The 72,089-nt window shown below is 45.2% G+C and overlaps 1 protein-coding gene and 1 non-coding gene across 3 annotated transcripts; one reads left to right on the plus strand and one right to left on the minus strand.

Annotated features, from left to right (window-relative positions):
* The first annotated feature begins 1,996 nt into the window (after positions 1–1,996).
* Positions 1,997–46,196, plus strand: LRRC56 (leucine rich repeat containing 56). 2 transcript variants are annotated; one of them, XM_066582986.1, is made up of 14 exons: positions 1,997–2,044; positions 7,160–7,283; positions 20,553–20,703; positions 20,807–20,912; positions 24,374–24,434; positions 26,091–26,187; positions 29,441–29,638; positions 33,503–33,674; positions 36,234–36,428; positions 36,579–36,643; positions 38,383–38,513; positions 41,957–42,141; positions 42,860–43,205; positions 43,771–46,196. In XM_066582986.1, the coding sequence occupies exons 3-14, from the start codon at positions 20,560–20,562 to the stop codon at positions 43,943–43,945; spliced, it is 1,875 nt and encodes a 624-aa protein (XP_066439083.1). In that variant the 5' UTR covers positions 1,997–2,044; positions 7,160–7,283; positions 20,553–20,559; the 3' UTR covers positions 43,946–46,196. The 2 variants fall into 2 exon arrangements, with proteins under 2 accessions (XP_066439083.1, XP_066439084.1); XM_066582987.1 differs by having other exon boundaries at positions 20,807–20,894.
* On the minus strand, positions 34,154–34,235 carry TRNAS-UGA (transfer RNA serine (anticodon UGA)). The gene has a single exon. It is a non-coding gene; the product is annotated as a tRNA-Ser (tRNA).
* Positions 46,197–72,089: the final 25,893 nt, after the last annotated feature.

Below are 72,089 nucleotides of genomic sequence, written 5' to 3' on the forward strand. Positions count from 1 at the left end.
CATTGTTTTCAATGTGAAACCTCGCATTGCTATCGTGCCCAACTCGCACGCCATGTGATGTTTTTTACAGCCCCATTGGGCTATGCATTCTGATGGAACGCCCAAAGATATGACATGCCGTGTTTTTTCCCCGCACTGCGATGTGGGGAAAAAAACGCTTGTGTATATGACCCCATTCAATAGAATAGGGTTCATATTAGTGGCAGATTTGTGCGTCTCACAACGCACAAATCTTGCGCCAATTTCTCTGCTGTGTGAAAGTGGTCTACAATAGGAATCTAAAGGGAAAAAAAAAACTGTTTGGGTTTTTTTTTAAGTTGCACATTTTTTTTCAGGTGTCTTTTGGCTGATGTTGTCAGCATTCTTCATGTCCTATTGAAAAGCCTATGCGAAGTTGACAGAAAAAAATGCCAAACCTACTGCCTGGTACGATTGTGAAAAAAAATGCCACGGACCTAAAAAAAACGCCTCTTACATTGAAAAAAAAAAACACCAAAAAGGCATTGTTTGTGCTGCCATCATAATTCCCTATTGACCTACTATACAGCTATAGATTAACTGCAGTTATCGCGCACAAAAACCCTCCTAGCACAATATAGACAGGTAAGTTGTACTGTACATCTCCCCTCGCCCTTCCTGCGGGTCGTAACTTCATAATAGTCTGACATTTTTCTGTCATGGGTTTCTCCCATTCATTGCAGCTGCCATAAAGCACACACACCCCATACAGAGAATACAGGAAGAAAGTGTCGCCAATATGGTCGACCACAGCGACATTTTTAAAAATAAAAAATAGCTATAACGTTTAAAAAAAAAAACAAAAGCTGAAAAAATGCATTCTTCTGTATACTTGCACATCTAATTATTAACATTGAAATAAAATACAGCATCTTGTGTACAAGGGCCACAAAGAAAAAACATGGCCGGTTTCACATCTGCGTTGGAACCTCCGGTTGGCAGTTCCGTCAGAGATGTGGCACCAAATGCCAGAAGAAAAAGTGCTACATGCCATAAGGAAAAACATCCAGCAAAAACAGATCCTGTGGAAGTAAGTAACTTGTTGATGAAAGGGGTCAGAGGAGGATGTCAAGAATTGTTTTGACAAACAGGCGCTGAACAGTCAAGCAAATTGCAGCTGGCTATAATACTGGTGCTCTAAAGGCCCTTTCAGACAGGCATACATTTTGGCACATACGCAACCAATAAAAGACCCAACAGGACTGTCAGCTCTGACATGCTGCAAACCTGCTGGGGGGCTTCTACATTATAAGCCCACATGACCGGTTTACGGGCCTTCAGCGGTAATGTCCCTTGTCAGATGCCGTGGTGTTGGAGCACTGAGGCAGCAGTCCGACACCACGATGTGTCTATGACCTTGATATAGTTTTAGGCAAGGGGGGCCCAAAACTATATAAAACAAATAACTTGGAAACCCCCTTTAACTAGTTCCAGGGGCGTAACTATAGAGGATGCAGGGGATGCGGTTGCACCCGGGCCCAGGAGCCTTAGGGGGCCCATAAGGCCTCTCTTCTCCATATAGGGAGCCCAGTACTATGAATAAAGCATTATAGTTGGGGGCCCCGTTACAAGTTTTGCATCGGGGCCCGGAAGCTTCAAGTTACGCCTCTTATTAGTCCGACTTGACTTTTCAGTAGTCTGTGATCAGTCATGGTGCCATAGTGTCTGTAATCACACAGTTCTGGAAGATACTATAGCCAACAAATAAACTGATAAATATTTTTTTTAGGTTTTTTGATAAAGAACAAAGAAGGAAATAAAAGGAAATAACTCATTAACTTCTCACATGACTGATTACATCTCCTAAGTGTTTGCACTGCTTTGAGAGACACGGGGTTAATATTTTCTGCTTCCTTAGCCACAAAGCAACCTGGTCTCCAATTACCTAAGGGCATGAAGGTTTAGTTATGCTAATTCCGGCTTTTTATTTGCCGGTTGCTGTGAAACAGTAGCCCTTAGCAACATGGCCTGCTAATACAGCAAAGCCTTGGACGGGAAGGTGCCTGCATCGCCCTACATTACTGCGGTAAGCGGTATAGGGGGGGGACGCAGACTTGGGGGAACACACATGTCTTCCTGATGGCACAGTGCAGACTTGCATAGGACTGCTGATCCCGGGTGTCAGGATATTCAATGCAGCACAAAAGAGAAAACTCAGAAATTGGGCTCTGCTTCATTCATACGTCCCGAGTGATAGTCTTTACAGTCCTGGAATTCTGTGTGTCCAATTCCTAACTACATATATGAGCCCTCCCCTTGTATTATTATCATGTCCTCACCTTATGGTGTTTTTATTGCGCAGTTTTGTGGTAATGTGTGAATAAACCGTATACGGCATGCAAGTGGATTTAAACGTATATATGGCAGATTTATGAATGTTGTGACAAAACTGGTGCTTAAAATGAATCAAGTTTCCCCCAATTTTTTTTTTTTCGCACTTATGAAGCAGTGTGGCCGGCGCTGAGACTGGTGGCATTGTAAGGCTAGATTCATATGGGAAGTATTCATCAATGTCTTTATACTAATCCCAATTCACGGATGGAAGTAGAAGGCTGTAGATTTTCAGTGTTGTATAAATTTTCAGTTTTTGCCCCGGTCTGTTATCCAATGTTGGCACTGGGTTTAAGGCTGGGTTCACACGGGGCGGATTTGCCACAGAAATTCCGTGCAAAATTTCACCGCGGCAAATCCGCATGCGGCCGCTAATACCGGGATTAGCCAGCCATGTGGACGAGATTTCTCAGAAATCTCGTCCACATGGGTCAGCAAATCCACTGCGGCTAAGCCAGCAGAAGCCGCTGCCGCGCGGATTTGCCAGCCTCAGCATGTTTATTTTTTTTTTGCCGCTGCGACCGCGCTTTCCTCTACGGGAGCGGCGGCCGCAGCCTCAAAGCCGCCATGGGTTTTGCAGCGGCGGCTCTCCCGGCGGAAATCTGGCGGTTTTCCGCTGCGGCCAAACTGCGAGATTTCCGCCGAGAATCCGCCGTGTGAGAACCCAGCCTAAGGCCCCCTTCATACGGGCATATTCGTGTACGTATTTGTGTGTGCAGTACACAGAGAATAGAACCCCTTGATATCAATGGGTTCGTTCACATAAGCGTATTTTCCTATGGTCACACAACCCCCCTCCCCTCCACAGCGTGCCCTAATTCCTGTGTACTTGCGCACCAAGAGACCCCATAGAAGTCAATGGGGAGACATAAACACACAAGCAATACACTAGGAGATGCGTGAAATTCTGCATAATTGCGCTAGAAAAAGAACACATCTGGAACTCATTAAGACTAATTAGCCATTTCAATTGATGCATCTTTGTTTCCCGCGCGCAAATTAACTTGTCTTGCCGGCACAAAGAGTACAGTGCTATAAGCCGATGCGAGCATCATTCAGTCCGCAATCATTAAGTCCGCCAATACGCTGTGCTGAAGCGCACAGAAATGCATATATACTCGTGTGAAGCCGGCGTTAGTCTACTTCTTTTCTGTATTGTGGATTTTATGGCTCCTTCATTTACAGTTTTCAGCATTTTAGCGCTTATTCAAATACATTTGCGCAGCGTATTGTGCAAGCAATGTTTTAATGTCAGTGTGTTCACGTGAGCACGTTTTGTTAGCGCAAAAAATATGCAGCGTATTTTATTGTCTTACGTGTGTGTGTTGTACACGAACGGAGCACATACTAAACTAATTTAACTTAACTGCCTATTAAAATCAAAGGGAGCGTGCTTATTTTTTGTTTTGTTTTTCCACGCTCTAGTACTCATGACGTGCGCACAAACAATACACTAAAACACGCACAGGCGCGTGCAAAAACACAACGCCCATCCTGCAAATGTGTATGTAGATGTGCTTACGCCCGTGTGAAGCGGGCCTTAAAGTGCTTTCAAACAGGCATATTTGATCTGCATATTTGGTCTGTCTTTTGCGGACTGTAATACGGAGCTAACTATCTATGTATCTATTCACATGGCCCGATGTTTGAAAAACACAGCGTGACCTATTATTTTATTTTTTTTACGCTTTTTGTCTTTGTATTGCTCCTGCTTTTCTATTGGGCAAATGGCGATTCGGAATTTAATCTTGCGGCTTTGAAGTAAAGTCACACAGGTTTTAACAGGTGTGAAATTCAAGCCCCATTGCCCACCTGCAGACGGACAAGTCGGATCCCGCTGCGAGAATTCTCACAGTGGGATCCGACCCGCCCCCCTGCAGTGACCAGTGCGGCTCACCTGCTTCCGCGTCTGCTCTGCTCTGACGCGCTGGCGCATGTGCAGAGCGGAGCCAGCGCATTGGTAGTGACGTTTCTGTGCAGGCCTTTTGTCAGACCCGCACAGAAAAAGAACATGCCGCGATTTGTTTACCGCGCGTGTTTTCACGCGGACAAATTGCGGTTGTGTGCATAGGATTGCGTTTTGTAGTGCAATCCTATGCAGGCGGGCACGGGCGGAAATTCTGCGGCAAATCCTGCCGCGGAATTTCCACCTATGTGCAGGGGGCCATAGGGATAGCATTGTGATGCAGAAATGTCCATCCAGACTAATTCCGTCCCAGGTGGAAGGTCCCCTGAATACACTTCTGGCTTCAGTGCTGTGCTTTTTCCAAAAACACTGCATGGAACTACCCGGCGCGTTTCTTTTCATGCAGCGTTTTTGCTTTGATAACAATTGCAACTTTTTTTTCACATTTTTGTTAGAAGTGATTTTGTAGAACACAACATGATGGGAGCTCAAGGTAAAACTGCAGTGTGGCAGTAAATCCACAGAAGAGCCGCGGCATGTCTTAATACAGTTCAGTTGGGAACCTCTGACACGGGCAGAATTGGTCCATAGGACACAGTGGAATTTTGCCGTCCTATAGAAAATTCCACGCAAAAATCCCCACGCCTGATGTACGGATTTTGTTGTGGAATTGAAAATGGCTTACCGGTAATTCTACCTGCAGTTCCACATTTGGGCATGCGTATTTTGGTGCAGCTTTCAGTGACTGCAGATACCGCTGCATCCGTGTATAAGGATTTAGATAAGTTTTTAGAATTCCATTTTTTTGGCTTGTGTCACACGAACGTTTTTGCAAATGAAAAATTTTGAGGACACAATATGCAGAAAAAAAGAATCCACTTATTTCACTGGGTTCATTCAAAAGCGCATAGTTTGAGTGCGTAACTGCATCCCGCAAAAGGGAAAAAAAATGCAGCATGCTTTATTTTCCTGAAAACACATCTTGAACTCATTAGACTAATTGGCCATTTCAACGGCTGAGAGCAGCGGTGCGTGTCTGTTTTTGTGCATGCAATTGCGCATGACTTGTGTGCACAAAAAGTGTAAAACTCACAGAAGGCGGTCATTCTTACTGGTGTACTGTATAAACACCACATCCCTCAGCATTAGGGCTTATTCAGACGACCGTGTTTACGCAGGTATTTCCCCGTGATATAAAAAATAATGGTCCACAAAACGCGACCACGCGAAGCATTGGATTTTAATGGGTTCATTAGGACAACCGTGTTTTTTTTAAAATTTGTTTCTCTTTGCGCGTAAAATAATTGCAGCGGGAAAAATAGCACCTGTGCGACCGTTTTCGGTCACCGGTTTTATACGCCACATGCAAGGATAGGTCTTACCCCATCTTTTGACGTGATAGGCAGCAAGCTTCTATAGACTTCTATGGATGCCAAAGAAAAGAGACAGGAAAGGGAGTTGCCCTGCGTACAATGCTGCGAGAAGTAGACAGCTCGCCCTATTTAAGCACTTTTGGTCATTTCGAGGATTTCTGATTGGCTTCCGTCGCTTCTAAGTATTTTTTTTAACATCCATACAGCAGCTCCCAGTGTAAATGGCTTCAAATAAAGATTGGGACTCGATCCAACCAAAACTTCATTCATGTGATTATACGGCATGTAGGGACGTGTGAAGGAGGCCTAATGCAGACAACAGATTCCTGTAAGTAGGAGCATTGCACAAGGGCAAAATACTGATTACCAACCAATTGCACACCTACCATATATCAGGGGGGCAGCTGCTTAGTATTATACTTGCACACGGATAAGGCATACAAAGGGTGCCATCCATGATACACGTAGTGCACCATGCAGGCTTGCAGTCTATTAATGGGGGGTCCTAATGCAGATTTGGCATTGAGGTCCAGGATGCTTAAAGGGGTTGTCCCGCGGCAGCAAGTGGGTCTATACACTTCTGTATGGCCATATTAATGCACTTTGTAATGTACATTGTGCATTAATTATGAGCCATACAGAAGTTATAAAAAGTTTTATACTTACCTGCTCCGTTGCTAGCGTCCTCGTTCCCATGGAGCCGACTAATTTTCGCCCTCCGATGGCCAAATTAGCCGCGCTTGCGCAGTCCGGGTCTTCTGCAGTCTTCTATGGGGCCGCTCGTGTAGAATGCAGGCTCCGTGTAGCTCCGCCCCGTCACGTGCCGATTCCAGCCAATCAGGAGGCTGGAATCGGCAATGGACCGCACAGAAGCCCTGCGGTCCACGGAGACAGAGGATCCCGGCGGCCATCTTCAGCAGGTAAGTATGAAGACGCCGGACCGCCGGGATTCAGGTAAGCGCTGTGCGGGTTGTTTTTTTAACCCCTGCATCGGGGTTGTCTCGCGCCGAACGGGGGGGGTTAAAAAAAAAAAAAAACGTTTCGGCGCGGGACAACCCCTTTAAGAACTATCAAAGCAGCTTTTGCATCTGTTCGGAGGTTCCAGCGCAACTACTACACGAAATACCGGAAGAAATAGCAATGCTTTTTCTTCAAATAAAATGCGGGGCAGCTGGGCTAACAGAACGAGCCCCATTATAGTCAATGGAGTCTGTTCGGCGCTGTTCAAGAATTCCTCGAAGAGTGCAGAAAAACAGAACCCTGACGCAGATGTGAAAGCAGCCTTAGCCAATGTCAATCAGGGGTGCAGTTTCACTTTAAACTTCAATCCTTGAGGAGCAGAATAAATGAGGTTCATTCCTGTAATCCTCTTGTTACCAGCATTTGGGGACTAGGGGGCGGGGGGGGGGGGGGGGGCAACTTGAACTTTTTACTTTGTGGAAATTCCCCATAAAGCACTAGTAAGCCGAGCGCCTAATCATTCCTACTTTCACGCTTTGTCATTCACATTTGTATTTTGCCTTTCCTCCAGAATAAAACAGGGAACAGGACAGGAACAAGACATTACCATCTGAAAGCACATAAGAGAGATTTATTGTAACCACTGAGAGGAGGGAAATGTGAAAAACATCTGCTCTGATCAGGTTTTCTTGCTGGTAAGTAGAAGACATTTCCTGCTTATTGTAGAATTCTTTAACATCCCAGCAATATACTGTAGCCATATTGATGATTGAGTCCATTCAGATGCTTCTTCGTATTGGGCTTATGTTGTATATTATACATAGACAGGGACTTTTTTAGATGATTGTATTAACATACAGTGCTTAAATGGGTTTTCCCAGTAAAGACATTATCCATAGCATATGCCGTAGATATCTGATTGGTGTTCAACCTGTTACGTGCGTGCAGGACTTATCCCGCATGGCCTGCGCGGGCATCAGTATAATGTCTAAACTGGGCGGATATATACATGCAATGCACTAACATGGACAACCCAGTATATCAGTAACCAAATCAAAAGTGCGGTAAAGGAAAATATTGATGCGCAAAGAAGACTATGCATGACACAGAAGCCTCACATTACTACTTGTTTCTGCATGAGCTAGTCCAGCATTGTGTATTTGTGGTATCACGGTGATTGGCATGCTTGATGACGGTGATGTCGTGGCTGCAACCACCTAGCTCATATTCAGGCATGTCTACTAATGCTGGCTAGCACACTTTCTCTATTGAACTAGCTAGATATAGATGGGGCTCCGATTTATAATTCTCGACAACAACATGTAATACAATCTTCAGCACTGTGATTGCGCTAGGGTAGCTTGTGATCATTATACCGTGTGCCATTGAACTCAATGGATATCTACAGTATGCCAGCTATTCTTTGTAATGAAAAACTTCAGTAGCGAGGTCTCCATGTCCTTAAAGGGGTATCCCAGAGATTCAACATGAAAGTTACATGCTTCATAAGGCGATAACATGTCATTTTGTAATATAATATAACTTGTCTTACAAAGCTGCAGAGCTATTGCTTTTGTGAGCCATAATTAGGAGCGGGTCCAAAATACGGAAGTGTGAATAAGCCCTAAAGCAACACAGGGGGTATTGCTTTTGTAACGTTTAGATATGTTGCATTGATTTCTGTTTTTGCTTTAGGCCTAATGTCCACGGGCAAATTTGAATTGCAGATGATCCGCAGTTCAAGCTGCCCATAGGAAGACATGAGCGTCCGCAGCTGAATTAAAGCAATACAGATTTGTTTTGCGGACCTTTTGGTCCGGAAAACAAATTGCAGCATGCTCAATTTTGCTGCGGTTCCTACACGGACGGCTTCCATTGAAGTCCATGAAAGCTGTCCAATCTCCGGCATGTCTGCAATTCCACGGGAAAGCAGGAGAGTTGAAAAAATATATATCTACTGCACATGTGCGCCGGCCGGTGCTTCCGCACACATCTGCAATGAAGACCCGGACAGGTAAGCACTGTCCTCGGCCACGGGCAGGGTCAGATTTCACTACGGGCTCCCACCTGCAGTATCCGCCCCACCCGTGGACGTGAGGCCTTACTTTAGTACTTCTTTGAAGGCTCTATAGAACTGCCCTAGAGAGTTTGATATTTTAGACCCTTATGTGGTTAAGGACCTACAGAGACAGAGCTTGAAGACTTCTGTCACCAGGACTGCAGCAGTCTCTTCCTGCCCACAGCATGCGGAGTGACAGCATGATGGTGGCAGAGAGAAGCTGGCACAGCCCATCTCCATCACTCGGAGTTCAGCTCTGAGTCAAACTTTTATGGACCTGGTAACAGAATCACTTTAATGCTATAATGACTGTGTGTCAATAATCTAGTAGCTCTAAAGGTGTCCAAATGCCTTCAACAACTATCATATGACCAGTTGTTTCCACTAGCCCCCTCACACACCTGAAAATTTGGCCTGGCTGAACATTCATGTATTTAGGGTGGTAAGCTACATCTTTGGCTTACTTCTTGGTAACAAAAGGATTGGGCATTGAAATTCATTATTCCCCTAAAATTATCTGTCGGAGAAAAGTTGAGCCGTCCCCAGACACATTAGAGTGTTTTCTGGCTGATCACTTGGGGTCCAACTGCTAGGGCCCCCGCTAATCACTAGATTTTGTCCACGGTGCGTCTTAAAAATTTTGCTAGCAGCGGCTATGCAACACCGCTCTATTCATTTCAATGGGACCACCAAAGGTAGCAGGGCTCAAGTGCTCGGCAATCTTCGGCTGTCCCATTGAAGTCCTTAAACCAGAACTACAACCATTTGAAGAAGAACGAGCTCTGTTCATTCAAAACTATAATGTTGTTGTGGGGTTAAAGTTTTGTGCGAATAGTAAGGGAAAGGAGAAGGGCTCATTGCTAAGGCTTACGGGCACTGGCGTAACTATAGAGGATGCAGGGGATGCGGTAGCACCCAGGCTCAGGAGCCTTAGGGGGCCCATAAGGACTCTCTTCTCCATATAGGGAGCCTAGTACTATAATAGCAATAGTTGGGGGCCATGTTACAGGTTTTGCATGGGGGCCCAGGAGCTTCAAGTTATGCCTCTGCTCACAAGTGTGTTTGAAGTGCGGAAGATCCGCAAATCAAGCTGCCCATAGGGAAACATGGGTGTCCACAAATGGAAAAAAAAGCATGCGGATTTGATCTGCCGACTTTTGGTCTAGAAAACTAATCGCAGCATGCTCCATTTCAGTGCGGATCCCGCACGGACGGCTTCCATTGAAGTCAATGAAAGCCTTCCAATCCCCGTCCTGTCCACAATTCAATTGCGGACGGCCCGCGAATTCCGCGGCAAAGCAAGAGTTTTAAAAAAACTTCACTGTGCATGTGTGGCGGCGCACCAGCTCGCACTTCCGCACACATCCTCAGTGAAGAAAATGATGACCCGGACGAGTAAGCAGAAGACCCACACTGTCCTCGGCCATGGGCGGGCTCCGATTCTACTGCGGTCTCCCACATGCGCAATCTGTTCCGCCCGTGGACATGAGGCCTAAGTCTCTTGAGTATTAGAACTCCTCTCTCCTTACAGACTTACAAAGATTTGTCCCGGGTATCTTAATAAAGAATTCTTCTAACGGTGGCGGGTCCTCTTTGGATGAAGCCCCTTGTCAGTAAAGATGATGCATGGATATATATTAATGTTTAGTTGCTTTTATACATAAACTAAGTGTATTTATGGAATGTAAGGAAATTCCATTGGGATACGTTTTAATAATACGCGGGTATATAGTCATGAGCTATTATATGCAGTAGCTCAGAGCATGAGGTAATTGCTTAATTTTATATATGAACTCACAAATTGAAAGTAAATATATTAGTTAAATACTTTGGCACCACTTTCCTATTGCCAGTGTTGACTATAGATTGCAGACCTGCAACCCTGCCTTTTACTGCTACATCAATAAATGAGGTCATGGCTGACACATCCATTTAACTGTTTAAATGGACTGCAGAGAAAGGTGGAGGAACTGGCTTGGTGCGGACTGCATAATGGGAAGCACAAAACTACTTGCTCATTTATTAATGTAATTTATTGGTTTCTGCATAGTTGAGCACTTTAGTACATCATAATGCTGTACATTCTGAGGATGACTGGGTATGAAAAGGGCCAAATGCAAATGGCATAAGCCTTTGAGAGGCAGCAATGCTATCTCTTATATGACGTTTTCATTTCCAGTTTGTTCTGTACGCCATAGGCCTCAAAATATTGCATGAACAACCCAAAGCCTCCACAGCCATATTGTTCATTGACCAAAAACCCTCTGACCCCTCGAGGCATGAACTCCACAAGACCTCTGAAGTTGTCTTGTGTTATCTGACATCAAGACGTTGGTAGCAGATCCTTTGAGACCTATGCTGCTACTATGAAGGGATGTACTTTGTCCGTCCACATGATGTAAAAGAAAACCTGATTCATCAGATCAAACCACCTTCTTCTATTGCTTTGTGGTCTAGTTCTGATCCTCCATTGTAGGTGCTTTCGGTGGTGGACTGAGGACAGCATAAGCACTCAAATCTGTCTGTGGCTATACAACCTGATATGCGGCAAGCTGCGATTAATTGTTTTGTCGCCTTTCTATCCTAGCCAGTATTATATTTTTCAAATACTTGTACTAGACTAGCTCTTTTGTGTGACCTGATTTGGCAAAGTAGTCTTTGCTCCATACAAGAATAAATGAACCCATGAACCGGTCGCCCATTCTCCAGTTGTTCTTCCCTTAACCACTTTTCGTACAAACTACTACATACCAGAAACACCCCACAAGACATGCCGTTTTGGAGATGCTCTGACCCAGTTGTCTGTCTGTCACAATTTAGCCCTTGTCAAAGTCTCTCAGATACTTACGCTTGCCCATTTTTCCTGCTTCCAATGCATCAACTTTAAAAACTGTCTTTTCAGTTGTTGCCTAAAGGTGTATTTACATGAACAATTTTCCAACGTGAGTTCCATCAGATTGTGATATGGGTGGAACTCAGATGGGAAAATAACCCATAGATTTCAATGGGTTAATTAACGAGGTTTTTTTTTAAATCTAAAATTTGCTAATTTTTATCTAGAAATGTCCTGTATTTGGGAAATTCCGCTGCAAGGATAGCCCTTAATTCCTATCAGGGCCAAAAAAAAACGCATTGCACTCGCATCTAAGTGCGATTCAATTGTTTTTTTCTATTTTAACTAATAGAACTGTTAGCGCAAAGAGTGCTACATGTATATTCTTGTGTTACAAATCGGGGTTAAGTACGAGATGCTCAGAGAATCATAGGTCACGCAACATTTGTGTAAATCATGAATGATTCCTTTTATTTGTTAACAAGGTGAAGTATTTGTAGTCCTTTCAAATATATTGAAAACGACACTAGAGGACACCTGACTTATACATATGCATAACTTGTTACAATTCTCTGTTATTGGTTACTAATCCTTAGCGCATGCAGTGACATCTGTCTCTGGGCAAAACTAGTCATGCGCGATTGTTGGCAATGTATAAGCATTGCTAAGCATAGTTAATGCTTACATACTTAAATATATGTATAGAAGATCAAACGAGATGGTGTTTAAACACTATGGTTTCTCCAACAGAATCACTTGTGCTTTGAATTCCGCGCGGCATGTCAGTTTCAGCATGGCTTAGCTGCAACGGCTTCTCCGCAGTGTGTGGACGAGATTTTTGCAACTCTCGTCCACTTTGCTGCTTTATTCCAGTATAGAAATTGCAGGCGGAACTTCCATGCAGAAAATCTGCATGGAAATTCCGTGCGATGTGAACCTAGCCTTATGTTCTCTTCAGATCCTTTCTTTTTTGTTAAGCACTGTCTCCGTCCCATCTTTCTATCTCTTATGCAGCAAACGACATAGGAACGGATGCGTGACAGAAGCGGGATGGAACCATAGGGGTCAATATAGAAACAAAGAGAAAATCTCAGTGCTCAGGCGGTGTTACTGTTCAAGGAAAAATGATAAGGCACGTCACTTACTTCACGGGGGGTTCTCTGCTCAGGCACCCCCAATCCCAGTAGGCGTGTAAATAGTAGTAGGCAGCAGAAAAGTTTCCACAAGTTTAATTCAGTACAACGTGTTTCGGCCTTTACACAGGTAGGCTATAGGGGTCAATATGTGAGATGGAGATCTCTTGGTCTCTGTTTCACAGTTTGTTACTTTAAGTCTTCTCAACTGGATAGAAACGCGTACTCCTCAGTGCTTTTCTGTCCAGCTTATGAAGGTGAAAGGAACGGAAACTATATGAAGCTGAAACCTAAAATGGTTACCATCTTGCATACTGACCCCTATGGTTCTGTACTTCTGTCCTACTTTCTATCCCTATACTATTTCTGCATAGAAGACAGAAAGCTGGAATGGAGACAGCTTTGGATAGAAGAAGCACAGTGTGAAAGAAGCCTAAGGCTGGGTTCCCACTGGGCGCAATTGCCTCAGAATTTCCGTGTGGACTTTCCACGTGGAAATTCCACCTACAATTTTAATCCCGGGATTGACCAGCAAAGTGGATGAGATTTGAAAAAATCTTGTCCACAAACTGCAGACAAGCCATTGCGACCAAGCCACACTGAAACTGACATGCCGCACGGAAATCAAAGCTGCAGCATGTCAGTTTTAGCACAGTCTCTGCTGGGGCCATCTCTTCTCTCTATGGGGAGAGATGGCTGCAGCGGACTACAGGCAGGGAAGCCACTTCAAAAACCTTGTCGAGCGACGTGAGTTTTGAAGCTGCATTTCTGCTGCGGCAATCCTGCAGAATGACTGCAGCTGGACCGCCTGTAAATCCCACAAGATTTAAGTGGCAAACTAGCCTAACGGTATCTGCAGCATGTTAATTTATGCCGCAAATTTTGACACTGGATTTCGACCTTTGCAATGCAAAGGTTGAAAGCAGTTTAGGATCTGCACCGAAATTCTCACCATTAGGAGACCTACACACTGGCTCGCCAATGTGTGTTTTCATGCCAATTGAAGGCGTTTTTCTGGCACCTCCCATTACTTCTGTGTAATAGCAATCCTCCGGCGCAGCTTTCAACCGTGTTAGAGGATCGGCAAGTGTTTCCCATTGTTTTCAATGGAAAACCTTGCAATGTACTTGCATGCACATAGCACGCCATGCAATGTGTTTTACTGTCCATTGAAAACAATGGGCTATGGGTTCCGAGGAATGCGAAAAGATAGGACATGCCACATCGCTCATATGGGGTTCATATTCGGGACAAATCTCGTGCCAGTTTCTTGGTCATGTGAAGCTGTCCTTGGGTGTAGATTTGGCCACTGTGGATTAGCTGCATATTTGCTGCTGAAAGGCCAGTGTGAATACGTCCCATTTGAACATACCCTGAAATATTGTATGAACATAATCAATGCCATTCATTTCGCCTGTCACCGGTTTTAGAATTCTGGTTGTTTGAACAGTTATGATTGTTGAGTGAACAAACATCAAAAACTTCTTATAAACACACGCCCTGAAGGAGCAAATAACCAGCTAAAGGAAACCTGAAATGCTAACTGACTGATGGTACAGCTTGCATGGAGGTTATGAAGCACCTTCAGGGCCTGAACCGCCCTGCTGAGACATCTGCAAAACAAAACAAAAAAAACCTGCAAGCAAGTAACCGTGAACTAGCAAACTGTAAACTTCCAGATATGCAACCTTGCACACTGCGAAACAAAGCATGATGGGTGGGTGGGATGTTCCTCACGCTATTCCCAGGGTAAGACTGACACTGCCACCCCCCACCCAAACTAGAATGCAGTCAGAGAATAACCACTTTATATGTTCTAAATCCACTTTAATTAAGGCCAAAAGTTTTGGTCAATTTAATCCAGCCAGCATTATTCTCCCTGGCATTGAGGCCCAAAATAACAGGCCTAAATTTAGACACCCTGACAGCCAAGACTTCAGGTAATAGTTGAATCCACCTTAGACCATGCATGTCTTTCCAATAAACTTCCACTGTAGCAATTTCTAAATTAAGGCCCTTCTTGTACCCCAAAATCATAGGTGTAGCCAATAATCCAAGCTATTCATTTTATTTTATTTTATTTTATTTTTTAATTAATGTTTTAGGAGTGGAAAACTTTTAGAAAAATGTAACCTTTTTCTGTCTTTGAGAGGTGTGTGAATAAACTCTATTCATGACACGCATTCATTGAAATACATTTCCAATCATCCAAGTCTTTATGCAATGACTTGGCAGATACTGCTCATTTGTAACTGTAAAGCCCTTGAGGGTGGTTTCACATGTCATGTTGATACAGTTTTTGTTGTCTGCGTAGGAATCATAAAGTGAGGGAAATTATATAGGAAATTTTCTTTTTTTTTTTTTATACACTCCCAATTTGGGCTTCAAAAATTGCATAAAGATGGCACATGTGGAATCACCCTAAAGGTCTACTGTATGTTTTGAATACCAGTAATTTCATAAAAGGCCATCTGAATTATTATTAATTATTTTTTGTGTTCCCTATTCATGCAAAAGAGAAAGATGTGCTATCAGATGCCTATGGGCCTAAGCAGTGGTGGCGAACCTATGGATCACGTGCCAGAGGCGGCGCGCAGAGCCACCCATACTGGCACGTGCTGCCATCAGCCGCTTACCACTTTAGTGAATACCGGTAGAGGTTGCGCCTCCCCTGCCAGTATTCACTCAGCTGCGCTGCTCCCAATGCACACTGTAACGTCAGTGTGCAGCCGGGATCCTCCTCCCCCCTCCCCTGATGTCTCCTCTTAGGTTCCACGAGAGCAGGGGGGGAGGCGTTCGGCAGCACACTGACGTCACAGTGTGCACCGGAATCAGCGGTGAGCAGCAACACCGAGCTGAGGAGCAGAGCTTCCACGAGGAGGAGGGGGTAAGTATGTTGGTCTCGGGGTGGGATATGAGGGGGCTGCTATTACAGTGGGGCCTGCTGTGGGATGTCACTATTACACTGGGGGCTGCAGTGAGATGTCACCATTACTACTGGGGTAAGCTGTGGGGTGAGACTATTACTACTGGGGTACGCTGTGGGGAGTCACTATTACTACTGGGGCACGCTTTGGGGAGTCACTATTACTACTGGGGTACGCTGTGGGGAGTCACTATTACTACTGGGGCACGCTTTGGGGAGTCACTATTACTACTGGGGTACGCTTTGGGGAGTCACTATTACTACTGGGATACGCTGTGGGGTGTCACTATTACACTGGGACTGCTGTGGGGTGTCACTATTACACTGGGGCCGCTGTGGGGGGTGACTATTACTACTGGGGGCCGCTGTGGGTGGTCACTATTACTACTGGGGGCCACTGTGGGGGGAGGGGTCACTATTATAGCTGGGGGGTCACTATTACGGCTGGGGTAAGTTTACATGTAGCAAAAATGGACAGGGCTGTTTCAAAACAGACAGAGGTGCAGATTTTGACAGCTTTTTTGATGCAGAAATGCTGCAGAATTTTCCACATGAATTTCCACTGGGGACATTCTGCAGCATTTTCACATTCAAAAGCAGTCAAAATCCGCACCCGGTCTATTTTGAAGCAGCCCTGTCCTTTTAGAACGACGGGGGTAAAATCATACGTCGTAATAAGCCCCGCCCTGACGTGTTGGCACTTTGCGATAAATAAGTGGGTTTTGGGTTGCAGTTTGGGCACTCTGTCTCTGAAAGGTTCTACATCACTGGCCTATAGTATGCTGTAGGGCTTCTGCGTAGGTCCATTCACAAGAGGTTTTTTGCCTTCCTCTGGATCAACACTGTTGAATAATTGGTTAAGCTTGTTCAACGTGAGTTTTTCAACTGTACCATATTATCCATTTGATCTGCCATCAGCAACATCTGAATAAAATGCTGGTTAAAATAGACTACAAAGGAAAAAAATATAATAATCACACTATATGCTAAGAGAGAATTCCAGTAATTATGTAGGACATCAACAGCTGCCTTCCTGGCAATGTTTAAGCAGAATAAAGGCACCATTTACATCAGCTGATCTGTTAATGGAGGGAAGAGGTCATTTCGTAGATGTGCAGTTCTATAAAATATGCTACTTATTGGCTCTGAAGCTATCCGTTTTCACTTGTCGCTTACTCATATGATGCTTTTTGTGGTAGAAGGTGCAAAAGTTGTTTCTGCCCCCACCACCAGGTATATGTGATTGTGCTGTGACAGTATAAAACATTTTATATTTTTATCTTTTATCACTCAAAGGCTGCAATCACATGTGCAGGTTTTGTTCAGGTTTTTGAAGCCCAAACCAGGTGAGGATCATAAAAGGAAAACAAGAATGAAAGACAAATACAACTTCTTTCTCGTCTGTATCATTGGGAGACACAGCTTTGAGCTTTGTAATAGCTACTGCCACTAGGAGGTGACACTAAGCACAAAAAGTGCTAGTTATATCCAGCTAATTCAGTTTTAGCTTAGTGTCCGTAGGAGGTAGAGGGTCTCGCCCGTAAGGGCTAATTCTTCAGGATGGACCATGGCAAACAAGGAGGCAGGACTCTCCCTATTAACCCAACCGAGGAGGGCAAACAGAAAGGAATCAACCTTCTGTTTTCTGCCTGGTCCCCTCAGAAGAAAAGGAGGAACATCCAGGTACACCTGCATGTGACCCGCCAGCCATAGAGCCCTCCTTTCTTCTTCCGTGCAAGGGCAGGTGATAGTGGGGGAGTGCTCTTCTGGAGTTGAGGAGGCATTCTACCTCGGCAGAAGGTAAGTATCCACCATAGTCCCGCCACACCTCGGCTCCCTCCCCATCAGCGCAGCCACAGTAGCCCCTCACTCCCTCTGCAGGGTACAGTGCAGCGTGTGTTGAGGTGCATGGCCCCCTTCTCTGTGGTGCGGTCTTTTTCCTCTCTTGGAAGGTGGGGGGGGTCTGCCCTGGGAGGCCGGTGCAGGGTCTGCCCTTGGCCTGGGGCGGGTTCCTTGCAGCCACGAGTCTCTCCCTTTGCCTGATGCTGGTGGTGCGCAGCCCCTCCGGTGCTGAGGTGCGCGGCTGGTCTCTCTGGTCGTCTCGGCCAGGCTCTGATGGCGTCACGCGTGTCCTACTCCAGGGCCGACGCGCCCGCGTGCGACATGTTCGCCAGGAGGCAGGGAAGTACAGTGGATTGTTGTTTTTCTGTGGGGCAGCTGTCCGCTGCGCTGTTTTATATTATGGTCTGCATTGCTAGCTGCTGTGTAGGGCGTAGTCTTGGACCGCTGGTTAGCACTGTGGGCATTAGCCGCAGGCGGCATTATTGAGCTGTGTGCTATTGCTGGCCGTCGTGTGGCGTTATTTCTGCTGCCATGTGGTGTTATTGCGGCCGCTGAGGCTGACCGCAGCGCAGTGGTATTGCTACCCACTGTGCGGCATTATGCTGAGCCGCGGTGCAACATTGTTGCTAGCCACTGTGCGGCATTATTGCTAGCCACTAAGCAGCATGATTCTTGGCCATGGGGCAGCATGATTTTTGGCAGCGGTGCGGGTTATAGCTAGCTGCTGTGCAGCGTTACTAGTGAGCCGTGGTACGGCATGATAGCCGCGATGTGGCATTATTGTTTAGCAGCAGTTCGGCACTAACCGCTGGACGGCATTATTGCTAAGTTGCGGCACTATTGCCGTAGTGAGGTGCTGTTGGGCAGCTGTAGTACCTTCCATGGAGAAGGGAGTACTTGCACAAGGATCCTATGGAATCATGGCTTCTCATACCTGTTCCGGACCTGTGGTACCTTCCATGGAAAGACTACTATGCACAGGGTTTGCCGAATTCATCGCTCTTCATGACTGCTGTGGTCCAGGTGGAGTCTTGCCTAGCGGCTCACCAAGGGTCTCCTGCTTGCAGACAGTCTTATGCTGTCCATGTCCAGGAAGACGAGATATGTGCCACGTGCGCTCTGGCTACCATATGAGGGTTACCTCGAGCTGGTTATCAGCAATACTCTGGCCTTGATGACACCTATGGGACCTTCCATATGGGAAGCGTACTGTGCACAGAAGGTCTGTGCTTACGTCGCTTCTCTTCTCCGCTCTGGAATGGGTAAGCTTTACCTAACAGCTAGCTCCCCTATGGTGGTCGCCTGCAGTTTTCCTTGTAGACAGCGTTAGCATGATCTCCAGTTACAGAATGAGCCGCAGGCGGGGGCTGCCCAGAGATGCATACTATGTGCACTACCACTACAGTACGAGTATAGTGGTAGTCCGGGGATCTACCCTCCGGTAGGGAGTCTGGGCGTGATAGGTCCACCTACTAGCTCCCCTCCAGTCAGCTCTAACACGCAGACTGCTATGGGTCCGGTCCCTCTCCAGGCAGCCTCGGAACCAATCCGGCATCTAGTGCTTTCTAGGAGCACTGGACTGCTAGCTCAGTCAGCCGTGTGCATGTGGATGTGGGTCACTCAAATCATCAGTGACAGTGAGGAATGCTCTGTACCAGAGCAGTCTCCTATTTTGCTCCCAGAGCATTTCTTCATAGATTCTTTATACACAGATGCTGTGCATAGGGATAGGGTCCAACCTGGGGCTTGTCCGACAATGGCCTCGTCACGCCGAAGAGTCGGGGTGTCCTGCATCTTCCAGGGCCTCATTTTGACGAGACTCAATTCGCTATGTGGCTGACGCTCCTTCTTCTAGTTGGAGCTTGGCATCAGGGGAGCGTTGGCTGGGGTTTCTTAGCAATGACGCAGGTGCCATTTGCTTTTCAGGGTCCTCTTGTTGGCGCCAGCACTCTGAAACCAGTTTGGCCGTAAGTCAGTGGAAGTGAGTTTTTGTTCTTTCAAAAAACAAAAAAAGAAATGTCTGGGTCAGTATTTGGTCTTCTGGGGTGCCGTCTTGCAGACAAGACGTTTTATTCAGGCGGTTCCAGAAGTACGCTGTGATCCTCCAGTGCATGTTCCTTCTGCATGATGGTGTGCAGGAGACCGTGAAACGGTATACACAGATACTGATTCCAGTTCTTAGCGCTCACCCCTACCGTCCCCGGATGTTTTTTTTCACAAAGACAGGCGAGATCCACACCCATTGTTTTCTGGTGTTTGGATTAGTGGTTGCGATTACTTTTTAGGAGGAGCTGCCTTGGTGGACATCCAAGAGGGACACCAGTTCCAAACCTAGACTTCGGCAGAAAAGACCACAGATTTTCTGCAAGGGTGGAGGTCATGGCCATGTCACAGGCTCAGAGGCTGATACTGATGATATTTTTTGAGCCATGTGTCTTCAGCTCCTGGTTTTGCTGGTAGCGGTAGTTCCAACACATCACCTGAGATACTTCCTACTAACCAATTGCCAATGAGACTGACATCATGTCCTGCTCGCTGTGGCTGCTAGTCTCTCTTCCAAGCAGGAGGCGCTAGCGGGTGGAATTACTATGATCTATACGTCCCTTGGTTGGAGTGTGCTCAGTGCAGTGGTGCATGGCCAATGAGTTACAATTTTTTTGAGCATTGCTGTTGTTTATTGACTATATGGTTGTCGTATCCTACTGGCTACTCCTACTGCTTGCATACAAACTGAATTAGCTGGATGCCTGCAGGAGGGGTATAGCTAGTGGGAGGAGTTAACACTTTTTGTGCTTGGTGTCGCCTGCTAGTGGCACTAGCTATACTCAAGGTCAAAGCTGTGTCTCCCAATGAACAGGACAAGAAAGAAATTTTATGGTAAGTTATAGCAAAATCTTGTCTTTTTGGATTCACTCCTGACTTTGGCTTCAAAAACCGCATTAAAAAATCTGAACAAAACCTTCACGTTTTAATGCACCCAAATATATTAATGTGATCTTTGACTTTTTGGGAGGATTTGTCTGTATAGGTTTTGTGGAGCAATGATGACATAGTTAGAGTCCTAAACATAAGTATTCAAAGTTAAGCCAAGATGTTGGATGGGTTGTGGCTATTTATTAGTACATCTATAAAAATATGTCAGATGTATTCACATTACTCGTGTGCTTTTAGGAAAACCATGGAAGAGGGTTTACGGGGAAGTCCAGGTACACCCAGTGTGAGGGTCCTTGATTTGAGCTGGCAAGGATTGCTGAATCCAATTCCCATAAGCAAGGAAGAAGATGAAAGCCTTGTTGATGAATACCTCTCCCCTTCAAGACTGGTATGGGTTCACTGCAAATGTACCTACAAAGGATAGAAGAATTTATACTTTATTTTAAAAACGGACTTTTTTCTCGTGAAATTAATATTGTTTTTTCTTGCAGAAAGCCCTTACTGGAAAGGACAATCTGCAAGAAGTTACTGCACTCCAAATGTGTGTGGACACCAGGGAACGAACCTTGGGGAATTTTGGTGAGGGATGCTTTTTAGGTGAGGGGGTCAAACACATGGCCCAATGTGCTGTGCAGTATGCATCTACTTTACGCGGATTCTTTAGCCAATCTATAGTAGATGTTGCTTTAAATGCACAGCTGGTATAATACAGACCAGTAACTCACAAAATGGTAGAGTTGGAAGGGACCTCCCGGGTCATCGGGTCAAACGCCTGCTCAGTGCAGGATTCACTAAATCATCACAGACAGATGTCTGTCCAGCCTTTGTTTGAAGACTTCCATTGAAGGAGAACTCACCACCTCCTGTGGCAACCTGTTCCACTCATTGACACCCTCACTATTTAATATCTAATCTATGTCTCCCTTCTTACGTATATGAATACTGCTAATATTGGTTGTTTCATAGAGTAAATACTACTTTAAATATATATATTTTTAGGTTACATAGGTAAAATCTGTTATATTATCTGTATAGGGGTATTACATATGTATCTTCGCATCCAATTATTCTTAAATAAAGCTCCAGATTTGAGCTTTGATTCCACTGTAAGGAACAGTACAAAATGTGCAATTTGCATCAGATGTTGACCCTGTTCACATGAAGCTATGAATAAATAATAAGTAGATAGAGGGAAGAAATCATGCAATTACATCTGGAACCCTTTTCAAGGAGCCTCTCAAGAGGCTCATTTTCTTCATAGCTCATATGAAGGTGAAATGAAACTGTTATGCTGGAAATGTCACTGGATAAACTGCTTTACCATACAGTAGTATAGAAACTTCAGCAGGTTGGTAGGATAGGCAACAATAGGCAGGAAAGTGCCTAATCTCCATGCTCCAATAGCAGTCAGATTTCAGTAATCCTAAAGGAAATTGATATAGTAAACTACCTGTCACAGAGACGACTTGACACTTTTTCAAGAAGACTACTTGCACTTTTTGGTCATGTTGCACACTTGTCAGAAGCTGTCATGGCCCACGGTGCTCTAACCGCAGCAATTGCTAGGAAAATCGAGAGAAGAACCCCTGCCGGATCGCGGAGGCCTCCTGGACGTCCGCGGCCCTCATGGGTGCAACAGATACGCAACGGTACCTCCTCTGACATAACACTGAATAGAACAATGATCTCGGTCGTGGCTATTCTAGATCGGCGCTACTAACCCTCGTCGTCCAAGCGAGATAACTAAACTAACTGTCACAGAATCAGAAATCATCTTGATGTTATACAGAATGAGAACATCTTACATCACAGACTTCCATGGCTAGTTGCCAGCTAAGAAATCACTGTATTTGTTTCTATCGTAGGCAGGGGAGACAACTGTGTCTTCCCTTCCTTTCTATTCCCACATGCATTAGGCCGGATTTGAATTGCAGATTCCGCGAATGCCGTCAGCGGTAATACTCGGGCATTGAAAGGCATGTAGTTTCGAAGTTTCCTTCAAACCTGCGGGTATGAATTGCGTATTCCTCGAGCAGAAAAGAAATTGCAGCATGCTGGATTTTAGCGTGGATTTTGATAGAGAGACTGGTTGCCTATCTCTTTCGCATTTACTTTCCGCAGTGACTCACAGGTCTTCTGCTGCGGAGATCTGCAAGCGGAATCCAACCCATTCGTCTGAGCCCGGCCTTACATGTAACAGGGATTGAAATGTGAACGCGAAAAGTAAAAGCGGTTTTGTACTGCTATTTATGAGTATGTCGAGCTACATGCGTGTAATTTTTGGGGTTTCTCGTGGCTTTGGATCCATAAAACCAAAACTGTTTGCAGTCAATTGAGACGTGACCCTATCTGCCAAAACATTTGTTAACAGGTACTTTACACCTATGTGCGTATCATAGATCATGGATACTTTTATTCTTGTCCCTTCTAGTTAGTGCCAGGAAAAAGGCAGGGTAGACAGCAGCCAATGATGCAATTAATGTGAGTTACTAATTCCTATACATTAAATATCCCCAAATCTTAAAATACAACCGTCAATTTTATTTAATGTACACAATAGGTGATTATAAGCATTTTTGAAACCTATTTAAATAAGCCTATTCTGTCCATTGTTGGTAGAAAATTAATTTAGCTACGCAGCTAGGAGAAGCATTAATAGAGAAAGCCATCTTTAGTTAGCTGCATAGCTGAAAGGAAACTTATTTTTAATGGCTTATTTGATTAATGTATCCACGTATTTTCACCATGGCAAAGTTTTCTAATCCTCCTGTCTTGCTGTAGGCAATGAGGTGCTGTGTGAGGTGAAGCTGTCCTGTGCCGAATATGGCTTCTCCTCTTCACATCATGCCCACTCCTTCCCAGCACCCAATGCACTGTGTTACAAAACTGACCAGAGTGAAGGGAAGGCCTCTGTTGGGAACCAGCATGGACCACAGAGGGGGTTATGGCAGAGACTTTACCTGCAATTGACAACACATGAGGCAGACTGGAGCTACTTGCCAACAGTTCCCAGAGCTTTGTTACTTAAGGAAAGTTCTGAGGATACTGGTTACCCTTGGGAAGTGGTTTGATACTGTCTGGCGAAACTCCGACTATAAGACACAACTCTGGATTTCCGTGTAGCTGAGAAATTCTCATTCCTTCACCATATTCTATTGCTCAAAACGTAACTTTAATAACTCAGTTTGTGTGCTCTAAACAATTCATAGGAAAACAATAGAAACTCTTTTCTCTGTGTGGGTCATGGGTCATGTAGGCGGCTCTGGAGGAAGCGGACGTGACACAGAATATCTATTCTTCTCACACTTTGTACTTCCAGTTTCTTCACCGAATGATGCCTTAGATCCCTGGCATTGGCGTCAATCAGTTGCCACTGGACTGTTTCCAGGACTGGAGCCTGGTGACTGCATCCTGCTTCTGCATGATGTTAGCCCTAACTAAGGATCAACCATAAGAAAATGGCGCCCAAGTGGATCATCTTCCAGGTGAACAGCCTACAGTCACCTGACCACTTAAAAAGAAAAAAACCCCCAAAAAACAGAACTCTATAATTATCAAGACAATGTAATACTAATAAAAGACACCAGGGGAACAGAAGTGTCGACCCCCTAAAGTATCGGTGTCTCAGTGCATCGGGTTGTGAGTATTTAAAAACTTTGCTTTGGGGAAAATATGTGGATAAATTAACATGTTTCACCTGGTGAAGGCATCTTCAGGGGTTAGAAGCCCATTTATGGGAACTCACAAGGAAACCGCAATTGCCCAGATGCTATCTATCTACCACCAGCCCTGCTTGTAAGTTGGGGTACAGTTGTTGCTCGTACTATGGGACTAACAATTTCCGATAATGCATTATTATGGGAAGGAACAAAGTCAAGTGTAGTGTAGACCCCTCTAAATGCTGCAGATGGAAATCCTGTATGGTCTGTCTCATTTATTCATTCAATAGATTTTCTCTGCAATAATGTACAATACAGAGACATCAGAAAAAAAGTTTTAGAATATGGCTATAACCTGACACTATGGCGTAAATCACATATTTCCTGTTCTTCCTGCAGGTACTCAGATGCCAAACCTTAGAGAACTTAAGCTGAACAATAGTGTGATAATGTCCATCAGGTAAGGACGTCGTGTGTTATTAGCTCTATATTTAAAATAAACCTCCAATACCGCTATGTAATGTAAGGGTTTGTCTGGGCTCTCAACCTCCACTTAGATTTTTTTTTCTAAAATGTACAGAATTGGTAATTAGCATTTTTGCAATATGTTTTATTGGCCTATTCTGTACATTTTTCATAGAAAACCTCTATTCAGCTGGGAGAAGACATTGCTGATAAATCCTTCTTCGGCTAAGCACCTGCATATGAACAGGAAACTACCATCTCTACTGTTATCTGTAGTGCAGCACAGCAGCTTAGATAGAAGAGTAGAACAATAAAATGTCTGCCTTTCATTTCATTGAATTTTATATATAAATTTCCCCCATAGTGTCCTCTCCTCTTATATAACCCTCCTGCTGCCATACCCTGGTGCTGTGAAAAGAAGAAGCCGAACTGTGTTACAGATGGCCTCTCCTCTTCACAGCGCATGTGTTTCTCATCGGACCCCATGCACTGTCAGGGTCTCAGTATATCGGGTTGTGACATACATTATGTCACAGCATGTACAGTATGTCACACCGAGAAGACCCTGACAGTACAAGGGGTCTACGGGGAACAGGCACGCTGTGAAGAGGAGAAGCTGTTTGTAACACAGGACAGCTTCTTCTCCTCAAAGTGCTGGGGGACGACTGCAAGAGGTTTATATGAGAGGAGAGAACACTTATTAAATTGTATATTTTCTTATTAAATTTTGTATGTAAGCTGCTGTGCCTGCACTAGAAATAATAGTGCAGGCACAGTGCTGACTGGAGCTCTATGTTCAGTTTTGTAGTTAGCTGAAGATGGATTTCTCAGCAACTTCTTCAACTACCGTGTTTCCCCGAAAATAAGACAGTTTCTTATATTAATTTTTGTTCAAAAAGGTTTAACTTTTTTACATGTATAGCTGCCTGGACACAATTTAAATTGACTTTTTTTAATTAACTGTTAGCAGGGCTTAATTTTGGAGTAGGGCTTATATTTCAAGCATCCTCAAAAACCCTGAAAAATCATTTTGCATCCTCAAAAATTCTGGAAAATCATGCTATGTCTTATTTTCAGGGAAACAGGTTAGATGTATCGCAGAATAGGGGTTCGCTACAAAAACTAGGCTGATTAAACGTATTGAAAATGCAGGTACTCTTTAAGGGTACCAGCAGCGTAAGCGATGTGGATCTTTTTGGTAATATACTTGATAAGGGTAAAGTGAATACAGACTTTTTTTTTTTTTTCTCCCCACATGTATACTTCCTGTTGCTACCACTAGAGGGTCGATTCTTATGCACCTGCGATTCAGGTCTACAAGTGAAAAAGTATCTAGATTGCTGAGGACATTTAACGCTCAATGTGCTTTCCCTTCATCCTTCCTTTTTTTTCTTCTTCGTTAATCTTTCCATTGCTAGGCAAAATACTACCGAAGATGATATAGATTGCAGAAAAAAAACTGGAATTTGGTAAATTTTCAATAATTTGTCATCAATGTGACCAAACAGAATCTGGAATCCTAAAAGGATAGAAGTGCACTTTTCTTCAATTACATTTGTAAACATTTGAGATATTCTATAGATACGGCGAGTAGTAATTTGTATTTCGCATTATTGGTATTGCTGGGATTTTTAGCATGTTTTCTTTCCAGAGATCTTGGTACATCACTGTCGCATTTACAAGTGCTCTGGATGGCTCGTTGTAGCCTTACTGACCTTGATGGCATATCTTCCTTCTCTTCTTTGAAGGTACACTTTATTCTATTTTTCGCCTAGAGTCCTCTTCATATTAATTACTATTGAGTGTTAAAGGGTTTATTCAGACAGCGGCCCCGGGGTCAGAGCGGAAGCACTGCTCTAACTCCTATGTAGCGGCTGGTGTTCATAATTGCAAGCGCAGCTCTCCTTGATATCAATTACTGAGAGCTCTGACCGCAGTGTATGCCGGCAGCTGCTGCCTCGATAACCTCTAAGTTCAAACTGATTCCAAACTGATTTGCTTCTTAGTGGTAAAACTTTTAAAGGAGATGTCCCGCGCCGAAACGGGTTTTTTTTTTTTTAAACCCCCCCCCCCGTTCGGCGCGAGACAACCCCGATGCAGGGGTTAAAAAAACCACCCGCACAGCGCTTACCTGAATCCCGGCGGTCCGGCGTCTTCATACTCACCTGCTGAAGATGGCCGCCGGGATCTTCTACCTCCGTGGACCGCAGGGCTTCTGTGCGGTCCATTGCCGATTCCAGCCTCCTGATTGGCTGGAATCGGCACGTGACGGGGCGGAGCTACACGGAGCCCCATAGAGAAGAGGAGAAGACCCGGACTGCGCAAGCGCGGCTAATTTGGCCATCGGAGGGCGAAAATTAGTCGGCACCATGGAGACGAGGACGCCAGCAACGGAGCAGGTAAGTATAAAACTTTTTATAACTTCTGTATGGCTCATAATTAATGCACAATGTACATTACAAAGTGCATTATTATGGCCATACAGAAGTGTATAGACCCACTTGCTGCCTCGGGACATCTCCTTTAAGTGACTCTCCAGTTTCAAGAAAAAATTTTGTCCTGGGAGCAGGTGAGAGATTTATTACCTGCTGTTGGTCTTCTACTCTAATATCCCGCTGATTCTCTGACTCAAGAGTCCCATTTTCAGCTGTCCAAAATGGCCAACACAATCTTCAGAATACCCAATCCCCACAATGTACTGTATTAGTAGTGTAAAGGTCCCTTTAAATGGGGCGACAGTCTAGCACATTAGCGCCCAACAGCCTTTCAGCAACGATCACTCAATTGCTTTTAGACAGTTTTCAGCATGCTTAAAATTCTGAACGACCATCGTTAAGTGTAAACAGCAGCCGTTCAGTACTGAACAGCCACTGCTTACAGTGAATGGAGAGGGGCGGGGGAGAGCGAGGAGAGGACTCTCCTCCAGTCGCCCCGCCTCCCTGCTGGCCGCACTATCAGCGATCCAGTGATACTCATTCCTGTGTAACGGCATGGGAGCAAGTATACACGGGGCGAGTGTTGGGCATCGTTTGTCTGACACTTGTCCCATGTAAAAGCGCCTTAAGAGAAACCAAGTATTCTTGTAGATATGATACCTTCTTAATGGCTAACAAAAATACATGATGTTATAAGCGAGGTTTCGAACCTACGCAGGGTTCTTCTTCAGGCTTAAATGGAATAGAAGAGAAGAGTCATATATGTATATGTTTGCCCACTTAAACACAATGGGTACTGGTGCATCTGGTCTCCACCACAATGATGGGTGGAGATAGGGTTTGGCAGTCCTCAGAAGGCAACACCCCCAGCCGCTGACTGGCTGCCGCAGATGTGCCCTCCTGAGCTCTGTCTTCTGCCTCATCCTCCCGGCACTGAAGCTGCGAGCGCTACTTCTGCGGGGTGGCCAGATCCTGCAGCAACCCCCCAACCCCTGTTGCTGGAAGCAGCGTTGGCACTCAGCGACCACTAGTGCTGCTGCCCGTCCAGCTGCTCGAGCGGCATGCAGCCATGGCGAGAGCAGGGCCATCTTCAGTGGCGCAGGAGGAGCACCTGACCACACCACAGTTTGCCGGGGAGAGGAGCGAGGACCACAGTGAGAGCAGCCCCGGCTGCAGCCGCTGCAGGGGGAACAGGAGCGGAGATAATGGCAGTTCGGCGGGGAAAGCAACGGAGCCCACAGTGAGTGCTCCTGCCCGCAGGGGTTCTGGGAGCAGAGCTGGGAGTCCTTTGGGAAGAGTGAGTCAGCCAGGGAACATGTGTGGGAACAGAGGGGGCCGTGTGCCCTGGGACAACGGGAGCGGAAATGGCAGTTTGGTGGTGAGAGAGTCAGATGGAGATGTGTAGGAGCTGAAGGGCGTGTGTGCCCTGGAAGTTCCCTGTCACTTACACTGGCCGAACAATGTCTCCACCCATACATCCAGTGGAGACAAGATGCACCAATACCAACACAATAACTTATGCAGCAGTAGACAATGGCTTTTCTTCACACTAATTAAAAACCTTCTGCCTTGAGATTCTTCACATACACACCCACCTGAGCAAACGTTTGCATAGCTAATGAGCAAAATGACAAGGATTTAAAACTATTATCTTTACATGTAAATGTTCATCATTTAAAAACAAAAAAATTGTTAAGGCATTCGTTCAATCAAACGACAATCGTTGCGTGTAAATGGGGCTTTAATGTAAGATCATTAGCAGAGCGGAGAGCATGGGTAGGGCAGTAGACCGAGAGGAGGGAGAAAATATAGACTGCTGCAGTATTGTGGAGAGCTTTATGGATGAGAGTGAAGAGTTTAAATTGTATTCTATATTGGACAGGCAACCAGTACAGTGATTTGGCACAGGGTGGAGGCATTGGTGTAGCAGTTGGAGAAATGCATAAGCCTGGCTGCTGCATTCAGGTTAGATAGGGGAGGGGATAGTTTAGTGAGGGGAAAAAGCAATCAGTAGTGAATTGCAGTAATCAAGTCAAGAATGGATCAGGGCAGCAGTAAGAGTATTTCATCTATCCACTGTTACAAAATGTTGGTTTCTGAAGAAATTTTTGAGGTGCAGGTGATATGAGCGAGCAATTAATTAAAGATGGGGAGTGACTGAAAGATTAGAGTCAAGTATGACCCCTAGAGAGTGGGCATGCTGCTAAAGTTCCTCCCACCTCCAGCCATTGTCATGGGCTCCCGTAGGAGCCCATGCAGCAGCCAACGTATTCTGTCTCAAAAGATAGTTCCAGGACTATCTTTTGGACCCGACGTAAAAATGCCTGGTGCTATATTGACCTGGCCGGGCGCTTTTATGTCACGAGAATACGGCCATGTGATCTGATGCATTGGAATCCAATGCATTAGATCACAGTGTATATCAGCCGTCCGTGAAAACGGCGGACCGATATACACTTGTGGGAAAGAAGCCCAGGTTGCATTTGCTGATGAAGGTGATATAATAAAGAAGTATAATAATTTAGTATATTGCTTTCATCTCATGCTGTTCTATTGATCACTACAGGAGCTATACCTGGCATACAATGAGCTCCAGGATCTCAGCCAGGTGAGCATGTTGGAAAATCTGGAGATCCTTGATCTTGAAGGGAACAACCTAGATAACATTAGTGAACTCCAGTACTTGGCATTATGCAGCAAGCTTACAACACTCACAGTGGATGGCAACCCAATATGTGCCAGAGCCAGGCCTGAAGACACTGAGGTATGCTGCCTAATAACCTGCCTATATTTATGATGGAGATTGATTGCATTGTTCATGAGATCTTGCTAGTTCACGTCCATTACTGCGCTTCACAACCATTCTGTTCAGTGTGGTGTAGTTATCCCAGCAATATATGGGTTAAGTATTCCGCTCTAATGACTGAAGAGCAGTAATGAAGGTCTATGCTTACCATTGTGTGTTGAGTGCCATGTCTCCCCAGACAGAGCCTCTAACAAGGTTATCAACCCTTCTGTCTGCATCTGGCTCTACAGCCTGATCTGATTTCACATGAGTGAGATCATCTCCTCTGGTGATCTCATGTCTGAAGTACCAAGAGACCAAGTTCTCCAGCCATGGTGCTGCTGTTATCTGCAGACTAAGTATGGGGAGTATTTCACATTGGTTTCATATGCATTAAGCAAGAATTGGGGATGTATTGGTATTGATAACTTAAGACACAATTGAAAAAGTTAGTTGATCAGATTTTTTTGAAAGGACTTGGAGTGTTCCCGTAGCGTTCTTTAAACACACTATGTGACTCCGCTCAGGGGTTCCGTGAAAACAGCGCTGTGACAGAATCCTAAAAGGAAATAAATGGGGCCATTCACTTCTGTTGCAAAACAGACACCTCTTCGGCTCCATCTTACAAGGTTCCTGTTTATTTCCGCTTTATTTGGAGTACAGAATAGTATGGTCAACTACGTTATTCTGTACTCCAAATAAAGTGGGTCATACACATGACCGTTTTTTTACGGCACATCCTATCTTTGGCCGTGCTGTCACATTACCTATTGTTTTCAATGGGGCCAGTGGCAGCATCACAACGAGTGCTCGGTGCACGCGTGTGCGATGCGAGGTCCCCCCATTGAAAACAATGGGAGACACTCCGCGAGCCTGGCAGCCGCAGCGGAGGATCCTGATCCGGGCTGACAGCTGCGGCAGAGGATCGCTACTTCCCTGGAGTGATGCGAGGAGGTTTTAATATAAAAACGCCTCATCCGTGGGGAAATGACAAGTTGGCGAACGCAATATTAGAACGTGACCCACGGCTGGATATTGAACTCGCCCTTGTGAAGTTAGCCTCATGACTCTGGTCCAACGTCATGGATGCTAGTCACCCATTCAAGTCAATTGGTGCAGAAAAAAAGGAGCGCACATGGAGGACATCTATGTGTGCTCCCTTTTTTACTGATCATTGTTAAGCAAGTCTAGCAAGAAAATTGGACCTCTGCCTTTTTTTTGCATGCGATTACAAAAAAACAAACGGATGAAACGGAATTAAATAACAAACACAATGCATACGGATGTCACATGGACACACACACATATTAAAATTGGTCTATTTTTGACTGACCAAAATGGGACACATTTGTCTGATTTAGCCCTTTTTAGCATTGGTGTTTTGGGGAAAAACAATGCCCTAAAGAGCTGATCCGGAACCTTCCACATCTAGGGATATTTTGATATTTTTTGACCAATGCTGAACAATGACATGCTATCACCTCTAGGGGGTGCTGCTACCTAAGATACAGTGGTTTACTGTCCCTGATGGTTCCAATCTCATTGATAAAACTCCAAATCTGTCTGTTTGTATCGTACACAAATTCACAGTTCTGGTCTGATTTGAGTGAAATTTTACATGTGCGTTCTTCAGCTTTCATAAATACACTGCTGAGGTAAAATGAAAGCTGCGCTGTGATTGGTTGCTAGGGGCAACACAGGTTTTCTTTCGGACAGCTTTCATAACAGTGCGGTGCTGGGCTCATTCTTGTGGCCACTTTGTATATTCCAGGACTGCTAGTCATAAAATCGTGTTGCTACGCCCCGGTATATCACCTAGTTGTGATATAAAAAGAGACTTCTGGCAACCATAACTAGTAAGAATTTATCCTAGGCATAATGTTTTATAGGCGCTCACTACAGCATTTGTCCGGGTTGAAAAGAAGTATCTGCTGTCTTCCTCAGACACAATGACCCTCTCGTTGCAAGGCTGTGTTTAGGGATTGCAGCTCTACTGAAGGCCTCATGTCAATGGGCGGATCTGATTTGTGGAATCTGCATGGGTGAACCTGCAAATTAAGACGCCTCTAGGGAAGCATGGGCGTCCGCACCTGAATGAAAGCATGCGGATTTGTTATGCGGACCTTTTGCTCCATATCAGTGCGGTATCGGCACGGACTGCTTCCATTGAACTTAATGGAAGCCGTCCGATCCACAGCCCATCCACAATTGCCCGTCCGGACGGGCAGCGGATTCCACAGGAAAGCAGGAGTGTAAAAAAAAATACCTGTACTGTGCATGTATGCCAGCTGGCACTTCTGCACACATTGGCAGTACAGGTACACAGAAGACCCGGACAAGTATGCATGGTTGCCGGCCGCGGGCAGGGTCGGATTCCGCTTCGGGCTCCCGCATGCAGAATCTGACCCGCCCATGGACACGAGCCCTAAATCAAGTGAATGGGACTGAAATGCAGTAGCAGAGATAGATCATGGATGACCGTTTCTGGAAAAAGAAATGCTAATCCTCTTTTCTAATCCTGGGCAACCACTGTGAAAGTATATACAGTATATATCACCCGTGGCAGTTTGTAGCCAGATTTTGAGTTAAGGACTAGAGATGAGCGAGCGTACTCGGAAAAGCACTACTCGCTCGAGTAATTTGCTTTATCCGAGTATCGCTGTGCTCGTCCCTGAAGATTCGGGTGCCGTTGCGGCTGACAGGTGGGGAGCAGGGGAGAGCGGGCGGGAGAGAGGGAGAGAAAGATCTCCCCTCCGTTCCTCCCCGCTCTCCCCTGCAGCTCCCCGCTCCGTGCCGGCACCCGAATCTTCAGGGACGAGCACAGCGATACTCGGATAAAGCAAATTACTCGAGCGAGTAGTGCTTTTCCGAGTACGCTCGCTCATCTCTATTAAGGATCCTATGCATCAAACGATGATTCATAAATCTGTTCACTGCAGAGGAAACAGGAAATCCATTCATACTCCAATAGTAAATGCAGAGACTGTGATAAAGTTGCCTTCTCCTGCACGCTTTTCTCCTGCACGCATCTCTGCCCTCACTTGATTGCCTGTTACATCTGGATGTCTATACGTTGCAGGCACTTTCATACAGTGCAGCCTCCTGTCTGATACTTATCATAGATCATCTTGATATTGAGCTTTGTTCCTCCTTTCTCTTTCACTATTTTATGCTTGCAATTCAATGATGCATCAGCACAACACCAGATGAGCAGCTATTGCCTATACCATCTCTGCACTGAGGACAGTGCCATTACCATCTGTATTCTATTACTGCTTATGCAGTAGGGTGCACCACACATGAGTTATACTGATTTGAAAACTGTAGGACTGCTGCTATGACTGGAGAAAGAAAAACATACTGTAAGTGCCTCTACAATAGAGGCAGATCATCCAGGAAGTCATTAACCATTTGTAGGAAATTCAGGTACCGATCTGCGATAAGGGTCCCTGGAATGTACACAGGTCCAACGAGGCAATGGCACCAAATTTCTATCCACAGTTTCACACTGAAATTTGCATGGTCTTCTGATTGGGTCTTGCTCTTACTAGTAATCCATGTTCCGGGGCCCCCAGGGGTCTGTGCTGCATACCATTATGTAGCGCTTTCATGCCTTCCTATTAAAGTACACTATGGTTACTTCAACATAGGAGACTAGTATTGAGCTATAGAGCTAGATCAATCCTTTTGACTGCCCCCTGTATATACTGCGGGGCTAGTTGCATGATGAATAAAAAGTTTCACCTAAATGGCTCTTTAATGCGAGAAAATCTTCTAAAAACGTATTTATGATCCTAGATAGTTGCCAGGCACGTATATATATTGTATTCCTTTTCTTTTTAGTCTTCAGACTACAATTACCGTATAGTAGTGAGAAGAACGATCCCACAATTGCAATACCTTGATGACGCCCCAGCTGATGAATTAACCCCAAATACACAAAGTGTTCCGAATCAGGACTGGCTAATGGTGTTGGACTCTATAAAAGAAAGTGTTACGAGCCTTGCATCTGTAGGTAAATGCTATTAAGAATGGTCACTTGATGTTAAATAGACTAGCCGGGATGATGGGCTTCTAGTGCTAGTAAGAAATAGTTAAAATTCTGCAAATCAAAGTTTACTCATAAAGTAAATGTTGCAAAATGTCATTTTCCTCCCCATAGTCTGTATAAAATAGTCAATAGATTGGCTATTCAAAACTTGTCATGGACTTCTCTACAATGCCTCAAACTGTCTTAGTGAAGTTTTTTAAGAGAAGATTAAAGGGCTAGCTAGATTCTTGAAAATATGGCTACTTCCGTTATAAAATAGTTCCACATTCTTTGATCTAAAAGCCCATTCTAAAAGAATGTTTGGCTGCTGCCCCAAATATAAATAATGTTACGGCAAAAAAGAATGGGGTGACTTGCTAATCATAGACTGGTAGAGTTGGAAGGGACCTCCAGGGTCATCGGGTCCAACCCCCTGCTCAGTGCAGGATTTATAAATTTGTGCTCATAGTCAGCAGGACTCGAAGCTGCATGGGGAAACCCCAATGGATTTCAAGTCCATCACCTTAACCACTTGGCCGTGACTACACTATCATACAACCATATTTTATTCTCAATAGAACATATCAGAAGGTGAAAGGAAGACATTTTTCCATTTCATGTAAAAAATTAATTCATCTAGAACAGGGGTCCCCAACCACCAGTCCGCAGACCGGGACCGGGCCGTTAGGGTTTCTGTGCCGGTCGGCGGCGCCGCAGACCAGCACGGTACTGTTGTACCTTCATATCACATCACTGGAAGCTAGGGGGTGAGCGGACTTTGCAGTGAACGCCCCCTAGTTTCCGATTGGCCAGTACTGCGGCAGGGAGGACACGCTCCATCGCGTGCTGCTGTCTGCTACCGGTGGCTGGGGTGGGGGCTCGCCAGCATAGCAGTGAGTGCGCGGGAGTGGAGAGCATCGCGGGGACCCCAGAAACCATGCCGTCAGAACTGACAGGTTCCCTAGAGTTCTTGCAGCGCAGTGGGGACATGACCACATGGACAGTGCTTTGGATCCGGTGAGCGCATATCTGAGGGTGCCAGGGAGTATAGCAGGGCAGCAGAGTGGTCCCAGCAGCACCCCCCGGTCTACAGCACTGTTTGTTGTATAGCGCTGCATAACCCCGCCCCCATATGACCAAAGCCCCACCCCGCCCTGCCGGGCCATGTAAAAATCTTCTTGCTTGAGGCCAGTCCCTGGAGGGAAAAAGGTTGGGGACCACTGATCTAGAAATTGATGGCAGAAAAAAAATTTCTGTGGTCAGATGAATCAAAATTTGAAATTCTTATTTGAAACCACGGACACCGTGTCCTGTGGATTCAAGAAGTTAGACCATCCAGCTCGTTATCAGCACACAGTTGAAAAGATGGCATCTTTGATGGCAAGGGGTTATCTGAGTGCTCCCATTGAGTCAACATCTCAGGGAAGGCCTTGCATATTTCAGCAAGACAATGCTAAACCACATACTGCATCCATCACGACAGCATGGCTTCATAGGCAGAGTCCAGGTGGTGACCAGGCCTACCTGTAGTCTAGACCTTTCACCCATTGAAAACAACTAGTATTTATTAGGAAATTACTGTACCAGTGTTTCTGGTGGTGAAATGCGCCACACAGCTGTGCTACGTATATGTCGCACACACAGCACTGCTACATACATTGTTCATCCCATACAACAGGGATCAGAAGCGGCACAGCACTGAAGATGAAGGACCTGTGATGATGTCACCGTCATGCTCCGCCCCTGATTACATAATGGTGATGCTCATCCCAAGTGAATCACTTACATGGCCTGCCTAGGTCATATGGCGGTGACGTCATCAAAGGTTCTTCATTGCCAGTGAGGGAGTTGCATGCTCCGCCCCTTATCACATGACGGTGACGTCATCAAATGTCCTACATCCTTGTGCAGATTACGGGCGGACTACAAACCCCCTGCAGCCTCAATTGCTATGTGGAATACTAACGAACACTTAGTCTGATAGCAGCCGTGTGTGTACAGGACCTGTGGTGATGTCCCCATCATGTGATTAGGGGCGGAGCATGTAAGTAACTCATAAACCCACTCACTTGCACACAGACAGACAGGTTGTCATTAGTAGTTTGATTGGCACATTATGAAACAAAAAATCTGGCAAAGACCAAGGACCATTGAGCAGCTATAATCCTACGCCAGACAAGAAGGGGACAAAATTCTTCTCCCAAAACTCCAGCAATTGGTCTCCTCACTTCCCAGACATTTACAGACTGTTGTAAAAAGAAAAGGGGATTCAACACAGTGGTAGACCTGGCCCAACTTTTGTGAGATGTGTTGCTGCCATCAATTTCTAAACTACTTAATTTTCTCATATAAAACTTTCACCTTCTGATATGTGTCCTCTATTCTTTCGTGAATAAGATATGGTTATGAGATTTTCAAATCATTGCAATTTATTTCTTAACATTTCACAGTACCCCATTTTTTTTGGATTTGGCATTGTATAAATAGATATCTTGTTGCCTTGCTATGAATGATCAAACTGATTAATGAAAATTTTGTTTCAAGACTCAGGGAATGCTCAAAGAAGGATGTCTATGAGACCCAGTACAGCTGTGCCAGTACTAAGCAGACGACCACACTCTGTCCCAAGACCCTCGAGTGCTGGAAGAATTGTCTCTAGCCTCTCAAGTGCAAAACAAAGCATACTTCAAGCATCAGTTGATTCTCCAGTTGAGGATGAAGCCAGTGACCTAACTCATGGTAACACCAATCTAAGAGTAGGGCTTATACTGTATATGAATACAATCCTTCTTATTGTGCTTAAACCTGTAGGGATTTACATCATGCGTGTGGGTAGATTTTTTTTTTTTTTATTCATCTGATTATTTTTAACATTTATTTTAAATACAGGTGTTTGCAAAGTCATCTGTGGGAATCCCATTAAAGCTCTCCGTGCACGAAAGGAAAAGTTAGAGGTATGCATCATCCCTAGATATTGAAAAATAGAGGATACAAAGATTAGGGGGCAGTGAAAACTATGATCACAACCCATCCATTTTCTGAACTTGTTTGCTACAGATGGCACCAATTGGCAGATTGAGGCGGCATCGTTATGTTACATCCTTGTCTGTAGCATTATTGTAAATGCATGTGAATACTAAATGAGAAAATTTCTAAATGATTCTCAAACACTGTATTGTCACTTGGGGGTCCTGACATGACTGGGTAATGGACTAAAAAAATGTAAAGCCAGATAGTTGAAAAGAAAATGCATTATTAGTGTCATTAATGGTATTATTAGTGTGCTCCTTGGACCTGTAGTTCTACGGGTTTCCAGGAACACACAGATATGGGGTGATATGGGTGTGTATTGATCCAGTCAGCTAATCGCAACCCGGTCTGCTGTACATAAATACCAGCCCCTCTTTCTAGAGGTCTTTTATCTTTTAGAACCAGAACCCTGGTTTTTGGAGTCATGTATTTTTTGCTTGACGTTGCTGCATGCATGAGGTTCTGGGTGGGATTCTCCTGTCTGTTGGTGTGAACAGTGTCCTGTTCAGCTTGTATGCTGCCTACCATTTATGGTGAGCCAGGCTCCAAGGTTTCAGGATGTGGCCGTCCCTATTTGCCGTCCCTATCACCCCACTTGTAGGCAGGACTCCTTGGGTTAAGTTGATTTGTTGGAGTAGGGACCTACAAGACAACGAGAACCCTTGTTGGACTCGTGAGCTTGCGTATCTTGGCCAAAATACGAACCAATACCTCGTACGTATTTGGGGTATTCCATCTGCTTATGCATGTTGGTATTTTATGTAAGCGTTTTGACGTTTGTCAGTCGTCGTTGGATGTTTGCTCGCAAGTCCCGTTTGCAGCTCACTTTATTATAGTGTTCAGCGTGTGTGCGCATTCCCCTATACCAATCCTTTTCCTCTAGCCTCTATTTGCTTTTCGTCCTGTGCGTGGTGTGCATTGTGCACATTGTGAACATGACCATTATCTAATCACAATGTAATGCACTCATTACAATGTCTCCAGATCAGCTATATTGTTGTTAATGCTCATGTGTACATTTAAATGAATGATGAAAAGATTCTTGAGCGTCTCTTGCAGTGGACAGTTGTCCTTGTGCTGCCTGATGTGCGGAAACTTCACATGTACAGCACATGGATGAGAATAGGTCATGCTGCATTTTTTTTTTGGGGGGGGGGGGGGGATCTGACCAAAAATCAGATGGAAAAATAGTCTGTGAATTTGCTGTCCTTTTTACTCTAAGAAACTTGAGAAGGGTTGACGCCCAACTAGTTCATATTTATATACATCAGCCTTAACATTACGATCACCGGCTTGATATTGTGTACTACGTAGCTGCGCAGTCCCTTATGCAGTAAGCTGTCATGCATTGAGTGCTTTGACACCTATCATACATGGCAATAATGTTAAAGAACCCATTGAGTTCCTACATTTATTTGCACAGCTCCTCCTTTCACGAAGCAGAGATCAAATTAAAATGACTGCTTTATGGCAGACTTTGTATTTTCTTGGGTAGTAAACTCCATTCAGCCACCAATCTGCATACAGCCTGGAGAAGGAAATGGGGATATATTAAGCAGTCCTTTGGCTAAGGGGACAGCCGCATGTGACATAGTCCAGCTGGACACCTCTGATTTCCAACAAACTACTTATACAAATCATCTCTGGTAATCTTTCTTCTTAGGAAGCTCATGGCTCAAGTGTACCACCGAAGGGATTCCAGCCTGAGGTCTCGCTTGAATCTATCACGGAATTTCAGAAGGATCGGGATGATGTGTTTGCAGAACTGAAGTCCTGGAGAGAGAGGCATCATGAGTAAGACAATGTCCGAAGGATGATTGATGAGAATAGTTCTAATGAATTGTCAAACTTAAGACAACATCTTAGACTGATATCTACTAATTGGAAGAGGTTGAAATTAAGAAAAATTATTTTGTCTGTAATTTGGTGTAATAGCTTTATACATCTGTACATACAATATAGTAAAGGTTTTATAACTTTGACAGTCAATACATTGGTAAAAATGGCTTTAAATGTAGACTGTAAGCACTTTAAATGGGTAATGGGATCCTATATATTGCTACAGGTGCACTACTTAAAATCATCTTTCGAGCCAGTTTAGGCCTCATGTCCACAGGCAGGTTGAATCTGACCCTGCCCGCTGCCGGCCACCCTGCGTACCTGTATGGGTCTGTACTGAGGATGTGTGCGGAAGCGCCGGCCGGTACGCCAGCGCACATGCACAGTATATATTTAATTTTTTTTAAACTTGTGCTTTCCTTAAAAATTGACATTGCGGATGGGCCCCGGTTCGGACGGCTTCCATTGACTTCAATGGAAGCCGTCCGTGTGGGAACCACACTGAAATGGAGCATGCTGCGATTTGTTTTCTGCATGCAGAATCTGGAAAAAGAATCTGCATATCAAAATTCAAGTGTGGATGCCCATTTTCCCTATGGGAGGCTTGAACTGCAGATCATCTGCGCAGGCGCCCCTCGCGAATTCTGCAATTCAAAACCACCTGTGGACATTGGGCCTTAGACTGCAGTTTTGATGCAATGTTGCTGTAACGGAGAAGGAGTGGCACCTTTATGTAGTGGGGTGTACAGGGGAGCCCCTAGCCTTTCTGCTACCTGAGGCAAATAGCAAAATGGTGCCCCCTCCCTGCAACCCCGCTACCTGAAGGAAAAAAAAAGCATTACTTCACTGTCCCTAAATTAATCTATATACTGTATATAAAGACGAAAGCCCTCACTGACTCGCCACTAATTCTCCAACTTCCCGATGTTGTTGAAACATGAAATTTGGCACGAGCATAGATTATGTCCAAAATAGGAAAAGTTAATGGGTCCCAACTTGATTATTCAATTCTAGCACAAAAGAATTAGCGTCCAAATTTTATGTACAGAATCTAATTCTCCAACTTCCCAATGTCGTAGAAACATGAAATTTGGCATGTGCATTGATTATGTCATAAATAGGAAAAGTTAATGGGTCTCAACTTGATTATTCAATTCTAAGTGCAAAAGAATTAGCGTCCAAATTTTACGTACGGAATCCAATTCACTTTCCGATGTCATAGAAATTTGAAATTTGGCCCAAGCATTGATTATGTCATAAATAGGAAAAGTTAATGGGTCCCAACTCGATTATTCAATTCTAAGCGCAAAAGAATTAGCGTCCAAATTTTACGTATTGAATCTAATTCTCTCACTTCCCGATGTCATAATATAAAGGAAACGTTGCATGGTTACCACGTGGTGTTTCATGGGTAACGCAAAGAATCATGCAAAATAGTGAACATATTTTTTTCCTCGCTATCTCTAAAGTAACCACGACTTCATAAGATTTTCCGTGTGAACATCCGATAAACACCAGTACCAAATTAACTCGGCTGAAGCCGGGTACATCAGCTAGTCATTATACATAAATCACAATTTGTTTGTATCTTAAACAAATCCACAGGTCCAATTTAAGTGAAATTTTGCATGAGCATTCTTCAGCACCAGGTGACGAATACTGGCGTAGATAAAAATCAAAAACTTGCTGACTTTCCCTGTAATTTTTGGTGCTAATAGCAACCAATCAGTTTAACTTTCATTTCTTATACTGCTGAGTTAAAATGAAAGCTGAGCTGTGATTGGTTTCTATACTGCTGAGGTACGATGAAAGCTTTGCTGTGATTTGTTGCTATGGGCAATACAGATTTTCTTTTAGATAGATAGATCACCTGGTAATCTAATAAAACAATTAGAATACTCCAAATATATATTATTGTAATCATTATTTCTAGAACAGTTCATTACATAAATACAGCCCCAGAACCAAGCTCAGTACAAAAAAAAGACCAAAACCTAGTTCAATACGTATAGTACCAGAATCAAGATCAATAAAGTGCTAAACTATAAAGTCGAATCCACCCCATGCCATTTACGTTTGTACTTCTTAACAAGACCTGAACAATGGTAAAGCTTGCTAGGTGTTGTCAGCTCACAAAGGAGAGCTACTAATCATCAATGCTCTACAGACTATAAAGTGACTACATGACTAATTAGAGGCAGCTAGTGACAGAATAAACAATGACACTGTGACTCGCACATGGTGTCATCTTTAAAGGGGTGGTCTCGCGAAAGCAAGTGGGTCTATACACTTCTGTATGGCCATATTAATGCACTTTGTAATATACATCGTGCATTAAATATGAGCCATACAGAAGTTATTCACTTACCTGCTCCGTTGCTAGCGTCCCCGTTGCCATGGTTCCGTCTAACTTCGGTGTCTTCTTGCTTTTTTAGACGCGCTTGCGCAGATGCATCTTCTCCCTTCGGCTGGTCTTGGAAGCATCGGAGTTTTGGCTCCGCCCCCTTTTCGCGTCATCGCGTAGCTCCGCCCCCGTCATGTGCCGATTCCAGCCAATCAGGAGGCTGGAACCGGCACACGTCATGGGGCGGAGCTACGCGATGATGCGTACAAGGGGGCGGAGCCAAAATGCCGATGCTGCCGAGCGGAGCCGAAGGGAGAAGAAGGGAGAAGACGGATCTGCGCAAGCGCGTCTAAAAAGGCAAGAAGACACCGAAATTAGACGGAACCATGGCGACGGGGACGCTAGCAACGGAGCAGGTAAGTGAATAACTTCTGTATGGCTCATATTTAATGCACGATGTATATTACAAAGTGCATTAATATGGCCATACAGAAGTGTATAGACCCACTTGCTTTCGCGAGACCACCCCTTTAATTAGCATTGTCATTTTCTTTTGTGTCCAGTCCAGACCAACATGACATGAAGTTGTAGCCATACTGCACCACAGAGTGAAATGATAGTCCTTCCGTACACTGCCCAGCCACTTCTAGCTGACATCCTGCAGAATGACACAGGCAATGTGATGACATCATTGCTCCCCTGAATCACATAGAAGGCACTGGGCAGCAATTAACTTTAAATTCTGACATAGAGGATCAACAGGCTGCATTGGTGGCTCACTGATCTCAGACGACAACAACGGCTCTTCTGTAAATTGCTGTTCCTCCTGCAGTAGGGAAGGGCCGTGGCCTTAGGCAAGGGGCTCAACTCTCCTCATTTATGGGGCACTAATTGGGTGTATAATTGAAAGTTTTACGTCTATACTTTTTGTAGGATTGCTAGTTTTTTGCAACATAATCTACATCAAAATGCACAGTGTGAATTGATTCTATCCATGATCTTATAGAACAAGACTCAAAATGACAATGACTTTTAATTCATGTATGTCACTTAGAGTGCTGCAAAGAATAAAGGATGAACGAGCTCCACAGGTTTTCACTATAACACACAGCGATGAAGAGGAAAGAGAGAGTCTATCTTTCAGCAGTGAGGATGAAGATCTGGAGGACACTTGGGACTCAGGATGCCTTATTAGAGTATCTCCTGAGACTACAATTCATTCCCCAAGATCAGCTAAAGGTGAGGGCTTCTTTATCTTAGGGTACAGAAAAGGAAAGTAGAATACCTTGCATGAGCTGTATATATTGAGTCAGATGTGGGATCAAATCCTGTTCTGTGTGGATAGCAAATTCCTTCAACTTTCTTGATATCACAAAAATGGATCCACTCTGTTCTTTGACTCCAAATACAGATCTAGTAATAATATTCTAACATACCTGTATGTATGATAGTTATAGAACTAGCAGCCATAGAAATCTGTGGTCAAAGTAGGTACACCACTAAGGACCTAAGAGGAAACTAGACTTAGTCATTGGACTATACGTACTTCAATGTTGTAATACACTTTCTATTATAAGAATCTCTCCTTTTACAACTGACTGCCATCCTATAACAGAGCAGGGAAGCTATAAGGAAGTCAAATAGTTGTTGGCTTCTTTGTCACCATGCCAGTTTCTGCATTCTGCTGACAGTCTCCCTTCCAGGACAAAAAAGTCTATGCAAAAAGGAAGACCTTCCAATAAAACAGTTGCATTGAGAAATGACGTCATGTGCAGCTATATAAGCAGTTATCAAATCTCATCTATTATTGGTTTATACTGTGTACTCTTATTAAGATGTCTGCAGTTTCTGTACATCAAGTAAGATTAATAAAATAGTGCTCAATGTTTAATGAAATAATTGTATAACATTTACATTATTTATACTGTACATATTTGTAATCCTCTCTATTTCCTAGCCGTCCCACTACATAGTCGAGAGATGACGTCACACAGTTCTCCACGGCAGCCATCACCCCCTATGACTCCATGCCCACCAGGACCAATTGGCATAAATCCCAGACTCAAGAAAGGCGCAGACATTCGAGCCAGACATTTAAATAGGGTCTTCACTCCAAGCAAGACCACAGCATTGAGGGCAACGGCAACAATTACATACATGGGCGATGAGGCCTTTTTGCCAACCGATATTGATGACAATATTATAAGGACTCGGAAAGTGATTCAACCAACTAGTACACCATTGGGTGAGCGGAATAGAACGTTTGCTTCTGGGCCGGGACAACTAGAACATAATAGCTCCCGGTAAGTGTTATGTATATAACAGCTCATTTCTACAGCATAATATAATAAGATATTGTTCTAAAGTGTACCCTTTCAAGCTTTAGCTAGTGAACTCCCTTTTATATAATTTGTTAGAAACCATCAACAAGCAGCCTGGCTACTACTGATAAACCTACAGTACTTTGAAATGTTTACAGGTGAAATCACTTAGCAGTTGAGCTGATATTATAAGGAAAAAAGAGCCCATATTAGGACCTATTCACATCTTATTTCAGCCTACATCTCGGGTTTTCGGCCCATGGTTCTGTCTGTAATATCAAAAAAGGCACCCAGACAGAACCATAGGCTTCCATTATGCAATTGGAGACAATTTCCTGCATTGGTGCCACACAGAATAGCGTAGTCAACTAGTTAGTATGTCGTACTGTTTGGGGGAATTACTACCTCATTTGTCTCCTGCTTTTTATATTTGCCTTTCAGAATAAAACCAAAGGATATAGGTGGGTGGGTGGGAGTACAACTGGGGACTATTTGCCTATCTGGAAATATTTACCATCGTCTTTTTTTTTCTTTCCTTTTTGTCTAGACCAACAGTAGCCAAATTTATTTCCTCCCATCAGCCTGTTATACGCTCCTCCATCAAAGCCCCAGTAAGACCCTCACCACCACACGCCATTCGTCCTATTACAGCTACTGGCATCCTGCAAAGGCTACCTAATCGACCAATTCTTCTAACAACCAGCAAAACTTCAAGTGCATAGCAAGAAATATTTATAACCTCTTCATCATCTGTACCAGTGAATGTGAACGACTGTACGATCGCCGTTCACTCGCGAGTTGTGAAGGAGCGAATGATTACTTACTTATATCCCTGCATAAAATGAACAATAAGCGAACGGCTTATCGTTCCGTCATTGGCCGTTTTTACACTGAATGACTATCTTTTCAGATTCACACGATCCAACAATTTTTTTTTTAAATCATTCTGTGTAAAAGGACCAAAACCTAAATGTAATATATTCAAGAAAAGACCACCAAAGAATCTCCTAACTTTTGATGGACAAGTAATTCTGCCGGAGTGGACTGCCCCTTACTTGTTTAGTGGAACTCTTCAGATGTAACCTGTTGGAGGAGCAATCCCTGAAAGTAGTTCAAGTTTCTAAGTTATTGTTTAAATGTAAACCTTTGTAAATGAAGTATTTTAATATATTGATGAAGTTAGCATTGCAATCATAATAATAATAAAATCCAACGTTCGGCTGTTGCTACAGTTGGCCCAATGTTCTATTCTATCTCATGTCACACTTGGGCTCTGTTGGAGGCTCCATCACAGATCTGGTCTAACATGTTGGGCAAAATGAAGCAGAATACTGTACTATTTTTTTTTTTTGCAGATAAAATTAATGGTAGCGTAATGGAAACCCAATTGACCTATTCTAGTCATTGGGTGCTATGTGTGTTGGACCCATCAGTTTCATGATTTTCGTTATTCTGCTCCCTACAACAGTTTCCAAGGTTGCCACGACCACAGGTCACAAAAAAAGCCCACCAATCCCTTTTAAGCTTTTCAACAAAAGAATAGACAAACCATGACCCTTCCTCAGTAAACAGTCTCCCACCCAACCCTTTCATAAGACAGCATTGAAGTAGAATAAAAAAATTCAATCGAATTTGCTAAATATGGTATTTAAGGACTAAAATAGAGAGTTGTATCAGATTAGAAAAACATGGTTGCCGCCTTAAGAAAAAAAACGAATACTATTCTTCTTGGGTTGTGTATGGTATTGCAGTTCAGGCTCATTCTTTTCAATGGGGCTGATACAATCCATGGACAGCAGTGGTGCAGTTTTTGGAAGAAAGCAGCCATGTTTTTCTAATCCTCATGCCATCCCTTTAATAGCTAGCCGATCCCCCATTCTAAACCTTAATGTTCATGTCTTGAACAGAGCGCAGAGTGACTACAAAGAATATCATTCTTTGTAGAACCTGACAATCGCATATTACATGGACAGACCATTGATTTCAATAGGTATTATGTAATGTGCTTCGTTTTTCTAAACTGTATAAACTCCCCATAACATGAAGCCCTGAAGTTGGTAGTTTGTCTGGATGTCAAGAACAATACTACAGATTTTTTATTATTTCTATGCTGAATTTTCATTGCAGCTATTTTTACGTTTATACTGTATTTTTTCTTACTGGCTCGCCTTTACATGTGATTTCTTATATTTTTGAGAACTACTTGTTTTAAGATTAATTTCTCAGAATAAAACCTTGATATCTGCATTATTACTGCGGTGACCAGTAGCAAACAAAACGGTATGTAAAATGATGAAAAACAGATTGCAGTGCCAATAGGACTCACATCCTGCTGCTACCATTGCATTGACTGGTACATTTTGTATCCGCCAAGGTGTTTTACAAATTAACCAAGGTTGTTCCACAAAAGGCATAAATCAATTTTCAATATCCCTGAGTTATATGTAAATGATTTATTCTTAATGATGATGTTTTTAATATATCATGTTTTTGCTTCTGTTTACTTCCACAAAATGTCACCTAATCTAACTCTGTTTAATTGAAGTGAAAGCGTAAACCCAGAGATGTGACTGCACTGACATGTGAAGAACATCTAGTAATGGGGCTGAAGGGAACCTGTCAGCCGTTTCTAACCAAGTAAACTAATAGCAACGGTACAATTATGTAGGGACCGTCTTTCTAACACTGGTTTTGCTTTGAACATAGCTAAACACATACTTGTGTATTTGTACATTTTTCTGTGCCACATGTAATTGAAGCAAACGGTCTGGTGCGCGGGCCGGACGTCTCTGCTAGTTGCATATTTAACCCGAAAGTCCATCCCTTTTGCATCCGCTGGCATGAATGATGCCTACTATGTTATCCACACACTGCTCTGAAGTTTTTGTGCATGTGCCATGATGTCGGGTGCCAGTGCATGCGCAGATAAGCTCCAGAAGAGAAAGTTTATCCGCTCATGTGCTGGCACTAGAGATGAGCGAGTATACTCGCTAAGGCACAATACTCAAGCAAGTAGTGCCTTAGCCGAGTATCTCCCCGCTCGTCTCTAAAGATTCGGGGGCCGGTGCGGGTGACAGGTGAGTAGCGGGGAGGAGCGGGGTGAGAGAGAGAGATCTCCGTTCCTCCCCGCTTTCCCCCGCCGGCCCCCGAATCTTTAGAGACGAGCGGGGAGATACTCGGCTAAGGTACTGCTCGCTCGAGTAATGTGCCTTAGCGAGTATACTCGCTCATCTCTAGCTGGCACCCATCGCAGGTGTGAGACTTCAAAGCAGAGTGTGGGTGATGTAGTAGGCATCATCTATGCCAGGGGATGGGAGAGGGGTGGACTTTCCAGCTAAATATGCAGCTAACAGATGGTCCGGACCGCCCAGTGGACCGCTCTGCTTCATTTACATGCGGCATAGGAAAATTTCAAAGTACAAATTCACAAGAATGCTTTTAGCCACATTCAAAGCAAAAAAGGCATTGAAAAGAGCTCCTACATATTTGTACGGCTGCTATAGGTTTATTTGGTTAAAAGCTGCTGACCGTTTCCCTTTCAGCAGAGCGGTTTATATCTACGCAGTTCTCATCACTAATATTATTGTGGTTTCTAAAAGTTGACCTGTTTGCTGTGTTTTTGCTGCTATAATGGGCATTTGCTGTGCAGCCAAATATAATCCAAACCCCCACTAGCTATAATGTTTTTTCAGCGAGATTACCAGCCGGAAACTGTCTGCGATTATTAAGATACAGTATATACACATTCACGCGTGTCTTACTAGCAACTCTTTTTATACACCATTTTGTGTCTTATGTTCAACCCTTTCCAATCCAATTTCGAATTCAGGGTTTCCTAAAAGGCTTTCTCTTTTTGCTGTTATACAACGGTGCCATCTGCTGGCTAAAGCCAGTGTGTGTGCGCCAGAGAGGCTCCGACAGCAGAGTGGTTGGCAATAGACGGTAAGAATACCCTGTTGGACGTCTTCTGACATTGGAGCTGTTCAAGCTTCAATCAGAATGTAGGAAGACGTCAGACAGTGGATTGGAAAGGGTTACTGAACCGTTAAGGTGAACCTGTTGCCTACACACCAACAAATCAGCAATTTTTTCAGGGGTGCAGCAACTTATTTTCAGTGGGTTTTTGTAAATATAAGCGAATCCTAGAATGAATGATGGTTTATGCAACGAATGGTCGCCTATACTGAGTGTACGGCAATGTGAAACATTGTTTAAGCAGTCTGTATATAATGTATTCAAATTCAGGTGTTACAGCAAGACAATCATATTTTTTCTATTTTTTTTTTTGTAATTTGAGAGAAAAAATAAAATATCCTACGTTTTCAGCCTTCAGTGAGTTGTCTTATTGACACAGTTTGACCAATCATCCACCAGGCTGCCAATTATCACTATACAGTGAGGCATCACCAGGAGTGTAAAGGTGTACTGATACACGTAAGGATTATTGTATAATGAGTTTTCTGCTAACCTACATACTCTATGTTGACAGAAGTATTGGGACCCCACCAATTCTGTGTTGTCAGGCGAAGGGGATATGCAAATCAGATGTGTGAGCATTAGGTATAAAGAAGTGTACGACAAGGCCTATTCTAGTACAGAAAATGATGTTTCAAAGAAATTTATTGAAAGTAGTTTTAAACTTTATCAAAAAACCTGCCACATAGACCGCACACAGGGGGAGAAAGATTTAGGCCTTCCTCACACAGCGTTTAGTGCTGCGCTTTACTATTTGCAGGGAGCACCGCGCGTCGGGATAGTCTGCAGTGTTGAATTGGCTTCCAGCTACCCCAGGTAACAGACTATTCCATCCCTGAGCACCACACAGAGCTGGTCTGTGGCAGTAATACAGTATATGGTGCGGGCCCTCCATAGATGAGGTGCCAGGTCGCAATTGCGACTCTCTTGCCGTACGCCAGTGAGTATACACTTTTCTCTCTGTTTAGGCTGCCTTGCACGGGCGCTAAAATCACACAAGATTTGTGTGCTTTGAAGCGTACAAAAATGACCCCCATCCTGAGATACTATGTAGGAAACAAATCGCGGTATGTTCTATCTTGCTGCGTCATATTGCAGCGCCCATTGCTTTCATTGGGAGAAACTTGGTGATCCGTCTGCCATGGCTGTGACAGGGTGGCGGAGGTTCCCTTTATCCCTGAAGTGATGAGCGGCTGTTTTCCCATGAAAACTTCCCACATACCTGGGCATTCTCATGGTGGGGCGCGTGATATAGGAGCAGGATTCACAGCCCGCCCGTGTGAAACTAGCCTTAGACCACGGTTTTCCTCTTACAGATAGGGGTGAACATTGCTGTGTCGCTCCCATTTGCATCAGATTTTAGTGTGATCTATCCTACTGGAGGATCTCCTGTGTAGGATGTGACTTAAGGACACCTGCACACTGGCGAGAAATTCTTTTGTATGGGCTCATTCACACTTGCGGTGTTTCCCTGCATGGCACCGTGCAGCATGTCATGCTTTCTGCAATATCGCCCATTGTTTTAACTGTGGCTGGCGGCAGCTGCGGCAGGGGATTCCTTCAGCCCCATCGGGATGCGAGACTGTCGCATCAGGGGTTTTCTACATGTTTTCAATGGGGCTGTTGGCAGAAGCGCTGGCCCTGCAGCGTCAGAGAAGGGGGTCAGGGCCTAGGAGACGGTGGTGTAGAGTTTGGGCCTTGTCACGGTGGCTCTACCATCTCCCACCCGGAGGGTAACTGGTGACAGGGCCGAAGGCAGGTAAATAAACGTACACCCCTTAGGGATTACCCGAGTCCTTTTGTCACTCGTGACGCCACTGTTTCTTCTGCAGCAGGGGATTCCTAGTTGTCGGAGTAAATCCTCACTTGCGCAGCTTCCGTGGGGGAATTCCTAGTTGATGGAGTAAATCCACTTACACACACACACACACACACACACACACAGGTACTTTTTAAGACACAGTCTCTGGAAACGGACGGGCGACTGGTCACTTTACTTCAATTCCAATGACTAACAGTTCAGCAGTTTCCTAGTAAATTATGTGACAGGGAGACCTCCTGGGATCACAGGAGAAACCACAGCCAAAGTTATCTGTAGGTCCTGGCCCGGCACTACGCTTGCTTTTCTCTCTCAATCTCTACCGGTCCACACTCAAGAGCAGAAACACGCTAAAGAACTTCTGGGGTTGACAGTCCCTGCCAGTCATTAGTCCATTCTCTCAGCTTCCTCCATTCTGTACCACCCAGGTTGAAGGTACCTGTGTGGGCTTCCTGCAGACCTCCTAACGCTCCTCTCTGACGGGAGCAGCACAGAACTCCAAACGCTCCCTCTAGCGCATGGCTTGCAAACACATATATCAAGCATGTTCATGTGACATACAAAAAGATACATAACCCAGACAGTCAGCTCACATACCAGACAGTTAACCCTTTCAGAGCTGCAGATATGCAATACACATCATTCTTGCAACACAGAAGACAATGACAAGACAAATGCATGCATACAGTTATGGAGGGGCCTTGTTGTACTGGGCCACTACAGCCCCATTGAAAACAATGGGACAACACGCAATCTCCTGCCGCGGCGGAGATGAAAAGTACGCCTGCAGTGATGCGAGGTGATTTCCTTGTAAAAACGCCTGGCTTCCTCGGGTTTTCAGAAGGATTGCAAGGGCGATATCAGGATGTGAATCATTGTCCGATATTGCTCCTGCCAGTGTGCAGGAGCCCTAAAAGCCACATTGTATGTCATTACACTGTGGAGATTGTTGCTTGCAGTATTTTAGCATATATATTGATATTTGCTTAGATTTCTCTTTTAATCGTTAATAAATGTTATGTTTTTAAAGATTCTTTTCAATGAGCGGGCCTCCATTACATAACTTGTCTACTTGAGGGGCTCAAACACCTCACTGGACATACTAAGCCTCCAGTAACATCATGATAACCCATATACCAAATACTATTCTGTACATGGAGGATAGATAAAGGAGCTGTATGTATGGGAATGCCATAGCATCCCAGTAACAATGGAAACAGCAAAGCGGAGCTCTCCTCCAGGCACAATACAGAAGATCAGAGACGTGTGACCATGGTCCTACTATGACGCGTAGTTCTCTAAATGGTTGGTGTCAGACTGACATCAGTGAGGAGGTAAAGCTCCTCCTCCATCTTAAGGTAGGTGTCTCAGCATACAAAGGCTGACAAGTGTGGAGAACACATGGTGTAACAGGCTTCTTCCTTGCTAGCGTTGCTATTAGGAAGGAGGTTATTGGAGCACATAGGGACCGTGTTGGTCTCTATTGGTGTTGTGTGCGAACATATGAGCCATCTGAGACTCTAGGAAGAACTCAAGGAACTGAGTGATACTTCCAAACCAATATAATTTGGGAATAATATAATAGTTATGAGTGTGGTGGAGCAAGAAATAGGGGCTTTCCTCCCCAACATTGGGGGGTCACCTGCTTAACCTACACCTCTATGGATTCATAATTCACACAGTTGGAGGTTCTACTTATTTTTCCTATTTTTGGGGAAAATTAACAGTAGAAAACTATTTGTTACACACAGGAAAAGATCTTGGTGTGGAGCCTCATGTGGTGCAGAGTGTAAGCTCTCGCCTACGACCTGAAGGTTGCAAGTTCGATCCCCGCATGAATCAGGTAACCGGCTCAAGGTTGACTCAGCCTTCCATCCTTCCGAGGTCGGTAAAATGAGAACCCAGCTTGGTGGGGGGTAATAAGTAATAATTACCTGAAAGCGCTGCGGAATAAGTTGGCGCTATACAAATACCATGATTTGATTTTTTGATCTTGGTGATCGGAAGCCACTTCCAGACCTTCCATAAGGGAAACCTGCACGTACCATAGCAGCAGCTCCTAATTAACATCAGGGTTGTTGTAGAAATTTCTGACTGCCCATCTCAGAAATTCAGGCACAGGCTGCAGAAACAACCGCAATCAGATATACGGAACTGATTTTCAGTTGCTGAAATTTCTGCAAAAAACCTGCCCGTGTGAATATACACTAATACTTCCCATGTCTCTCCTGACTGCAGCCCCTTTATTACTATTTATGGGTTAATTGTCAAAGATACAGAGAAAGGGTACGTTCACACGAGCGTGTTTTGGTGCGTACTTAGGTGCGTACATACGTCCGCACCTAGGTACGAGCAAAAGCACGCGTGAACACAGCTGCGTGCTTGTTGTCAATGGAGCCGCGGCTGCTGCCGGTAGCTCCATTGAAAACAAATGCTCTGCCAGGCCCCTGCATTCTTTTTCAGGGAAGGGCTTTACATATAAGCCCTTTCCTGAAAAAGAAACATTTTAGTGCAAAACAAAAAAAGAATTTAAAAAACTTACCGCATGCAGCAGATGTTTCCTTCACCCCCGCTAGTTAAAAGAATTCCCTGTTGCTACATCTGACACATCTGTGGCGGATGCAGCAAAGGGAATTCTTCAATTCTCGACCGCTGCTGTCACACATGACAGCTGCGGTAGAGAATCCTCCTGGCGGCATCCCGTCAATGGCTTCTCAGGGAAGGGCTTCATAAGATACTGTCGTCCTGTGTTGCCAGCGCCTGTGATTGCTGTATAAGCGATAAGGCATGGCAGGACAGAAGACCTGCCATGCCTTATCACAGCGATCATCAGTGCTGTTCTTTAAGTCCCTCAGAGGGACATAGATGGTGTAAAAAAAAAGCTAATAAAAATGTACGAAATAGAAAAATGTAAAAAAAATGTAAAAAAAAACCCTTTTTTGTGCTTTTTCTCATATTAGCATAAAAAAGGTAAAAAAAATTAAAATGCCACATATTTGGTATTGACGCGTCCGTAACGGCGTGTACATAAAGTTGAAGATGCTTTTTATTTTGTATGACCAATAAAAAAAAACTAAAAAGCAGAGGCAAAATGCTAGTTTTTAGCATTTTGCCTCCCAAAAATGCAATAAAAGTGATCTAAAAAGGTGTAAATTCCCTAAAATTGTACCAATAAAAACTACAGCTCGTCTCGCAAAAAATAAGCCCTCACAGAGCTCTGTACATAGTAAAATAAAAAAGTTACATGACTTTGAATGCGGCGATATAGAAAAAAAAAAGATTTCCAAAAAAAGGGTTTTTATTGCAGGAAAGTGGAGAAACCTAAAAAAAATATGAGAATTTTGGTATCGCTGTAATCGTACCGGCCCGCAGAAAAAATGTATTGTCATTTATGCTGCATGATTAATGCTGTAAAAAAAAAAACCAAATTCTATGGCAGAATTGATGCGTTTTCTCTCCCTGTTATCATAAAAAAAATAATAAAAGTTTTACAATATAGTCTATGTTCCCCAAAATGGCGCCATCAAAAACTACAGTTCGCCACATAACAAACAAGCCCTAATATGGCTGCATCGACAGAAAAGTACAAAAGTTATGGCTTTTGTAAAATGGTGATGGGAATCTGCCAAAAATCGCTGCATCCTTAAAGGAGATGTCCCGCGCCGAAACGGGTTTTTTTTTTTTTAAACCCCCCCCCCGTTCGGCGCGAGACAACCCCGATGCAGGGGTTAAAAAAACCACCCGCACAGCGCTTACCTGAATCCCGGCGGTCCGGCGTCTTCATACTCACCTGCTGAAGATGGCCGCCGGGATCCTCTGTCTTCGTGGACCGCAGCTCTTCTGTGCGGTCCACTGCCGATTCCAGCCTCCTGATTGGCTGGAATCGGCACGTGACGGGGCGGAGCTACACGGAGCCGCTCTCTGGCACGAGCGGCTCCATAGAAGACTGCTGAAGACCCGGACTGCGCAAGCGCGGCTAATTTGGCCATCGGAGGCCAAAAATTAGTCGGCACCATGGAGACGAGGACGCTAGCAACGGAGCAGGTAAGTAAAAAACTTTTTATAACTTCTGTATGGCTCATAATTAATGCACAATGTATATTACAAAGTGCATTATTATGGCCATACAGAAGTGTATAGACCCACTTGCTGCCTCGGGACAACCCCTTTAAGCCCAAAATAGGCCATGTCCTTAAGGGGTTAAGTATACAGTTGGACTGAAAGGCACAGTTCACTACACGTTTCCATAGAGTAGAGGTAACTGTATATAGATATACACTGGCCAAGCGTCTGCCAAAAGGACACTATTTTAGCATGTGTTTAGTGATTAAAATCTATTAAGTCAGGATTGATATTCAGTATATACACGACAATGACAACTATGCACCCAGACTTGGTGGGAATTGAGCGTTAAGCTGTTTGTAGCTGCATTCTTCATCTGTTATACTGGATGCTTAACCATGCTTCCACGTTAAAGGGTTGTCGGTATTTGAGGGAAAAGTTTCTATAAATTTATCTATCTATCCATCCATCCATCCATCCATCTATTTATCCATCTATCTATCCTGATCGATTAGTCCTTCCTATTAGTGAGGACTTCTCTCCAGGACATGCTGGAATGACACCTTGCTGTAACTCCTGTAGAGTGGTGAACACATGTGCAAAAGCAGGAGATTGCCCGGGTAATTTAAAAGCTCCCTGCTCCTGGCTACCAAACTTAGCCGAGAGCCTGGAGATTTCACGGGGTGCCGCAGTACGCGGTCCCTAGTTACATAATCGTCGCTGCTCAATGGATAATGGCAATCACGTAGAAGTAAAAAGAAGTTCAAATTTCACCTCTCATTACGGATCCGATCCATGAGGGGAGGTGAAATTACTTGCCTAAGGACTCCTGCACACGGGTGTATTTGCATTGTGGAGTCCGCGGTGGGCATCCACCTCCGGACTCCGCAGCAAGCATAGGCCATAGTATTCAATGGCAAAACACCATTTCATCTCCACGAGCGGGAATGGATTGCGATTTTCTGCTCAGGGAAAATAAATCGCAGCATGCGATTTTGTACGGGTTACGCATGGTCAATTGGCCAGCTTCCATTGAAGTCAATGGAAACCGTCCATCATGCAGCACTTCAGCAATGAGCACTGCGGAAGTATCGCGGGATATGTCTCATCCCCCCAACGCCGGTGGCTACTGCTCATGCACGACGGAGTGCCGGACGGAAGATCTGCAGCATGTGCAGAAGCCAATGGACAGGTACTCTGGGGGCACCGTGTTGAACTCCGCTGCAGGAATCCCGTATGCTGGGTCCGACCCGCCCATCTGCAGGAGGCCTAAGGCCTCTGTTGATCTTTACACCTATTATCCAACTTTGGCGCATACACACCTCTGCAAATGGCAACCAAAAAGCACAGAAGCTGGGGAGGGTCCAAAGGTAGCGGAGAGCCTGGAGCAGTGACCGAGGGCCGCGGTAAGCGATCTCAGGACATGTGATCGCCGTTATCCAACGGATAATGGCGATCTTGTAAAAGTTAAATACAGTTAAACTTCAATGCTCCTTTCAATTTGGGCCCTGTTGTGCAGCTAGACAGAAGATTAGGGCCACAATGGGTATATTTCTGAACACGGGACAAACAGGGGTATCCATTTTGACGTGCAAGTTTTCATTTATGTGTGTGCTGTAGAAAAAAAAACTATTTTTAAAATGACACAATTGCCAAAAAAATGAAAATCGTAATTTTTTCCTTCTGCTTTGCTTACATTCATTCAAAAACTGTGGGGTCAAAATACGCAGTGCACCCCTTGATGAATTTGCTAAGGGGTCTAGTTTTCAAAATGGGGTCATTTGTGGAGGTTCTATGTTGTTTTGGCCGGACAAGTGTGCAATGGGGCCTAAATCAGCTTCAAGCAAAATGTCTGTTCTGAAAGCCACCTGCTGCTCCTTTCGGTTTGGGCCCTGTTGTGCATACGGACATAAGATTAGGGCCACAATGTCTGTGTTTCTGAACACAGGACAAACAGAAGTATCCATTTTGAGCTTTAAATTCTCATTATCATGTGCACTATAGAAAAAAAATATGTCTTTGAAATTACATATTTGCAAAAATATGAAATTTTATTTTTTCTCCTCTAAATTGCATTAAATCCTGAAAAAAACTGTGTAGGCAAAATACTCATGACATCCCCCAGTGAATACAATAAGGGGTGTAGATTTTAAAATGTGGTCATTTGTGGGAGTATCTATCATTCTGACACCTATAAGCCTTTGCAATCTTGGCTTGGTGTAGGAAAACAAAATGTTACTCAAAATGTTAAGTAATTTAAAATTTGTCTTCTAAATGGTTAAAAAGAAAAGTTTTTCAAATGTGCGCCAGATTAAAGTAAACAGATGGAAATATATATCTTTCCCCCAAATTTTCCCAATTCTGGCAATTTTAATATTCACATATTCTATTGATCTATTTTTACCACCTAAATGAAGTGCAATATGTGGCGAAAAAACAATTTCAGAATCACTTAGATATACAAAACCTTTACGGAGTTATTCTATGTTAAAGAGACATGTCAGATTTCCAAAATTTGGCTCTGTCACTAAGGCGCAAACAGGCTTGATCACTAAGGGGTTAAACATATAAGTTGTTTGGTTTTTTTCCCAAGGAAACTCAATCCATCGCAAATCTCCATTTAAGGCCGCCTGCAGATGGGCGGGTTGGATCCGGCTGCGAGGACTCTCGCCGCGGGACCAGACCCGAGCGCCTGCAGAGAGCAGCGCGTACTCACCCGCGCCTGTGGCTCCGGCTGTTTGATGTGTCGGCTTGCCGGGCAGCCGCTGCATGCGCAGGCCGGAGCCCCGCAGAGAAATAGAAAACATGCCGCAATCCTATGGCAGCTTCCAAGGGCGGAAATTCCGCGGGAAATCCCATCGTGGAATTTTCACCCGTCTGCAGGCGGCCTAACTTGTATAACAGAATGTGCACATTAAACGGAGGCTAGAAATGTGATGTGAACAGGGCTGAACAATATCCTTCTATTTCCCAAGTACGGCTTTACAACTCTGGATGGTTGATATAAAGTATATTAGAGACTTGACCAACTTCTACAATGAATAACGTTAACGGACGTAAAATTAGGAAACTCCTTTTAATTACTGATTTGCTGTTTTGTGAGTCAGTATTATTTCAGGGTGTATTGTACACGTGTCAGTAATTGATTCAGTGGTTTTTATTCTTTGTCATACACTTCTGCCATACCTGAAATTAACCACAAGATGTCGCTGTGCGCTATAAAACATCTATCTGTTCCCTGGACGGTTGTGTTTTTTTTTTTTTTAACATTTAATTTTTATAAGGTTGATTTTTGAACAATGAAAAAGGTGACTGTACAAACAAATCTAACAGATGTAGCTGCTAACGTATAAACAAGGAAAAGAGCATGTTAACAAAAGTTTACAAGCAACGATTATCACTTAAACGACTTAACAACTTAACGACTTTTTTGCATAAAATGCTGAACATTTATATGTTCACGTAAAACTTAAAAGACAATTAAAGTTTGATGCTCCATTCGGTTTGGGCCCCGTTGTGCATCCACACAGAAGATTAGGGCCACAATGGGTATGTTTCTGAACACGGGACAAATCGGGAGAACAATTTTGGGAAGCAAGTCTTTATTCATATATATGCTGTACAAAAAAAAATATTTTTAAAATGGTTAAAAAAAACTAAAGTTTTTCCAATGTGCGTCCTGAAAAAGTAAACAGGTGGAAATATATATATATCTTATCAAAAATTTATCTTATGTTTGCACATATTTGAGATATTGCAGTTGAAAATGTGAAAAATTTTACCGCTTTTAATAAATATACATAAGTTCTATCAGTCTATTTTTACCGCCTAAATGAAGCACAATATGTGGCGAAAAAACAATGTCAGAATTGTAGTAGCCCAGAACATCATCCTGGTCCCCTCAATAGATGTTATATATGTTTGTCCTATATAGATGCACTGTGAAAAGCTTGTCCTGTCATATCCAGTGTGTGTGTTGCACAGCTGCGGTGATTGAGAGGTTAACAGTAATAAAATCATTGCCTGCATGTATCAGTTTGTCATGTCATGTGGTGTGTTAGATGGAGTCATGTCATGGAGGTGAAGATGGAGGAAGAGGAGCGACATCCCATAGTGAGTAAAGTCTGGATGTGAATGGAGCGAGTCCCAAGATCCTAGAGAGAGAGAGAGAGAGCAATTCCAAATACTTTTGTATAGAGGAAGCCATCGCACAGGTACCAATTCTTACTATAGACTTTTCCTGTGCGGCCGTCCAAGGTCCGGATCACCGCACAGAGGTACGCTACTGTCACACCCACGCGTCTGTCATGCGGGATGATATTGTTTAAGCCTTCATGTAAATAATTGTCCGCCAGGGAGTCTGTGGAGTGACCCCCCTACCACCTCTTCCTCCTCTGGAGTGTTCCCAGTCCAGGAGTGCTGCGGTACAGATAACGTGCACTGTAGGACTGGTTTCATCCTGTGTATCCTCCCTAACCTCTGAGCCCAAGTCTTCCTACACTTAAGAGAATTGTGCCTGCCTTGCCTTGAATACCTGTTGCAAAAGTTTATTCTTTAACCCCTTAGTGACGGAGCTTTTTTGCTTTTTTCCATTTTTGTTTTTTCCTACTCCCTTTTAAAAAATCGTAGCTCCTTTATTTATCCATCGACGTCGCTGTATGAGGGCTTGTTTTTTGCGGGACGAGTTGTATTTTTCAATGGCACTATTTATTGTACCATATAACGTACTCAAAAACTTTTTAAAAATTCTTAGTGGAGAGAAATGGAAAAAAAAAATGACATTCCACCGTTTTTCGGTGCGTCCTGTTTCTACTGCGCACAAATTGCAACAAAAACGACCTGATATTTTTATTCTATGGGTCAGTATGATTACTACAATACCAAACTTATATAGTTTTTTTTTTGCTGTAGTACTTGTATTTTTTTTTAAGATATTTAATTTTTTTCAAATTTTTTTTCCGGTCATTTTGTGCGCGCAATAACTTTTTTATTTTTCTGTCGACGTAGTTGTGCAAGGGCTCAATTTTTGCGGGATGTCCTGTTTCGATAGTATCGATTTGGAATACATACAACTTTTTGATCGCTTTTTATTGCATTTTTTCTGGAAGACAGGGTAACTAAAAAAGTGTATTTCTGGCATTCTTTATTTTTTTTTCGGACGACGTTCACCGTGCAGGAAAAATAATGCACTACTTTGATAGATCGGACTTTTATGGACGCGGCGATACCAAATACATATTTTTATTTTATGATTTAGATTTTTTAGTAATTGATATGGCAAAAGGGGGGTAATTTAAACTTTTATAACTTTTTTTTTTTTACAATTTAAAAAACTTTATTGATCTTTCTTTTAACTTTACTTTGAAGTCCCCCTGGGGAACTTTAACATGCATGCTTTGATCGCTCCTGCAGTATGACGTAATGCTATAGCATTACGTCATACTGCTTTTTTACAGGCAGTCTATCAAGCCACCCTGTGTGGATGGCTTGATAGGCAGTCTGCTAAGGCAGCCCTGGGGCCATTCATTAGGCCCCGGCTGCCATGACACCTGCACGGCTCCCCCGATCTCACCGTGGGAGGGCTGTGCGGGACCCCCAAACAGCGTTCGGGGGATTTAAATGCCGCTGTCAGAAGTGACAGCGGCATTTAAAGGGTTAATAGCCAAGATCGGCCGAACAGCTGATTGCGGCTATTGCCCGCGGGTGTCAGCTGTAATAAACAGCTGGCACCCGCGCTGTATGGAGGGAGATAGCGGCGCTACCTCCCTCCATACACGTCCTGCAACAGCAGGACGTAGTTTAACGATAGCACTGTCACTAAGGGGTTAACCCCTTCCCGCTCCATGACGTGCCGATACGTCATGGTAGCCTGGTACTTCGCGCAAAATGACGTACCGGTACGTCATCGGGATAGCGCGAGATCATGACTGACCTCGCGCTATCCCGCAGCGGGAGCCAGCTGTCAGTCACAGCCGGCGTCCCGCTGCAACAGCGGGGGGGGACATCGGAGATGCGCCCCCCGCTATTAACCCCTTCCCTGCCGCGATCTAAGTAGATCGCGGCAGGGAAAGAGTTCCCAGAGGGATCGCGCTCCCTCTGTGTCTCCGGCCGGCTCTTGCGATGTCATCGCGAGAGCCCGGCCTGTCACCATGGCAACAGGACACCAGACACTGGCGTACTGTATTGCCTGTGCCTATAATCGCTGTATAAGCGATAAGGCGACAGCGATCATAGGCACTGTGCTGCAAGTCCCTCAGAGGGACTCAAATAGTGAAAAAAAAAAGAAAAGAAAAGTGTAAAAAGAAAAAAGTTAAAAAAAAAGTAAATAACCCCCTTTTTTATGCTTAAAACCCCACATATTGGGTATTGACACATCCGTAACGACGCGTACAAAAAGTTGAACATGCTTTTTATTTTGTACAACAAAAAGCATTAAAAAAACCGCTAAAAAACAGAGGCAAAATGCTAATTTTTAGCATTTTGCCTCACAAAAAATGCAATAAAAGTGATCAAAAAAGCCGTACAATCCCCAAAATGGTACCAATAAAAACTACAGCTCGTCTCACAAAAAAATAAGCCCTTATAGAGCTCCGCACATAGAAAAATAAAAAAGTTACAGGACTTTGAATGCAGCTATAGAGAAAAGAAAAAAGATTTCCAAAAAAAAAAAGGCTTTTTATTGCAAAAAAGTGTAAAAACCTAAAAAAAATGTTAAATTTTGGTATCGTTGTTACCGTACCGACCGGCAGAAAATATTTAGTGTGTCATTTATGCTGCATGATTAACGCTGTAAAAAAAAAAATCTATGTCAGAATTGATGCGTTTTCTCTCCCTGTTATCATAAAAAAAATAATAAAAGTTTTACGATATTGTCTATGTACCCAAAAGTGGCACCGATAAAAGCTACAGCCCGCCTCGCAAAAAACAAGCCCTTATACGGCCGCGTCGACGGAAAAATAAAAAAGTTATGGCTTTTGAAAAATGGAGAAGAAAAAATACCAAAAATCGCTTGGTCCTCAACGCCAAAATAGGCCATGTCATTAAGGGGTTAAAGGGGTTGTCCGGCCATAAAGAATGCATTTGATTACTTCTGTTTGCCCATTTCAATGCACTTTGTAATATACATTGTGTATTGAAAATTAGGCAAGCAGAAGTTATTTACTTACCTTTAGGGGTGCCCCCCCCCCCCCCCGTGTTGCTTCTCCGGTCGTCCATGGTTATGACAAATCTGCTTCTCTTCTTGTCAGGCCGGCTCCAGGTCTTGACGGGTCGGGGACGAGTTTCTTCTCCTTTACGCATGCGCAGTACAGCTGCTTCTGCCGGGATCGCGCACTGCTTCAGAAAGCCCAGGGTAAGAATTTGAGGGGAGAAGGGGGAGTGCCGGGCTCTCACTGGTTTGGGGGGGGGGGGGTTGGGTGGTTGAGGGGTGGTGGGCTGTCACTGGTCTGGGGGAGGGGAGGAAGGGGGATGCCGGGCTGTCACTGGTTTGGGGGGGGGGGGGGTGCCAGGCTGTCACTGGTCCTGCGGGTGGCAGGGAGGGGGGGTTCTATCACATAGACTCATAGACTTGTCGCCAGGGGTGCTGTCACATAGACTTTTTGCAATGGGGGTTCTGTCACATAGACTTTTGGCCTTCGGGTGCTGACACATAGACTTTTGGCCGTGGGGTGCTGTCATATAGACTTGTCGCCGTCGAGTGCTGACACATAGACTTTTGTCACATAGACTAGTCACTGTGGAGTGTGCTGTCACATAGACTTCTTGCCCGGGTGGGGGTGTGCTGTCACATAGACTTCTCGCTGTGGAGCGTGCTATCACATAGACTTGTGGCGGTGGGCTGTGCTGTCACATAGACTTGTCACTGTTAGGTGCTGTCACATAGACTTCTTGCCGGGGGTCGGGGTGCTGTCACATAGACTTGTCACGGTGTGGTGTGCTGTCACATAGACTTGTAACTGTTAGGTGCTGTCACATAGACTTCTTGCCGGAGGTCAGGGTGCTGTAACATAGACTTGTCACGGTGTGGTGTGCTGTCACATAGACTTGTAACTGTTAGGTGCTGTCACATAGACTTCTTGCCGGGGGTCGGGGTGCTGTCACATAGACTTGTCACGGTGTGGTGTGCTGTCACATAGACTTGTCATGGTGGGGTGTGCTGTCACATTGACTTGTCGCTGTGGAGTGTCCTGTCACATAGACTTGTCACTTGGGTGCTGTCACATAGACATGTCGCGGTGGGGTGTGCTGTCACATAGACTTGTCGCTGTGGAGTGTGCTGTCACATAGACTTGTCGCGGTGGGGTGTGCTGTCACATAGACTTGTAACTGTTGGGTGCAGTCACCTAGACTTCTTGCCGCGGGTCAGGGTGCTGTCACATAGACCTGTCACGGTGGGGTGTGCTGTCACATAGACTTGTAACTGTTGGGTGCTGTCACATAGACCTTTTGCCGGGGATCGGGTGCTGTCACATAGACTTGTCATGGTGGGGTGTGCTGTCACATAGACTTGTCGCTGTGGAGTGTCCTGTCACATAGACTTGTCATGGTGGAGTGTGCTGTCACATAGACTTGTCACTGTTGGGTGCTGTCACATAGACTTGTTGCGGTGGGGTGTGCTGTCACATAGACTTGTAACTGTTAGGTGCTGTCACATAGACTGCTTGCCGGGGGTCGGGGTGCTGTCACATAGACCTGTGGCGGTGGGGTGTGCTGTCACATAGACTTGTAACTGTTGGGTGCTGTCACATAGAATTCTTGCCGGGGATCGGGTGCTGTCACATAGACTTGTCATGGTGGCGTGTGCTGTCAGATACACTTGTCTCTGTGGAGTGTCCTGTCACATAGACTTGTCACTGTGGAGTGTGCTGTCACATAGACTTGTCGCTGTGGAGTATCCTGTCACATAGACTTGTCACTGTTGGGTGCTGTCACATAGACTTGTCGCGGTGGAGTGTGCTGTCACATAGACTTGTCGCTGTGGAGTGTGCTGTCAGATAGACTATTCGCGGTGAGGTGTGCTGTCACATAGACTTACAACTGTTGGGTGCTGTCACCTAGACTTCTTGCCGGGGGTCGGGTGCTGTCACATAGACTTGTCATGGTGGGGTGTGCTGTCACATTGACTTGTCGCTGTGGAGTATCCTGTCACATAGACTTGTCCCTGTTGGGTGCTGTCACATAGACTTGTCGCGGTGGGGTGTGCTGTCACATAGACTTGTCGCTGTGGAGTGTGCTGTCACATAGACTATTCGCGGTGAGGTGTGCTGTCACATAGACTTACAACTGTTGGGTGCTGTCACCTAGACTTCTTGCCGGGGGTCGGGGTGCTGTCACATAGACCTGTCGCGGTGGGGTGTGCTGCCGCATAGACTTGTCGCTGTGGAGTGTGCTGTCACATAGACTTGTCACGGTGGAGTGTGCTGTCACATAGACTTGTCGCGGTGGACTGTGCTGTCACATAGACTTGTCACTGTTGGGTGCCGTCACATAGACTTATCGCGGTGGGGTGTGCTGTCACATAGACTTGTTGCTGTGGAGTGTGCTGTCACATAGATTTGTAGCTGTGGGGGAGTGGTCTGTCACATAGACTTGTCCCTGGGGAAGAGGGGGAGGGGGGTGTTGTCACAGTAATTTGTCGCGTGGGGTGGGAGGGGGCTGTGACAGTAATTTTTCGCACTGGGGGGGTTGGCTGGGGGGGGGGGGGGGGGGGATGTCACAGTAATTTATCACACACGGTGTAATCCTGCCTGTTCAGGGAGGGGAGGAGGTGAGCTGTATCTGTTGCGAATGGTGGGTCCTGTGTTATCTATATATAGGTGTCACTGTACTTGTAGGGGGGAGGGGCAGGGGGTGCTGTTAGTGTACTTGTGTGTGGGCACTGTAGGGGGGGCACTGTGAAGGGGGACACAGTGGGAGGGCACTGTATAGGGACGCTGTGGATAGGGGGACTGTGTGGGGCATGTGTAGGGGGGTACTGTGGAGGGCACTGTGGGGAGGGGGGCACTGTTGGGGGGGGGGGGGTAACCTTCAGCTTCCATGTAGGTGAAGATGGAGGAAGAGCAGCAACATCCTGTAGCATTTGGAGATTGGATATGAATGGAGTGAGTCCCATCATCAGAGACAGAGAGAGCCCTACAATAATTCTGTACAGTTACCAGTTCACACTACAGGCTTTTCCTGTGTGGCCGTCCAAAGTTAGGATCACCACACAGAGGTACACTACTGAGTTATACCCACGTGCCTGCCGTGCGGAGTATTTATTGTTTAAGCCTTCCTGTCAATAACTGTCTGCCAGGGAGTCTGCGGAGTGACTCCTACCGCCTTCTCTCCTCTGAAGTGCTCATAGTCTAAGAGGGGTGAGGTATAACGTAGACTGTAGGACCATATTCATCCTGTGTATCCTCTCTACCTCTGAGCTCTGTCCTGCTTATGTTGAAAGTGAATTGTACCTGCCTTACCTTAAATACCTGCTGTAAAAGTTTATTCTTAAAGGGGTTGTCCCGCAGAGAAACTTTTTTATTTTTTCTCCACTGTCAACCTGCAAATAAAAGCAGTTAAAACATACATTATAACCATTTTAAATAATACTTTCCAGTTACCTAAAGCAGCTTTTTCTTCACTTTGTAATTCTTCTTTTCCAAGATGGCGCCGCGGTTCTTTTCCCATGATGCACAGCGGTTTCTTCTCCCTCCGGCGTGCGCGCTCCCGATGACGTCGGTCACATGATCTACTGACTGACGTCATCATGGTAGGAGGCAACACTTCTCTGCCGAAGCTGTCAGCTCCTGCAAGAGCGTCCCTGCTAACAGAGAGTGGAGGAGGAGCAGGCAGTATACTGCTCCTGCCCACACTCCCCCACTCTATGTACATCGCTCCTTCATTTTACCACAAGTGGGACTCGCAAGACAATTGGTGGGGCTCCAAAAGGGGGGATGCAGACCATTGGGGCGCGCTCTTAGGGGGGTAGGGCAGACAATGGGGTTGGCTACTATGGTGGATGCAGATTAGGGGGGAGGGCTCCTAGGGTGGATGCAGACATTTGGGGGGTTTCCTAAGGGGTCATGTAGTCGTTTGGGGGTCTCCTAAGGGGTAATGCAGTAATTTGGTGTTCTCCATGGGGTGATGCAGTCATTTGGGGGGTCATTTAGGCCCATTTGCTCACTTGTGCAGAAAAAAAATTGACTCCCTAAAAATAATCCCCCCTCCCCCCCACCGCCCTTTTTGGCATTCTCTAAATCTTAGATAAAAATAATAATGTAAACTGTGTGGTATGTCTGAAAATAGGGGTAAGTATGAAGGCCTGGTTGGGATGGACACATGGGGCAATGAAACTGGGTATTCTTCCTACTCCCATGCCTGCTGCAAACCCGACACTTTTTTGGGCGGGGGTATTTCTTGACCTCAGTGGCAGGGATGGGGTCTAAAAAGTGGCGCTCTGTGAGGTTTTGTAAGTTCTGCAGCTTTCTCACACAGAAGGCGTTTCACAAGCTGGTTCTGAAAATGCAGGAAGGCGAGCATTCCTGGGGACTTCTTGTAAATTACCCAATACAGGTAGCGATTTGAATAATGCCGGGCTCACACGTATTCCAGCTATGAGCCCGGCTGTGGCCCTGCATATGGCCGTGTAATGTACTGTGCATAACTGCGTACTCACACAGGCGGTCATATTGTATTTCACTGCCGACGCTTAGCAATGACGCGGGTACCCACAGCCTGTATACACAATGTAGTTTTGTATGGGCTGTGGGTATATCCGTGACCATGAAGCACAATGGGCTCTAAGTTGCGGATATCTGCGGTAAAATAGAACATGCTGCGTTCTGTTTTCTGCGAGTGGATTACGTAATTCCGACCCGCTAATGTAAGCGGAATTGTGTAATCCAATGCATTTGATTGATCCATGTATTAGCGTGGATCAAATGCGCACGGAATCCACAATTTCTATCAGGTCGTGTGAGACCGGACTAAGGTAGATCGCTACCTTTTTATCACGTGACCAGGAACCGCTGAACAAGGCCGCCGGTCACTGCTCCTGGCTCTCGGTTACCTTTAGTAGCTCGGAGCAAGGAGATTTTAAGTTTCCTGAGCCCTCCCCGGCTCCTACGCATGTTTCCATTATTTCGCCGGCGGGTGTATGCGCAGAAGACAGGGAAGGTCCGAGAAGGAGGATTGCATCTGGATTCAAATGCAGAGACCTCCAAAAGAAGTTTCATTTCCTCTTACCGAACGTAGGGGGAAGATTAAACTTCACCTTTTTTTCAACTTTTACGCGATCGCCATTATCTATTGGATAACGATGATCATGTGATGAAGGATAAAGATCTCGTTGGGGGACAAAACCGGAGGCCTTAGGGAAACATTTTCACCTCCCGTCACGGATCCGATCCGTGATGGGAGGTGAAACATTAACTTTTTTTAACTTTTACATGATTGCCGTTATCCATTGGATAATGGCGATCACATTACCAGGGACCACGGCCCATTGTGAAATCTCCAGGCTTTCGGTTACGCTTGCTAGACAGGAGCAGGGAGATTTTAAATTACCCCGGCAATCTGGGGTAAGGTCCGCGGATAAATTCCTTGGGCCAAAGGTATGTAATATGATCTACATTCACGGATATGAGGGGAAATTAAATTTAACTTTTTTAACTGTTTACTTGGATAACGGCAATCGCGCGACTGGGGGTCACTCCACCGCTGATAACAATGAGCTGCCATATCCACAGCCCCAGAACTTTAAGCCCTTCATGACTCTGCCTTTTTTTTTCCATTTTCATTTTTTCCTACCCCCCTTAAAAAAATCATAACTCCTTTATTTATCCATCGACGTCGCTGTATGAGGGCTTGTTTATTGTAGGACCAGTTGTATTTTTCAATGGTGCTATTTAATGTACCATATAATGTACTGAAAAACTTTAAAAAAATTCTAAGTCGAGTAAAATGAAAAAAAACGACATTCTGCCATTTTTCAGTGCGTCTTGTTTCTACGATGCACAAACTGCAACAAAAACGACATGATAACTTTATTCTATGGGTCAGTACGATTGGTATGATACCAAACTAGTATAGTTTTTTTTTACTATACTACTCTTTTTTTTTTCAAAGACATTTAAAGGGGTTGTCTCGCGAAATCAAGTGGGGGTATACACTTCTGTATGGCCATATTAATGCACTTTGTAATATACATCGTGCATTAAATATGAGCCATACAGAAGTTATTCACTTACCTGCTCCGTTGCTAGCGTTCTCGTCTCCATGGTTCCGTCTAAATTCGCTGGCAGCTTGCTTTTTTAGAAGCGCTTGCGCAGTCCGTTCTTCTCCTTTCAGCACGAGCCGCTTCAGTGTGCTCCCCGCTACAGCTCTTCTGCGCATGCGCAGACGAGCTGTCACTGCTCGGGAGCGCGCTGGAGCGGCCATTCTGTACCATCCTCTGTTAGAGGAAGGTGCAGAGCTGCCGAGCTGTCCGGAGAAGCCGCCCAGCTGTCCCGCCGTCCTGGTAAGTGATGGGCCGGGGGGGGGGGCTGCCACTGCGCCGGGGGCTACCGCTGCGCCGGGGGGCTGCCGCTGCGCCAGGGGGGGGGGCTGCCGCTGTGGTGGGGGGCTGTCGCTGCGATGGGGGGGCTGTCGCTGCGATGGGGGGGCTGCCGCTGCGATGGGGGGCTGCCGCTGTGATGGGGGGCTGTTGCTGCGATTGGGGGGGCTGCCGCTGTGATGGGGGGCTGTCGCTGCGATGAGGGGGGCTGCCGCTGTGCCGGGGGGGCTGCCGCTGTGATGGGGGGGCTGTCGCTGCGATGGGGGGGCTGCCGCTGTGCCGGGGGGGGGGGGGGGCTGCGCCGGTTACCTGCTGCCTGGCGGTGGGTGACTGGTCGGCCGTGTTCACTCCAAGGGGCCGGTCGGCGGCTGCGGGGCATCTAGTTGTCAGGGAGACACAGCTGGTAGCGTCTCGGGAGCGCGCACGTCGGGTTGCAGCAAGCGATGGGAAAAGAGCCGGCGGCCATCTTGGGAAAATTTTTATAAGTTGCTGAAACGCTGGAACGGTAAGTACAAACCAGCTAGAAAAGTCATTTACAGGGGGGCTTAGTAATGTATGCTTAATTAGGGGGACTGGGCAAAAAAAAATAAATCCACTCCTGCCTCAAGACATCTCCTTTAATTTTTTGCAATTATTTTCTGCGGTCATCTTGTGCGCGCAATAGCTTTTTTATTTTTCCGTCGATGTAGTTCAGCGATGGCTCATTTTTTGCGGAATGTCCTGTAGTTTCCGTTAGTACTAATTCGGAATACATACGACTTTTTGATCGCTTTTTATTGCGTTTTTTCTGGGAGAGAGGTTGACTGAAAAAGTGCATTTCTGGCGTTCTTTATTTTTTTTTTCCAGACAACGTTCACCATGCGGGTTAAATAATGTGCGACTTTTACGGATGCGGCGATACCAAATATGTATTTTTATTTAATTATTTAGACTTTTTAATTATAGATATGGCAAAAGGGGGGTGATTTAAACTTTTATTACTTTTTTTTTTACAATTAAAAAAACTTTATTGCTCTTTTTTTTACTTTACTTTTAAGTCTTCCTGGGGGACTACAATATATGATACTTGGATTGCTCCTGCAGTATCACGTAATGCCATAGCATTACGTCATAGTGCATTCTGGCAGGCAGCGCAGTGCGAGAAAAAAAACGGCATCACGCCGGGATATAGCCAGTCATCTAAATGGGGCCAGCGGCAGCAGCGCTAGCCCCATTGAAAAGAGATGGAGAATGCCGCGGGGATGAAGGAATCCTGTGCCACAGCTGTCACAGTTGTCACAGCTGTGGCAGAAGTCTGCGGCATGCTATCACATTGCTGCTGCCGATCCCATTGAAAGCACTGCTTTCTGGCAAGCCCCGCAGTATGATTATCGGGGAAGGGCTTGAAATATAAGTCCTTCCACGATAATCAGCAATAAGTGGTAAAAAAATTAAAAAAATACTCACCTCTCTGCCGCTCAGATGCGTCCTCTGGCTGGCTCCCCTGCACTGCTGTTAAGCGCTCTCTCCTGAAAGGGCTGTCCTGATTGGCTGAGGGCTCAGCCAATAGCAGCTACTGCTTAGCTATTGGCTGAGCGCTCAGCCAATGACAGATAGCCCTTAGCTAGTCATTCATGAATAGCATTATCTTAGCTATTCATGAATGAATAGCTAAGGGCTATCTGTCATTGGCTGAGCGCTCAGCCAATAGCTAAGCAGTAGCTGCTATTGGCTGAGCCCTCAGCCAATCAGCACAGCCTTTTCAAGAGGCAGGGTTTTTTAAATCCCCGGCTGCTGAAAGAGCTTAACTGCAGCACAGGGGAGCCAGCCAGAGGACGCGTCTTAGCGGCGGAGAGGTGAGTAATTTTACTTTTATTTTTTTTACCACTTATTGATGATTATCGGGGAAGGGCTTATATTTCAAGCCCTTCCTGATAATCATACTGCGGGGCTTGCCAGAAAGCAGTGCTTTCAATGGGATCGGCAGCAGTGCCGATCCCATTGAAAGCAATGGGATAGCATGCCGCGGACTTCTGCCACAGCTGTCACAGAAGTCCGCGGCATTCTCCCTATGTTTTCAATAGGGCTAGCGCTGCTGCCGCTGGCCCCATTGAAAGCACTGGCAATATGCCGGTTCTATTCCGGCGTCTTTCTTGCGCTGCGAGGCGAGAGTTTTCCCGTGCTCTTGCAGCGCAAGAAATAAAATATCGCCAGTGGGTGTCCACCCTTAGTTTGTTTCAGCCCTTTTTAATGCACCTCATCACGCATTGTAATGATGGAGTGCGTTACAAAACGCCGTTGAACACGTTGGAAAATGCCGTTTGAAAACTTTAAAATGCAGCGTTTTACCAGACGCCTGTGTGAAGGCAGCCTTAGGGCTCATGTCCACGGGCGTATACGTAATACACTGTGGGTCTCCCGCGGTGTTTTACAAATTACAACCAATACTCTCTGCCGGCAGAGGTCGTGTATGTGGTAAGTATAGCACTGCGCATGCCCACTAATCTCACATCACGGACATGCGCAGTGTGATTTTTTTCTTTTTTAATTCCCGCTCTGTTCAGAGCAGGAATGTGTATCGAAACACTGCCCTCTCGCAATGTGTGCGTATGGACAGCGTATCATACGCAATCCATAAAAGGGCTGCATATCATGTGCAGAGAAATAGAGCATGTCCACTGACTTTCATTGCCTCCATTCACTGCGTGTCATGCAACGCACACTTGATACGCAGTGAAAATACGGTCGTGGACATGAGCCCTGAGGCCAACTTCACACAGGCGAGCGCGATGTGGGGCCGTGAATCCCGCCTCCATATCACGCTCCTTACCATGTGATTTCCCCAGGGAAGAGAGAGTTTTCATGGAAAACAGCCTCCATCCCTTCAGGGATGCAGGGATCCTCCGGTGCGGCTGTCACAGAGGATCGCAGAGGTTCTCCCATTGCTTTTAATGAGGCCAGCGATGCTGCAGCCGGCCCCATTGAAAGCAATGCGGCTATGATGCGAGAGCACGCAGGAAGATAGAACATGCTGCAGTTTGCTTCTTGCATAGTATCACATCGCTGTACCATGCAGGAAAACCTCGCTCATGTGTATGACCCTATTCAGAAGAATGGGGTTCATATTTGTGCGTTTTGCAACACACAAATCTTGCGTGATTTCCTCGGCCGTGTGAAGCCGGCCCAAGGGGTTAACTACATTGGTGAGGGCTTATTCCTATGAGCGTGGGCGCATCTGTAGTGGCCCAGAGTTTTGCGGTCCCCTCCAGCACCTCAGAATACATGTTTTATGCTTGTCTGGTATTACTGTCATCAATGTGGAATGCATCAGGCTAATGTGTATGGGAGTTTGCAGGCATGAAAGGGTTACTGGCTGGGGATGTCTGGAAAATGTAGCAATTTGCTTGCAGTGCCTTAGAGAGATGTCTGGGGGGGATAGTTGGTCAGGAGAAGAGGCTGGAAGTCAGCCTGTGGAGTGGAGAGATGCTCTGCAGCCATGCCAGGAATCCTCCATATAGAGCAGCGATGTCGAACCTACAGCATGCTTCCACGAGGAGGAGGGGGTAAGTATGTGGGTCTCCCTGCTGTCCTGTCACACAGCCACCATTATCAGCCCTGGGGTAATAGGTGGGCACCACACTGCTGGTCCCTGTATAGTCTGTCACTGAGCAGCACACCCCCAGCTACATGTCGCTGTCCTGTCACACAGCCGCCATTATCAGCCCTGGGCTAATAGGTGGGCACCGCACTGCTGGTCCATGTATAGTCTGTCACTGAGCAGCACACCCCCAGCTACATATCTCCATGCTGTCCTGTCACACACCCGCCATTATCAACTTTGGGGTAATAGGTGGGCACCGCACTCTTCCAGAAGGAATGTTTCCACGTTCCTGTGTGGAGCCGAGCCGCGCTGCTGGGGCACTCATAAATGTCAAATAAGCCATGCGGCTGGTGGAGACGGGCAGTGGTGAGTACGCGGGTCGGCGGCTGTGCCATGTCGGACATGTCGTGACATTGTATGGCGCCTGTTGTACAGTTATACGTATGTAGTGCATGTGTGATATTCAGTCACTGCTCCTCGCAGTAATGAGGATGTGTTTGTGTACTACACCCCCCAGGAGGGAGCTTCATGTGTCCCGATGGGGGGAGTTGTCCTCCTCACTTCTGGGAATAGATGGTGAGTAGAGATGAGCGAGCACCAAAATGCTCGGGTGCTCGTTACTCGAGACGAAATTTTCGCTCGAGGGTTCGTTTCGAGTAACGAACCCCATTGAAGTCAATGGGCGACTCGAGCATTTTTGTATATCGCCGATGCTCTCTAAGGTTTTCATTTGTGAAAATCTGGGCAATTCAAGAAAGTGGTGGGAACGACACAGCAACGGATAGGGCAGGCGAGGGGCTACATGTTGGGCTGCATCTCAAGTTCCCAGGTCCCACTATTAAGCCACAATAGCGGCAAGAGTGGGCCCCCCCCTCCCAAAAATTTTTACTTCTGAAAAACCCTCATTAGCAATGCATACCTTAGCTAAGCACCACACTACCTCCAACAAAGCACAATCACTGCCTGCATGACACTCCGCTGCCACTTCTCCTGGGTTACATGCTGCCCAACCCCCCCCCCCCCCCCGCACGACCCAGTGTTCACAGCGCACACCGAAGTGTCCCTGCGCAGCCTTCAGCTGCACTCATGCCACACGCTGGCCTCATAGCCACACCACCCTCATGTCTATTTATAAGTGCGTCTGCCATGAGGAGGAACCGCAGGCACACACTGCAGAGGGTTGGCACGGCCAGGCAGCGACCCTCTTTAAAAGGGGCGGGGCGATAGCCCATAATGCTGTACAGAAGCAATGAGAAATCCAATCCTGTGCCACCTCCATCAGGAGCTGCAAACGTGGGCATAGCAATGGGGAACCCATGTGCCACACACTATTCATTCTGTCAAGGTGTCTGCATGCCCCAGTCAGACCGGGGTTCTTTAGAAGTGGACACATGGAGTTACAACTCCGTGTGGACCGACAGCATGGGTGGGTCCCAGGAACCCACCGGCGGTACATAAATATATCACATTGCATTGCCCATCACAGCTGAGGTAACATCAGGTTTAATGCAAGTGGGCTTCGGCCCACACTGCATGCCCCAGTCAGACTGGGGTTCTTTAGAAGTGGACACATGGAGTTACAACTCCGTGTGGACCGACAGCATGGGTGGGTCCCAGGAAGCCACCGGCGGTACATAAATATATCCCATTGCATTGCCCATCACAGCTGAGGTAACGTCCGATTAAATGCAGGTGGTCTTTGGCCCACACTGCATGCCCCAGTCTGACCAGGGTTTTTTTTATACATAGACACTGGCAGGTACAAATCCCTAATGTGAAGTTCCTGTGGACCCACAGCATGGGTGGCTCCCTGGAACCCACCGGCGGTACATAAATATATCCCATTGCAGTGCCCATCACAGCTGAGGTAACGTCAGGTTTAATGCAGGTGGGCTTCGG

The sequence above is a fragment of the Eleutherodactylus coqui genome, chromosome 11 (assembly GCF_035609145.1).
Source record: "Eleutherodactylus coqui strain aEleCoq1 chromosome 11, aEleCoq1.hap1, whole genome shotgun sequence".
Taxonomy (NCBI): Eukaryota; Metazoa; Chordata; class Amphibia; order Anura; family Eleutherodactylidae; genus Eleutherodactylus; species Eleutherodactylus coqui.

Coding starts and splice junctions, on each gene's coding strand:
- LRRC56 (XM_066582986.1), top strand. CDS start 20,560: ATGGAAGAGGGTTTACGGGGAAGTCCAGGTACACCCAGTGTGAGGGTC. Junction 20,704..20,806: donor ACCTCTCCCCTTCAAGACTG/GTATGGGTTCAC, acceptor TTTTTCTTGCAG/AAAGCCCTTACTGGAAAGGA. Junction 29,639..33,502: donor CCAGGCCTGAAGACACTGAG/GTATGCTGCCTA, acceptor TTTTCTTTTTAG/TCTTCAGACTACAATTACCG.